The sequence below is a fragment of the Phoenix dactylifera genome, chromosome 2, assembly GCF_051530095.1.
Source record: "Phoenix dactylifera cultivar Ajwa chromosome 2, Ajwa_hap1_PhDact_Kaust_v1.1, whole genome shotgun sequence".
Lineage (NCBI taxonomy): Eukaryota > Viridiplantae > Streptophyta > Magnoliopsida > Arecales > Arecaceae > Phoenix > Phoenix dactylifera.
The window spans coordinates 19,380,765-19,452,853 of NC_143191.1; the positions used below are offsets into that span (position 1 = coordinate 19,380,765).

The 72,089-nt window shown below is 40.0% G+C and overlaps 2 protein-coding genes and 1 pseudogene across 2 annotated transcripts; 2 read left to right on the forward strand and 1 right to left on the reverse strand.

The window, feature by feature from the left end:
- The first annotated feature begins 29,057 nt into the window (after positions 1 to 29,057).
- Positions 29,058 to 30,806, forward strand: LOC103696688 (9-cis-epoxycarotenoid dioxygenase, chloroplastic-like; annotated as a pseudogene).
- Positions 30,807 to 32,856: 2,050 nt separating this feature from the next.
- LOC103696687 (CO(2)-response secreted protease-like) lies at positions 32,857 to 38,644 on the reverse strand. The gene is made up of 11 exons (XM_008778376.6): positions 38,365 to 38,644; positions 37,751 to 37,845; positions 37,529 to 37,626; positions 37,182 to 37,334; positions 36,505 to 36,616; positions 35,463 to 36,015; positions 35,037 to 35,137; positions 34,626 to 34,868; positions 34,394 to 34,508; positions 34,096 to 34,309; positions 32,857 to 33,556 (listed from the first exon to the last, which is right to left on the reverse strand). Exons 1-11 carry the CDS (start codon positions 38,440 to 38,442, stop codon positions 33,006 to 33,008), a joined length of 2,313 nt encoding a protein of 770 aa, XP_008776598.3. The 5' UTR covers positions 38,443 to 38,644; the 3' UTR covers positions 32,857 to 33,005.
- A 22,666-nt stretch (positions 38,645 to 61,310) lies between these two features.
- Positions 61,311 to 70,656, forward strand: LOC103696686 (putative serine/threonine-protein kinase PBL3). Its single transcript, XM_008778375.6, has 6 exons — positions 61,311 to 61,770; positions 67,717 to 68,060; positions 68,175 to 68,310; positions 68,642 to 68,778; positions 68,868 to 68,991; positions 69,911 to 70,656. The coding sequence occupies exons 1-6, from the start codon at positions 61,710 to 61,712 to the stop codon at positions 70,252 to 70,254; spliced, it is 1,146 nt and encodes a 381-aa protein (XP_008776597.1). The 5' UTR covers positions 61,311 to 61,709; the 3' UTR covers positions 70,255 to 70,656.
- Positions 70,657 to 72,089: the final 1,433 nt, after the last annotated feature.

Below are 72,089 nucleotides of genomic sequence, written 5' to 3' on the forward strand. Positions count from 1 at the left end.
GTTGCTCTATTTATTTTTCTAATAAGCATCTTTGCAATGGCATTATGGAAAATGGTCTTCTTGTTTTATTACTTAATGACAACGTCTTTCATATTAATAAAAGCAATAAAAGAAAGAGAGAGGAAGTAAATAACACCCTTCTTTGGCATTGCCGACTTGGTCACATAAGTGAATCAAGAATCAACAAGTTATACAAAGAAGAGTTCTTTGATCCTTATGATTATGAATCATTAGGAACTTGTGAATCTTGTCTTATGGGTAAAATGACTAAGTCTCCATTCACTGGATATGGAGAAAGGGCAAGTGAGTTATTAGGACTTATACACACAGATGTATGTGGTCCTATGACAACTCCAGCTAGAGGTGGATACTCTTACTTCATCACATTCACTGATGATTTATCAAGGTTTGGATATGTGTATCTTATGAAACATAAATCCGAAGCTTTTGATAAGTTTAAAGAGTATCAAAGTATGGTTGAAAAACAAACCGGAAAGTGTATTAAAATCCTTCGATCTGATCGAGGAGGTGAATACCTTTCTAGTGAGTTTTTAAATCATCTTAAAGAAAAGGGCATTCTCTCTGAATGGACACCTCCGTATACGCCACAATTAAATGGTGTAGCTGAACGGAGGAATCGTACTCTATTAGATATGGTAAGGTCCATGATGTGCTTTACTGATCTTCCTATTTCCTTCTGGGATTTTGCCCTAGAGACTGCTGCACTAATATTAAACAGGGTACCTTCTAAGTCTGTACCTAGCACTCCATATGAGATATGGAGAGGAAAGAAGCCTAATCTTAAGTATCTTAAGATATGGGGTTGTCAAGCTTATGTCAAAAGAAATTTTGGACACAAGCTAAGTGCTAGATCAGATAAATGTATTTTTGTAGGTTATCCTAAAGATAGTATAGGATACATCTTCTATCATCCTACCGAACAAAAAGTTTTTGTAGTTAGGCATGCCATTTTCTTAGAAAAAGAGTTTATCTTAGAAAAGGGCAAGGATAGGAAAATTGAACTTGAAGAAGTTCAAGACCTATAAATAGAAACACAAGAAATTCTTCAACCAGATGTACCCATTGATGAGGTACAACCACAACACACATCTCCTCTCCGAAGGTCAGATAGAGTGCGAAGAGCACCTGAGAGGTATGGGTTCATCATTGAGAATGATGAAGCCCACATTGTTCAGATAATGATCCTCTGACCTATTCGGAAGCTGTCATGAGTAGTGACTCTGACAAATGGCTAGAAGCCATGAAATCCGAAATAGATTCTATGTATACCAACCAAGTATGGACTTTGGTTGATGCACCAGAGGGTGTAAATCCTATTGGTTGCAAATGGGTCTATAAGAAAAAGATTGGAGCAGATGGCCAAGTAGAAACCTACAAGGCTAGATTGGTGGCAAAAGGTTTTAGGCAAAAGCAAGGAATTGACTATGATGAAACTTTTTCACCAGTAGCTATGCTCAAATCTATTCGGATTTTGCTTGCAATAGCTGCATACTATGATTATGAAATCTGGCAGATGGATGTCAAAACCGCCTTCCTTAATGGTTATCTTGAGGAAGAGGCTTACATGACACAGCCAGAAGGATTTGTCTCAAGTAAGAGAGCAAATCAAGTATGCAAGCTTAAGAGATCTATTTATGGATTAAAGCAAGCATCGAGGAGTTGGAACATCCGTTTTGATACAACAGTCAAAGAGTTTGGTTTTATCAAAAATGTGGATGAACCATGTGTGTACAAGAAGACTAGTGGGAGTGCCATTGTCTTCTTAATATTGCATGTAGATGACATACTGATCATTGGAAATGATATTCCAATGTTACAATCGGTCAAAACTTGGCTGTCAAAAAGCTTTTCCATGAAAGACTTGGGAGAAGCATCCTATATACTTGGTATAAAGATCTATAGGGATAGATCTAAAAGGATGCTAGGCTTGTCCCAGTCTAGGTACATAGATAATGTGCTGAAAAGATTCAGCATGGAAGAAAGTAAAAGAGGTTATTTGCCTATGAGTCATGGCATACGTCTCTCTAAGAAGATGTCTCCTAAGACATCTGAAGAGAGGAATAGAATGAATTCTATTCCCTATGCTTCGGCAGTAGGATCGATTATGTATGCTGTGCTATGTACTAGGCCTGATGTTGCTTATGCCTTAGGCATAACAAGTAGATTCCAGGCTGATCCAGGAGAGGATCATTGGATAGCTGTGAAAAATATTCTTAAGTACTTGAGAAGGACTAAAGATATTTTTCTAGTTTATGGAGGATCTGAGTTGAAACTAGAAGAATTTTTTGATTCTAGTTTTCAATCAGACCCAGATGATAGCAAGTCCACTTCTGGGTATGTCTTTACCCTAAATGGTGGTGCAGTGAGCTGGAAGAGTTCCAAACAGCAAACTGTAGCTGACTCAACTACTGAGGCAAAATACATTGCTGTAAGTGAAGCCGCTAAGGAAGCTGTCTGGATGAAGAAGTTCATCTCTGAGTTAAGAGTAGTTCCCGAGATTGCTGGACCAGTCCCAGTTTATTGTGATAACACTGGAGCTGTTGCTCAAGCGAAGGAACCAAGGTCTCATCACAAATCCAAGCACATTCTAAGACGCTTCCATCTTGTTCGAGAGATTGTCGAGAGACAAGACATAGTCATTGAACGAGTAGACACCAAGAATAACCTAGCAGACCCGTTCACTAAAGCTCTACCACAACAGCAGTTCGATCGCCACCTCGATTGTATGGGGATAAAATATAAGAGCGATTGGCTTTAGTGCAAGTGGGAGATTGAAAGAGTAGATGCCCTACAAGCCAATCGCAATATGTATTGCGAAGGGTTTTTCTTTTGATTTGTCCAAATCATGTACATGATATTTAAATATGAATAAAGGCGTTATGTTTTATCATATGCTGTTGATTATATTTATGATAAACTCCTTAGATTAGGGCAATGGTTTTAAGACTATGATGAGATCATACTAGTGAGACTTAAAATCTTAAAATCCTAATCTTAAATATTCCCAGTCATTGGTACATTGAGTCGGGGATCAATGATTACCGGAAAGACTGGCATGTCTTATGTATGCTCGATGCAGAGGATGATTGATCTCACAATCATTTGTGTGGAGACACTACTACAAAGATATGGGTGCTCATTAGAAGAATGAGTTCACTGAATTGACCTACAAAGAGAAATCTTATGAAATTCTTACTTACATGTCAAAAGATGATTCTCTTAGTGGGAGTTGTGCAACTGATCCTTTGACCTGAGATCACCATGGTATCTTGTGCACATGAACCTATGTTTTGGTTTACACTCATTCATGACAATAAGTTATGTACGAGGTCTTCTGGATATGGTGGATTGTGTATGAAGATTATGAGTAGGTCAACAAGGAATTAATCACTTCTAGTAAGAGAAGATAGCATTCTATTTATTCTAATCATATGATAATTCAAGAAGCCTTTGATCAAAGCAGAATGAAAATTAGAAAGAGTTTCTAATATTTCATTATTTGAATTATCATTAAAAGATTGAGAAAAATATGAATATGAAATTGAGTTTGACATATATTCATACTCATATACATATTTGGGATGCAGTTTGATTAAAGGATTGAATTGCATGGTAACTTGCCACTGAAGGGTATTTTTGGTATTTCTACCAAATTCCATATTTTCCGGATAGACATGACACGTTGCTAGACGTCAATCTTATCTTATAGGTTTGATCGAATTAAAGAGTTTAATTCGATCACCAATTAGAAAGGATTCTAATTGTTAAGTTCGGGTTCGCGCAGTTTGGACTTAAATCGATTAGAAGAGTTCTAATCAAGTTGGGTCAACTCGCACTCACACCTATTGCTGGCTAAGTATGGAACCCAATGGGTCACACACAAGAAAACTTATCAAGGGTCTAATTGGATTAGATCATGTTTGCAAGATAAACATCCTAGCAGGTCTTGCAAACCTTAGCTCCTGATTCGAACTGGATTCGAATCTGATTCGAATTGGATTCGAATCTGATTCTTAATTGATCTAATTTGATTAGATCATATTCTAATATGGGTTAGCCAAGAGTTGGCACCTAATTGGCTTGATTTGAGTCTAATTGGATTAGATTTGATAAAACATTTAATTTTGACCGTTGGATCAACATTTGGATGAAGAGAAGGATCAAATGGATGGCGCCATGGATTAGAGCCATTGGATCTTCATCATGGGATGATGGGAGATCATGATCTCGTGATGGACTTGTTATATTGACTTAGTCAACATCAAATGGCGTGAGAAAGAAGGGAATACGGTGAATGTAGAATGGCGCCTCATGAAGAAGCGCCACTTGGATTGGATAAAGATGACACGTCATCTTATCCTAACTACTTTCCCTTCAACCGCATCATTCTCTCTCTCCTTCTTTCTTATGGTGCCACCAATAAGGGCCCTTGGATCATCATCTAGCCTTGATCAATGGTTGAGAATGCTCCCTATTTTTCATGCGTGAGAAGAAATGAAGAGAGGCATGAGTACGGTGGATTTCATGAAGAGATGCTTAGGGAATGGATAAGGATGAAGCGCCATATCATAAGCACTTCATCTTATCCTAACTACTTCTGATATGCCCTCTCATCAAATGACACACCCCTTGATCTCACGCCCCTCTTCATGCATGAATGGATGGCTACAATGCATCCGTACGCCATCTATAAATAGGGAATGCTCCCAGTGTTTTTCAATCATCGGAAATCAATCCAACTCTCTCTCTCTCTCATATCCCTTCTTTCTTACATTAGTTTCTTTCTTTCTAACATTGCTTCTAGTGTATCCTAAGCCAAGAAAAGGTGGTCTTCCTTAGGACAAAAGGATTAGAAGTGATTTTAGAAGGCTAAAGAAAAATAGAAAGGAAGGAAAGCAAGCCATTAGAGTTCTTTAGAAGAATTCTGCATTAAGGATCAAAAGTCTTTGGAGCTAAAGTCTTGATCAAGTTTTCGTGTGGATCACCATTGGAGGGCGGACACTTGGACGCCTCGTGGAGATTGTACACTTTGGATTAGCGTTTGAGGTATTCTACTAATTCTGCATTTATTTTATATTATTTGATTGTAATCATTAAGGTGATCTAGGCTTAAAAGGGTTTCATGCATAGGGACTTTATTAAGAAAATTTTTAAAATCCCTAGCTTCCGCTGCCCATTATGACATGCTAGAATCCTACATTGCGGTCCCACCGATTTATAGGCCACCTCACCTAACAGTTATTGGTGACACATAAATGGATGAGTGTACAACTCTTGTACAATGCTTCTCAAGCATGTTGCAGTGCTACTTGGTCTCTAAGCCATGAAGACCTCACCTAATAGTTATTGGTCCCATTTCTTAGTTAAGTCAGACCCACCGTATAACCGTAGAAATAAAGTCGTCATTGGGTCCTCACCTAACAGTTATTGGTGCCTAACCCCACCTTTACCCTACAACATCTCATGTCTATAGAGAGGTCCAGCCCCCCGATGCAACTTGCCCACTGTATCCAGCCGAGACAAATCAACATCAGAAAGACCTTAGCAGCTCTACTACGGTGGAAGACCTATTGACTTAATATTGGTTATTCATATCTTAGTGTTTGCAACCTTGAGCTCTTCATAAGAGGTAATCAAACAATTGGCCAGGTAAGCAGGTGGGAGGCTTCTCTTACTCAGAGAGTAAGATCCTAATTAAGTAACCACCTTTCATGCTTTCCTAGGCACCAATTAGATCAATTAATCTAATATGACTCGCTCATGTTGGTTCACTCTCGACTTGATTGAGGAGGTTTTAGTTTAGGTCTCATTGGATTTGCTACATCACATGTAAACCTATCTACCCCGCTCTCATTCACATCACATGCAAACGGCACATCGTAGGCAGTTATAATCGCAGCAATGAATAAAGCTAAACTTTAAATAGGTGATGATCATGGATTCTAATTAGGTCATATTACAAGCACATGCACGTCAATCGATCAACTGGTCTTCAACTCTTGAATTGGTTCCAAGCCTCCTTGATTCGATCCTTGACCAACTCTTGATCCAATCGCCATCAACTGCTCAGATCGCCGTTCATCTCATGCACTATCTTCGACTTGATCGTTGACGTACATCACATCACAGAAATACAACCAGATATAAAATAAAAATAATAATAAATTACATCTCCTTTTAGTAGGCACGTAGGCCTCTCAAAACATCAAATAAGATGCATGCAAGCATCTGAAAAATTACATGACATTACAGATCACATCGCAGGTCATTACATTTGATACCAAAAGGGTTTGAATCCTATGATCATCACCACATGCAGCAATTATACTTTTCAGATCTGAAACTTAATTGATTATGTTATGACATAGGTTGCTGATCATGCTAATCATGATTCTAAACTTTATAATCCTATTAACAATGCAATTAGAATCATCAATTTATCACATAAAAATCAGCATGCAAAAATCAGCAACCCTGAAAAATTCTGCATGCAGAAAATTTCAGCATACATATTCTTTTAAATTTCAGATCTATCAAGCCTGTTTATAATTAATTCTAACCTTAATCTACGAAGCCTAAGCTCTGATACCACTGTTGGGGGTCTGCCCATGCCGCAGAAAATTAAAAAAAAAAAATTTCAGATGCAGCGGAAGAGGCATAAGCGGGATCAATCGTTCATCCTATGAACGTTATTCAATAACCGTTCGTAGATAGATTAGAATTAAAGACTTTTAAACTAATTATGAAAATCAGATCTTCACCTTGTACGGGTAGATGATCACCGCAAACTGAAGTTCATAGTTTAGGATGAAGGTTCGCTTGAAGCCGTTCACGCGTCCGGCCTCTACGGGTATCCACACGAAGTAGAGATCCGATCAAAGCTTCCTTGTCTCCCCGGGGTGCTAGCTCCCTTGCAGAGACTTCTTTTAATGGCTGATGTCCTCCCTTTGAATCAACCCTTGATTGTGCTTGGGAGGAGGAAGAAGAAGGATGAAGTTTGAAGAAGAATCAAAGCCCCTGCAGCCTACTTCCTTTTCCCTGCGTTGGAACCAAGGAGGAGGGAAGAAGATGGCCGCCAAGCTTTCTTTTCTTCTCACCTTGCTTGTGGCTGAAAACCAAGGGGAGAAAGGGTGGCCACGAATTGGAGAGGGAGAGGGCTTCAATGATGCCCTAGGTGCCGCCCCCTTCTTCCCCTTTTAAAGCATGTAGGGCTCCTACAAGTTAGGAGCCCTTTGATTTATTTCCAAGAGGGGCGTCGGCCCCTCTTGTTGTGCCGCACCATGCAAGGAGGAGGAGGAGGGGCGTGAGCCCCTCTTCATGTGTTGCCCTAGTCCTCCTCTAAGGAGGATTGGGAGGCCCCTATTTGGTTTAGTCATAATCACATTAGGCTTTAACCAAATCATGAACCATTTGGGTTTAGTCTAGGTAAGTCCTAATTTAATTAGAACTCAAATCAATTATGACTCAATTGAACTCTTCAATCCTAATCCAATTAGGAGTCTTGTTGATTCATTAGATTAATAATTAATTAGGACTTAAGAAATTCTAATCCAATTAGGATTTATTCAATTTTAGTCCTAATCCAATTAAGACTCTAATTTGAATCCGAAGTCCTAACCCAATTAGGACTTCTAGGAATCCTATTCTAAGTAGGAATCCAAATTCAAAATCCTAATTCAATTAGGATTGTAGGAATCCTACTTCAAGTAGGAATCCCAGTCCTACTCCAAGTAGGAATCCCAGTCCTACTCCAAGTAGGACTCCCAGTCCTAATCCAATTAGGACTGCAGGAATCCTACTTCAAGTAGGATTTGTATTTAAGTCCAATTAATTAGTTTCCTTTATTTCTTCTTCTAGTTATTATCAATCGAATTGATTACTCGTGATTCATAATCACTTTTCAACCATCGGATCGGTCAATACCTCTAGTGTGTGTGACCCCATAGGTTCTATTCTGACTGGTAGTGAGATATATTGCAATCTCTATCACAATATCATTGAAAACTCCTTTCAATAGGTTGGAACGGTTCCAACTCAACTCATTAGGGTTTATCGATCATCGAGATATTTCCTGTGAGTCTCACCATCCACCAGTGACACCTAGCAGCATGTAGTGGCCACCCAGCAGAATGGAATGATGAACCTCTAGGTGCAGTTATCGTATGATACAGTCCTACTATCGTGGATCCCTACAGGACGGAGGTCATGGACAACTCGTCAAACTCCTTCGTCTGTCATATGTCAAGATTTATTCGACTTAAGTTCGAGAGTGGAAAACTCTTTCTGCACTGTACAATCTGCCCCGGCCGAGGTCTTACGAACTCAGTCTTATAAATCATATAGGATCTCTCCTTATCTATCAAGATCGATAGATTCCTTATAGGTGCATACCCTACTCCTACAGTGAACCTACTGCAGCCAATCTACACTGCATGGACCCATATGGCTAGAGACCATGTATACGTGCAGTCAAACTACAATAACCTCACTGTGAGTAGCCGAAGCACCGTAGGTCAACGGACTAGTCACACTACTATAACATCAAGCAAGTCACTGACGAGTGGATAGACATCCAAGTGACTTCTTGTCTTGGTCACGCTCAGTACCCTTGTTCTCTAACAAGCACTTGCACAATTGCTCCAGTGTCCCTACACTGTGGACTCAAGACTCGTCCATCAAAGAAAGCAATATGTGCACTAATCTCAATGGATCAATCATTATCCTCGTGATGATCCATCGATCAGGAGCAATTCAGGAATTAATCACCAAAGACAAATGCCTCAAATTCTCAACTCTTGAGAATATGTGTCATCATCTTATTAATTTCTTGGACGATTCATGGACACATAAGAACATGAATGAAAAGAATGCCCAACTTAATTAGGTCAAGTACAAATTTATGTTCCAGAATAAAATAATGCGTCAGCCAAATTGGCTTCTAGGGCATACTTCTAACAACCTCCAAATTGGGGAAAGTCGATCTTAGGCCTCCTTAGCCCTCTTTCATGTAGCCGAGGACTTCTCCCATACTTATCTTCTTGGACTTCCTCCCATTGGCTTCTCCTATGCTCTCCTCTTTTTTCTTCTTCTCTCCACCAACTCTCTTTCTTTTCTTCTCTTCTCTTTTCTTCTCTTTTCTTTTCTTCTTGATCCCTCACTTGGCCCCGCCAAGAGGCGTGCGACCAATGCTCATCTCCATCAACCCTTCTATACACGCTCCTTGTTTTACTCTCCCCTAATCTCCTTTCCAACTTCTCTAGATGGGCATTTACACCGGCTAAGGTAGAGGATACATTTTCAAGGACTCGGTTTTGACTTTCAACGGTTTGGTTTAGGTGTTGAGATTTTCCCTCTAAGGCTTCAAGCCGTGCATTTTCATCCCACATCCTCACTCCAAACCTTCTTTGGCCGTCACCCAAGGGATGATCCGGCCCTCCTCTTTTATATGAAAATGGGTTGTACATTACAATCAAAAGTTTACAACATGAAATTCCTCACAACCCAAGAGAAACGTGTTGTTACTCTACTTGCTCTCTACCCGGTGTAGTTAGAAGGGCACGAGGTACTACCAGTAGCCTCCCTCTTGTGTCGTCCCTCATATACCCTAACACCGAATAGTTGGGTCAAATAGTGCCGGGTACTACCAGTAGCCTCCCCGTTGGCACCATCCCTATGATGAGCAAAAATGAAAACAATCCGTCCTCCTTACAACAAAAATGCTCTCACCTCTTTTTCATGTAAGAAAGATAAATGCAAAAATTTGAGCACTACTTGCATGCAAAATAACTTCTAATATACCCTCCTCTCACAAGCTCAACAATTAAAATGAAGGTAGAAAGAAGTAAACTTCACTTCTAGGCATGCAATGAAAAGTAAAGCACCTAAACACAACCCGATATGTAATCTGAATTTTTTCTTGGGGTTGTAAGCGTTACCTCTTAGGATAGAGATCTTCGATGGAGCTTCTCTAGGAACTTCTTCCGACGAAATATTTCAATGAAAGCACCATTGATGGAGGGCGGCTCTCGGCCCTAAGTCGCCACACCAAATCCTTCGCCTCGTGCTCCTTTCGGATGCCTCAAGATGTACGGATGCGGGCCGAACGGGTAATGCCGGTTGTGTGCCGAGCACTTAGTAACCAAGAAAATCAAGGCAAGGGGCGGGTCTACTGGCTGCAGCTTGGCCCGACCCTTGGCTTGAAGAGAAACAATCATTCATAAGAAGATATGTAGAAGAAAGCTTAAAGGATTGATTCTATTCCCAAATGAAGCTACAAGCAAAATATCCAGAGAAAACTATGATTGGTCTCCCCTAGCCCAAGTCCAAGAGCAAGCACAAGGACCGAATACAATAGGGCAAAGCCCTCCCAAGCCTAAGGCCGAAATACAAAGCAAACTACAATGTTCAATGATGTAAGATCCCTCAAAAGACCCTCATTCCCTCCTATTTATAGTGCTCTCCAAGTGGCCCAAGAGTGGCCAAGGCATAGGGGTCTTCATGGCACATATAGGGCCAAAGGCATGGCCAAGCCTTAGGCATAGGCTGGCAGTTGGGCTGGCCCTTGGCCGGCCCGGCTGTGGCCTTTGCAGGGGGTAGGCAGGCGGCTGGCAGGGCCAGGGCGCGGCTGGGGCGGCTGGCAGGGCGCTTGCTGGTCGGTAGGGGCCAGGCTGGGAGCTGGCTGGGCATCTGGCACGGCAGGACGGCAGGGTGCCTAGGCGCGCGGCAGAGGCACTAGCAGGGCGCAGCACGGGTGCCGAGGCGCGGTAGGGCGGCTGGGCATGCGGCAGGCCGTCTGGGCGTGCGGCAGGGGGCGCTGGCAGGGCGCAGCACGGGCGCCGAGGCGCGGTAGGGCGGCTGGGCATGCGGCAGGCCATCTGGGCGTGCGGCAGGGGGCGCTGCGGCATGGCAGGGGCGATGGCAGGGCGCGGCATGGGCGCCGAGGTGCGGCAGGGCGCAGGCGGCGTGCGCAGGCTGGCGCGGCCTTCGGCGAGGTTCTTTGACCCGAACCTCGCCCGGTGCGCTAGCAGGGGCCTGGCGCGCGTGGCCGGCGGTGGCAGGCCGCAGTCAAGCACGGCAGGCACGGCAGGGTACGGCAGGCGCGGCACGCAGGCGGGCACACGGGCAGAACCTCACCCGGGGCGCTGGGCACGGGCGCGCACGGTCGGGCGGGCATGCACGGGCTGGTTGGTGCGTGGCACTGTAGCAGGCGAGGTTGGTCACGCCGAACCTCGCCTGGTGCACTGTAGCTGGCGAGGTTCTTTGGTTTGAACCTCGCCAGGCCTGTCTCTTCTCCTGGGCGCGCCTGGCACTGTAGCTGGCGAGGTTCTTCACCCAGAACCTCACCCAATGCACTGTAGCTTGCGAGGTTGGCCTGCCCAAGCCAGGCCCTACGGTGGCCGTGGGCGCGTGCTATCTTGGTGTGCGGTCGTCGTGGGTGCCCGGCACAGATGTCAAGCATGTGGGCCCATGGTCTTGCTGATGATGAACCCTCTCTAGGCCAACCTTGGGTATGCGTGCGGTGGGCTCGGCCGAGGTTGGGCATGCTCGGCCGAGGCTTGTCATGTATAGGCACGGTGCACGCGGGCGATGTCGGGCACGCGGCGGGCGTGGACGGCCGCGGATGCATGCGGGCAAGCGCGGGCGTCGTCGTGCGCGCGGCGGGCCGAATGTGGAGGTGCTTGGCCAAGGTTCGGTCAAGTGTGAAGATGCTTGGCCGAGGCTTGGCCAAGACTCGGCCATCCCTCCAAGCAAATAATTGGCTTGATCCTTGATCTTGGTCTTGGTAGGACCCTCCTTCAGTAGCTTCCAAGCCCAGACCTCTACTTGGTGGTGGGATCCAACAGTGGTGTATGAGGGGGGTCCGCAACAGTCCGCTACCGTCGCTCCCGTCGCCATCTATGGCCAGCCGCGGAGAAGAGAAGATGAGCGCTCCAATCCGAGCACCCTCTTGTTGCCAAGGTAATCTCTGTTCTATGAAGGTGATCTCTATTCTACTTCTCTATCATGGATTCTTCTACATCAGAACCCTCATAGAAAAATGTCAACAATCGACGAAACACCCAAAATGGCATCATTGATGAATCAAACAATTTATATTTTCTGTACCACGGAGAAAGTCCAGGTCTTACTCTTGTTTCCTAACTTCTTACTTCTCACAATTATCACTCCTGGAGCAGAGCAATGTATGTTGCACTTTCAGTCAAAAATAAATTGGGTTTCATAGATGGCACAATTGCAAAACCTGCGGTCAATGACCCTTTGTATTATCCTTGGCAAAGATGCAACCATATGATCTTATCCTGAATTTCAAACAGCATTTCTACAGTGATTGCAGGATCTATTTTGTTCTTTGATTCAGCATATCAAGTTTGGAATGAACTTAAAAAAAGATTTGCTAGATCAAGCAATACAAGGGTATATATCTGTGAGCAGCAACTTTCATCTACTAGACGGGATCAAGCACCATTAAGTGTTTATTTTTCAAGGCTCAAAATCCTATGGGATTAGATACAGATGTTTGATACACACTACACGCTCAGCACCAAATTGTGGAGTATTACATGGGATCAATTAGAAACACTAGAAGAGATGCGTTCTACAATTTCTAATGGGACTAGATGAATGTTATTCAAATATTAGAATCCAAGTGCTGCTGAGGGATCCTTTGCCTTCTCTGGATAATGTGTTCAATTTGATTTTACAAGAAGAATCCCATAAGGAGCTCACAACCAGCATGCACAACTCTGTTAAGTCAGTAGCCATTGTGACAAAATCTAATAGATACAGCACGTCAGTACAGCAGAATGCACAGAACCCAAATAACAAACAAGTCTCATGCAAAAAGAAACGAGGAGGGTGTACCAAATGTGGTTTCCAAAATCACACTGTGAAGACCCGCTGTCAGGTACATGGATATCCCCTAGGGACAGGTTGCACAAACCTAAGCAGCGGTAGAACAAAACTGCTCATCAAGCATCTATGATTGGAGAAATCAACTTAGTTCCTAGTTTGCCTTTCACTTAGGAGCAATGCTAGCAGCTACTAGCATTCCTTCAGTCTCAAAACCACAAATCTCCTACAGCTAATGATAAACTAGCTACAGTCACACACATAGGGACACTGCAATTTAATTCCACCATCATTCTTCAAAATGTTCTTTGTGTGCCCAGTTTTATATTTAATCTAATATCTGCTAGTTAACTGATACATGATTTGAACTGTTGTTTGATAATCTTTACTGAGTTTTATTTCATCCAGGACCTTCAAACATGGAAGACAATTGGGATAGCTAAGGAATTGCAAGGCTTGTTTCATTTCACCCCCGATAATTCCACTCCATTAGTCAGCAAAATCACCCTCAAATTCATTCAGCTTTCAATAAAAATTCTGCATTATGGCATATTAGATTAGGTCATCTTTCAGCTATTAGACAAAATTTGCTACATACATTGAATGATGATACTTCAGTTTATAATGAAGGTACAGTTTGTGAAATTTGTCCTCTTGCAAAACAATCAAGATTACCCTTTACTTCCACTCACAATCTATCTGCCGCATGCTTTGATTTAATACATATAGACCTTTGGGGTCCTTTTTCTATAGCTTCTTTAAATGGATCACATTACTTTGTAACTATTATGGATGATTGTAGTAGATGTAACATGGGTTTACCTAATGAAGTTCAAATCAAAAACCAAAGGCATTGTACAATCATTTTGCTATCTTGTTGAAACCTAATTTGACAGAAAAATTAAAATCATCAGAACTGACCAAGGATCAGAATTTGATATAAATTTCTATTTTAAATCCAAAGGAATCATCCACCAAAAGAGTTGTATATACACACCTCAGCAAAATTCTGTAGTTGAAAGGAAACATTTGCACCTCTCAAATGTGGCAAGGGCCTTAAGATTTCAAGCAAATCTTCCATTATTTTGTTAGGGAGATTGCATCCTTACAACAGCATACTTAATCAATAGGATACCAACTCCCCACCTCAAGAATAAAAGCCCTTTTGAAATTCTCTATTCAAAGACCCCATCCTATTATCATTTGAGAACATTTGGGTGCTTGTGTTCTGCAACTACACATCCCCACAATAGATCGAAGTTTGATCACAGAGCACAGAAATATATATTCCTGTTTCAGAACCTTCATCATCTTTTAATCATAATTTTTAGCAATCTCAAGCTAATAATGAGCCTCCAAGAGAATCTTCTGCTGAACCACTCTTAAGGAGATTTACTAGACTCAAAAAAGAATCAAGTTAAACTTGTAAATTCTTTAGCTAATCCTTTCTGTCCTTCATCCAAAGGTAAAGAGATTTCACAAACTCAGCGTAATTTATCTTTAGTTCTTTCTTACAATCACTTATCAGATGCACATCAAAAAAAAATTTTGGCTATCACCTGTGATTTTGAGCCACAAACATTTCAACAAGCCATCAAACACCCACAGTGGAAGGATGCAATGGCTGCTAAATTTGCAGCATTAGAAGAAAATAAGACTTAGACTTTGACATATCTACCTTCAGGAAAAAGACCAATCAGATGCAAATGGATTTACAAAGTTAAGCATAACTCAGATGGTTCTATGGAAAGGTATAAAGCCAGGTTAGTGGCTAAGGGTTCACCCAACAAGAAGGGCATGACTACTTTGAAACTTTTTCTCCTGTAGTCAAAATTAGTATTGTCCGATGTTTATTAGCTTGATCGGCAATCAACCAGTGGCATTTGTTTTAACTGGATATGAATAATACTTTCTTATATGGAGAGCTGCAAGAGAAAGTCTATAGGAAGCTACCTCCTAGATTTGCAACTCAGGGGGAGAACCACTTGTGTAAACTCAAGAAATTACTGTATGGACTCAAGCAAGCCTCAAGACAGTGGAATTCCAAGCTAGCTTGAATTATTAGACAATAGGGTTACATCCAATCTAAATCAGATTATTCTTTATTTGTTAAAAGGTCTGCTGGTTCAATAACTATTATGTTAGTTTACGTTGATGATATTGTCATAGCACGAAATAATCTCACTGAAATAGATGCTTTGAAGTCTCACTTGAAGAGCAAATTTAAGAAGTTAGTTAGCACCCGTTAGTTAGCATTCATCCTTATCCTGAACAGCTAAAGTTAGTTAGCCTGTTTTGCAATTCTGTATTTATCCTTATCCTACAATTGATGTGTATATATAGTAGCCTTGTAATCATATAGTGCAATACAGAAGAAAACATTTTTCTTCCTTAAATATTTTGCTTCTTTGATAAATAGTCCTCTCCAATATACCTTCTGGAATTTTCAAGCCCAAAGCAATTTGTGCTAGTTCTTTTGCTGCTTGATTTTCTAATCTAGAAACAAATTTTAGCTGACACTTCTGCAAATTCTTGTATCAACTTTATTGCTTTTATGTAATACTTTATTAATGCTTCGGTGTGGCCCTTGTATTCACCACTTAATTGTTTCAAAATAATTTGGAAATCCCCAATTGTTTTTATCTAGTTCGTTTGCACTTGTACTCACATAATCGGTCTCTGTTTGTATAAAGATATCATTTTCAATTCGGATACAAAGATGATCAGTAAAACTAGTGGCTAATACTTATTCTTTGGCCAATTTCTGAGGCATGTATTGTAGTGTATATCCGAACAATGCAAACATCCATTTGCCAATCCTACCATGCACGATCAGCCTAGTCAACATTAATTATATCAGTTGAGTAGAACACATACTCAAAAATGGGTAAAATATAATAACTTAATTTAGTACAAGGGTAATACAAGACCAAACACAACTTTTTAATCAGCGTATAATGCCGTTGGGCCTCCATTAGAGGCCAACTTAAATGGTACATGGCCTATTTGTTAGATGTATGCCCTAGAAGCCAATTTGGCTGACACATTGTTGATTCTAGGAACATAATTTTGTACTTGACTATTTATTATTAAATAAATAAAAGGCATCTTTTCATTCATATTGTTTATGTGTCTATGAATCGTCCAAGAAATTAATAAGATGATGATACATATTCTCAAGAGTTGAGAATTTGAGCCATGTATCATTGGTGATTAATTTCTAAATGCTCCTGATCAATGGATCATCACGAGGACGGTGATTGACCCGATCAGTGCACAGATCACTTTCCTTCTGGATGGACGAGACTTGAGTCCACAGTGTAGGGACACTGAAGTGATAGTGCAGGTGCTTGTTAGAGAACAAGGGTACTGAGCGTGACCAAGACAAGAAGTCACTTGGATGTCTATCCACTCGTCAGTGACTTGCTTGATGTTGCAGTAGTGTGACTGGTCCTTTGACCTGCGGTGCTTCGGCTACTCACAGTGAGGTTATTGTAGTTTGACTGCACACATACATGGTCTCTAGCCATATGGGTCCATGCAGTGTAGATTGGCTGCAGTAGGTTCACTGTAGGAGTAGGGTATGCACCTATAAGGAATCTATCGACCTTGATAGAAGAGGAGTGATCCTATGTGATTTGTTAGACTGAGTTCTAAGACCTTGGCCAGGGCAGTAAGTGGAAAAGGAGTTTTCCATTATCGAACTCGAGTCGAATAAATCTTAACATATGACAGACGATGGGGTTTGACGAGTTGTCCATGACCTCCGTCCTGTAGGGATCCACGATAGTAGGACTGTATCACATGTTAACTGCACCTAGAGGTTCATCTTTCTATTCTACTGGGTAGCCACTACATGCTGCTGGTGTCACTGGTGGATGGTGGGACTCATAGGGATTATCTTGATGATCGATAAACCCTAATGAGTTGAGTTGGAATCGTTCCAACCCATTGAAAGGAGTTTTCAATGATATTGAGATAGAGATCACAATATATCTCACTACCAGTCAGAGTAGAACCTATGGGGTCACACACACTAGAAGTATTGACCGATCCGATGGTTGAAATCGTGATTAGGAATCACAAGTAATCGATTTGATTGATAAGAAGTTGAAGAAGGAAAGGAAATTAATTAATTGGACTTGAAACAAGAATCCTACTTTGGGTAGGATTCCTAGAGTCCTAATTGGATTAGGACTGGGAATCCTAGTTGGAGTAGGACTGGGATTCCTACTTGGAATAGGATTCCTACAATCCTAATGAGATTAGGAACTTTGAATTAAAATTGGATTCCTACTTGGAGTAGGATTCCTAGAAATCCTAATTGGATTAGGACTTCGAATTCAAATAAAGTCCTAATTGGATTAGGACTAAAATTAAACAAATCCTAATTGGATTAGGATTCCTTAAGTCTAAATTAATTATTAATCTAATGAATCAACATGACTCCTAATTGGATTAGGATTGAAGAGTTCAATTAAGTCATGATTCATTCAAGTCCTAATTGGATTAGGACTAGCGTAGATTGAACCCAAATTTGGCTAATCCTAATTAGATTAGGATTAAACCATGAGAGAGGCACCTAATCCTTTTTGGAAGAGGATTGGGTTAACCAAGTAAGAGGGGCATCAGCCCCTCTTCACTTAGTTGGTGCGACATGAAGAGAGAAGGGGGGCCGGCGCCCCCTCTTGGAAAGTAGTCAAGGGCTCCTAACTTGTAGGAGCCCTTCATCCTTATTAAAGGAGGACTAGGGCCGGCGCCCTAGATGGACCTTTCTCCTCTTCATCACGTGGCCACCCCCTCTCCATCTCTCCTTGGTTCAGCCGCCATCAGCAAAGGGAAAAGAAGAGGAGGCGTCTCCCTCCTCTTGGTCTTCTTCCTTGGCTCCAACGCATGGAAAAAGAAGAAGGCTGCAGGGGCTTTTGATCTTCTTCCCATCTTCATCCTTCTTCTTCCTCCTCTCAAGCACAATCAAGGGTTGATTGAAAGAGAGGAGACCAGCCATCAAAAGCTATCTCTGCAAGGGAGCTAGCACCCCGGTGAGATAGAGAGCTTGGATCGGATCCTGCTTCGTGTGGATACCCGTAGAGGCCGGACGTTTGAACGGCTTCAAGCGAACCCTCTTCCAAAACCACGAATTCAGATTTGCGGTGATCATCTACCCGCGCAAGGTGAAGATTTGATCTTCCTAATAGTTTTAAAAGTTTTAATTCTTACCTAATTACGAAAGGTCTAGAAACAACGTTCATGCGATGAACGTCGAACCCGTGCATGCCGATTCCGCTGCCATCTGATTTTTGTTTTGAAATATCAGCGGCATGGGCGGGTTCCCCAACAGTGGTATCAGAGCCTAGGCTTCGTAGATTAAGGTAAGAATTAAATATCTAAAGGCATATTAGATCTGAAAATTGAATGATCATGCATGCTGAAAAATTCTGCATGCAGATTTTTCAGGGGTGCTGATTTTTTGCATGCTGATTTTTATGTGATAAAAAGATGATTCTAATTGCATTGTTAATGGGATTACAAAGTTTAGAATCATGATTAGCATGATCAGCGACCTATGTCATGATACAATCAGTTAGTTTTCAGATCTGAAAATTATAATTGTTGCATACGGTGATGATCATAGGATTCAACCCCTTTTGGTATCAAATGTAATGACCTGCGATGTGATCTGCGATGTCATGTAATTTTTCAAGATGCTTGCATGCATCTTATTTGATGTTTTGAGAGGCCTGCGTGCCTCCTAAAAGGAGATGTAATTTATTTTTATTTTTATTTTACATCTGGTTGTATTTCTATGATGTGATGTACATCAACGATCAAGTTGAAGCAAAGGCATGAGATGAAAGGTGATCTAAGCGGTTGATGGCGATGGGATCAAGAGTTGATCAAGGATCGAATCAAGGAGGCTTAAAACCAATTCAAGAGTTGAAGACCACTTGATCGATTGATGTGCATGTGCTTGTAATACGACCTAATTAGAATCCATGATCATCACCTATTTAAAGTTTAACTTTATTTGATGCTCCGATTATAACTGCCTGTGATGTACCGTTTGCATGTGATGTGAATGCGAGTCGGGTAGATAGGCTTACATGTGATGTAGCAAACCCAATTGAGACCTAAATCAAAACCTCCTCAATCAAGTCGAGGGTGAACCGACATGAGCAAGTCATATTAGATTAATTGATCTAATTGGTGTCTAGGAAAGCATGAAAGGTGGTTACTTAATTAGGACCTTACTCTCTGAGTAAGGGGAGCCTCCCACCTGCTTACCTGGCCAATTGTTCGATTACCTCTTATGAAGGGCTCAAGTTGCAAACACTAAGACCTGATTAACCAATATTAAGTCAATAGGTCTTCCACTGTAGTAGAGCTGCTAAGGCCTTTCTGATGTTGATTTGTCTCGGCTGGACACAGTGGTCAAGTTGCATCGGGGGGCTGGACCTCTCTATAGACATGAGATGTTGTAGGGTAAAGGTGGGGTTGGGCACCAATAACTGTTAGGTGAGGACCCAATGACGACTTTATTCCTACGGTTATACGGTGGGTCTGACTTAACTAAGAAATGGGACCAATAACTGTTAGGTGAGGTCTTCATGGCTTAGAGACCAAGTTACACTGTAACATGCTTGAGAAGCATTGTACAAGAGTTGTACACTCATCCATCTATGTGTCACCAATAACTGTTAGGTGAGGTGGCATGTAAATCGGTGGGACCGCAGTACCCACTAGAAACCCTAGTCGTGTAGAATTTCCGTTTCCCTACCAGGGGAGTGTGAGGGATTCGAGAAAATAGTGGGAGTCATATTTGTTCTAAAAGACCTTAGAACAGATTAGGATCAAGTACAAAAGTCTAACTAGAATCATTACTCTCTGCAGATACAATGTCGGCTTCAAACCCTTTGACCCGTATTCTTGAGACCAACCGATTGACCGGAACCAATTACAAAGACTGGCTTAGAAATCTCAAAATAGTTTTGGACTGTGAGAAGATAGGCTACATACTCGATTCAGATATCCCCACACTACCAACACGTCCTACTGATGTTCAGCGTGAGATGCATAAAAAGTGGTTGGATGATGACATTAGAGTAAAATGCTATATGATGGCATCCATGTCTAATGAACTCCAATGCCAGCATGAAAATATAAAGACTGCTAGGGACATACTGGCACACCTGCAAGAGTTGTATGGTGAGCAGAGTCGCACAGCTCGTTTTGAAGTGTCCAAGAGGCTTTTCAAAGCAAAGATGCGCGAGGGGCAGTCTGTCCATGATCACGGTCTGACCATGATCAAGGATCTAGAGGAGCTTGAGAAGCTCGGTATGGACATGCACAAGGAATTACAAGTGGATTTGATCCTACAGTCACTTCCTGATTCATTTGGTCAGTTTATAGTAAACTACCACATGAATAAGATTGAATGCACTAAGACTGAACTAATCAACATGTTGGTAACTGCTGAGGGAGCCTTGAAAGGTTCAAGGGGCAATGTCCTTGCTGCTGAGTTGACTTCTGGTTCCAAGAAAAAGTCTACTTGGAAGAAAAAGAAGCCTGCTAAGAAGCAGAAGAAAGACAAGAAGCCAAAGAAGGAAGTTCAAAAGAAAAAGGCTAACGACAAAGGAAAATGTTTCCACTGCAATGTCGAAGGCCACTGGAAGAGAAACTGTCCTTCATACCTCGAGAGCCTAAAGAACAAGAAAGGTGACATACCTTCAGAAGGTATAGACTTGCTCATAATTGAAACTAATCTAACGATTTCTTCTACTTCTAGTTGGGTTATAGATTCTGGTTCTAGTGCTCATTTGTGCACTACCATGCAGGGTCTAAAGGAAAGTAGAAGGCTGGCGGAAGGTGCGGTAACCCTTCGGGTTGGCAACGGGGCAAAAGTTGCTGCTGTGGCTGTGGGCACCTACCATCTGCGACTACCGTCTGGATTTAGTTTAATACTTAGAGACTGCTATTATGTACCTGTTGCTAGCAGAAATTTGATTTCTGTTTCATGTCTAGCACAGGAAGGTCATGTTTTTACATTTGACAAAGACTGCTGTTCTATTTATTTGAGAAATAAAATAGTCGCACGTGGTTTCATGATTGACAGTCTCTATCATTTACATATGGATGTATCTGTGAATGTTACCGAGCAAGATGTGAGTGCCAAAGGATCCAAAAGATCCAGAGATGAGATAAACCAAAGATATTTGTGGCACCTCAGGCTTGGCCATATTGGAGAGGACAGAATGAACAAAATGGATAAAGATGGGCTTTTAGGCTCATTGACTTCCGAGTCATATCCAGCTTGCGAGTCCTGTCTTCAAGAAAAAATGGCAAGACTGCCCTTTGTAGGACATGGGGAGAGGACCACTGAACTACTTGCCCTAGTACATACAGATGTATGTGGCCCATTCGATGTGCTAGCCAGGGGACGTTATTCTTACTTCATTACCTTTACCGATGATTACTCACGGTATGGGTATGTGTATCTTATGAGACATAAGTCTGAATCTTTTGAAAAGTTCAAAGAGTTCAAGAATGAAGTAGAAAAACAAACTGGAAAACCTCTTAAGGCTCTTCGATCAGATCGAGGAGGAGAATACCCTAGTGGGGAATTCCGGGACTATCTCAAAGAAAACGGCATAGTCTCACAATGGACACCTCCGGGTACACCTCAACTCAACGGGGTGTCAGAGAGGAGGAATCGGACCCTGTTGGACATGGTCAGGTCCATGATGAGCTTCACTGATTTACCTATGTTCCTTTGGAGAGATGCCTTACTCACAGCGATCTATTTATTGAATAGAGTTCCCTCTAAATCCGTTCCTACCACACCGTATGAGATATGGCATGGTAAGAAACCAAGTCTGGGTCATCTCAAGATTTGGGGATGTCCGGCCCATGTCAAGAGACTACAGGCGGACAAGTTAGAGGCTAGGACCATAAGTGCTCGTTTTATAGGATATCCTAAAGAGTCATTAGGATACAACTTTTACGTCTCAGAGGATCACAATGTGTTTGTGAGCCGTCATGCCATCTTCTTGGAAAATCAGTTTATCCTTGATAGAGGCAGTGGGAGGAAAATTGAGCTTGAAGAGAAAGTCTCTGAAAAGCAACGAGTCATGGATCCTATTGAACCCATTCATACAGAGCCAGTACACGATGTCCCTCAACCACCTCGTAGATCTAGTAGGGTCTCCCATCCTCCCGATAGATACTTAGGTATACTAGAAGAGGATACCGAGGAAATGTTCCTAGTGGGAGATAGGGATCACATACAGGATCCCAAAACCTACAACGAGGCGATATCTGATATCGATTCCGCGAAATGGCTGGAAGCTATGAAGTCAGAGTTAGACTCCATGCGTTCCAACCAAGTCTGGACCTTAGTAGATCCACCAGAAGGTATTGTACCTATTGGATGCAAATGGATCTACAAAAGGAAGATAGGTTCGGATGGAGAGGTAGAGACCTATAAGGCAAGGCTTGTGGCGAAAGGGTATAGTCAGCGCGAAGGCATTGACTATCAGGAGACCTTTTCACCTGTTGCCATGCTAAAATCCATCCGAACATTGCTTGCCATTGCAGCATTTCATGATTATGAAATTTGGCAGATGGATGTGAAAACTGCTTTCCTGAATGGATATCTTGATGAAGATATCTATATGGAACAGCCTTTGGGTTTCACTTCCAGTGATGGAGATCACAAGGTCTGCAAGCTGCAAAGGTCCATCTATGGACTAAAGCAAGCATCTCGGAGTTGGAACACTCGTTTCGATGACGCAATCAAAACGTTTGATTTCATCAAAAACGAAGAGGAACCGTGTGTTTACAAAAAGGTTAGTGGGAGTGCTGTCGTTTTTCTCGTACTGTACGTAGATGACATTCTCCTAATAGGGAATGATATTCCCATGCTAACCTCGGTCAAGGTCTGGTTGTCAAAAGAATTCTCCATGAAAGACCTTGGGGAAGCATCCTATATTTTGGGAATAAAGGTCTATAGAGATAGATCTAAAAGGATGCTTGGCCTGTCACAGAAGATGTACATAGAGGAGGTGCTGAAGAGGTTCAGCATGGAAAACTCCAAGAGGGGTCTCTTACCACTTAGGCATGGAATTCATCTCTCCAAGAAGATGTGCCCCAACACATCTGAAGAGATTCAACGCATGAGCAAGATTCCCTATGCATTGGCAATAGGAAGCCTCATGTATGCCATGCTGTGTACACGACCTGATATAGCTCTTGCTGTGAGTATCACAAGCAGATATCAGTCGGATCCAGGTAAGAAGCACTGGATAGCTGTGAAGAACAGTCTTAAGTACTTGAGAAGAACTAAGGACATGTTCTTAGTCTTTGGGAGAAGATCAGAGTTGAAGGTAGAAGGATGCACACATATTGATGATAGAGAGTCTACATCAGAATATGTGCAATTGTGATTCAGTAAATTGGAAGAGTTCCAAACAACCGATCATTATAGATTCTACCTTAGAAGCTGAATGTTAAGCCGTATCTAAGGGTGCAGTGGAAACCTTCTGATTAAAAGTTAATTGCAGAGTTAGGTGTAATGTCATTAGATGCCATAACACTTTACTGCGATAACATTGGCACCATAGCACTAGCTATGGAGCCATGGTCTCATCAGAAGTCTAAGCATATAGAGCGGCGCTTTCACCTCATACGCGACTATGTGGAGAAGAAATATGTAGAGGTGCAGAGAGTAGACTCCGCGGATAACGTGGCAGACCCGTTCACTAAGCAGCTGAGTCAGCAAAAGACTGAAGCCCACCTTGAGAAGATGGGCCTAAGATATATGACCAATTGGCTTTAGTGCAAGTGGGAGATTGTTAGATGTATGCCCTAGAAGCCAATTTGGCTGACACATTGTTGATTCTAGGGACATAATTTTGTACTTGACTATTTATTATTAAATAAATAAAAGGCATTTTTTCATTCATATTGTTTATGTGTCTATGAATCGTCCAAGAAATTAATAAGATGATGATACATATTCTCAAGAGTTGAGAATTTGAGCCATGTATCATTGGTGATTAATTTCTAAATGCTCCTGATCAATGGATCATCACGAGGACGGTGATTGACCCGATCAGTGCACAGATCACTTTCCTTCTGGATGGACGAGACTTGAGTCCACAGTGTAGGGACACTGAAGTGATAGTGCAGGTGCTTGTTAGAGAACAAGGGTACTGAGCGTGACCAAGACAAGAAGTCACTTGGATGTCTATCCACTCGTCAGTGACTTGCTTGATGTTGCAGTAGTGTGACTGGTCCTTTGACCTGCGGTGCTTCGGCTACTCACAGTGAGGTTATTGTAGTTTGACTGCACACATACATGGTCTCTAGCCATATGGGTCCATGCAGTGTAGATTGGCTGCAGTAGGTTCACTGTAGGAGTAGGGTATGCACCTATAAGGAATCTATCGACCTTGATAGAAGAGGAGTGATCCTATGTGATTTGTTAGACTGAGTTCTAAGACCTTGACCAGGGCAGTAAGTGGAAAAGGAGTTCTCCATTATCGAACTCGAGTCGAATAAATCTTGACATATGACAGACGATGGGGTTTGACGAGTTGTCCATGACCTCCGTCCTGTAGGGATCCACGATAGTAGGACTGTATCACATGTTAACTGCACCTAGAGGTTCATCTTTCTATTCTACTGGGTAGCCACTACATGCTGCTAGGTGTCACTGGTGGATGGTGGGACTCATAGGGATTATCTTGATGATCGATAAACCCTAATGAGTTGAGTTGGAATCGTTCCAACCCATTGAAAGGAGTTTTCAATGATATTGAGATAGAGATCACAATATATCTCACTACCAGTCAGAGTAGAACCTATGGGGTCACACACACTAGAAGTATTGACCGATCCGATGGTTGAAATCGTGATTAGGAATCACAAGTAATCGATTTGATTGATAAGAAGTTGAAGAAGGAAAGGGAATTAATTAATTGGACTTGAAACAAGAATCCTACTTTGGGTAGGATTCCTAGAGTCCTAATTGGATTAGGACTGGGAATCCTAGTTGGAGTAGGACTGGGATTCCTACTTGGAATAGGATTCCTACAATCCTAATGAGATTAGGAACTTTGAATTAAAATTGGATTCCTACTTGGAGTAGGATTCCTAGAAATCCTAATTGGATTAGGACTTCGAATTCAAATAAAGTCCTAATTGGATTAGGACTAAAATTAAACAAATCCTAATTGGATTAGGATTCCTTAAGTCTAAATTAATTATTAATCTAATGAATCAACATGACTCCTAATTGGATTAGGATTGAAGAGTTCAATTAAGTCATGATTCATTCAAGTCCTAATTGGATTAGGACTAGCGTAGATTGAACCCAAATTTGGCTAATCCTAATTAGATTAGGATTAAACCATGAGAGAGGCACCTAATCCTTTTTGGAAGAGGATTGGATTAACCAAGTAAGAGGGGCATCAGCCCCTCTTCACTTAGTTGGTGCGACATGAAGAGAGAAGGGGGACCGGCGCCCCCTCTTGGAAAGTAGTCAAGGGCTCCTAACTTGTAGGAGCCCTTCATCCTTATTAAAAGAGGACTAGGGCCGGCGCCCTAGATGGACCTTTCTCCTCTTCATCACGTGGCCACCCCCTCTCCATCTCTCCTTGGTTCAGCCGCCATCAGCAAAGGGAAAAGAAGAGGAGGCGTCTCCCTCCTCTTGGTCTTCTTCCTTGGCTCCAACGCATGGAAAAAGAAGAAGGCTGCAGGGGCTTTTGATCTTCTTCCCATCTTCATCCTTCTTCTTCCTCCTCTCAAGCACAATCAAGGGTTGATTGAAAGAGAGGAGACCAGCCATCAAAAGCTATCTCTGCAAGGGAGCTAGCACTCCGGTGAGATAGAGAGCTTGGATCGGATCCTGCTTCGTGTGGATACCCGTAGAGGCCGGACGTTTGAACGGCTTCAAGCGAACCCTCTTCCAAAACCACGAATTCAGATTTGCGGTGATCATCTACCCGCGCAAGGTGAAGATTTGATCTTCCTAATAGTTTTAAAAGTTTTAATTCTTACCTAATTACGAAAGGTCTAGAAACAACGTTCATGCGATGAACGTCGAACCCGTGCATGCCGATTCCGCTGCCATCTGATTTTTGTTTTGAAATATCAGCGGCATGGGCGGGTTCCCCAACACTATTCAGATCCTCTCTCACTATTTTGTGCTAAGAGACTACCGTTAGAGTCTTCTGCAATGGACAGATACAACTTTAATGGTGCACGAGGTCTTGGTGGGACCAACACAAGAAAGTCTAGCTAAGTCTTGCTTTATTTCTTTAAAAGTTTGCTGATGCTTTTTGGTCCATATAAACTTATCCTATGCTTTGAGCTTCAACAACGGCGAAAAAGATCGAATATTCTCTGCACAGTAAGCAATAAATCTTTTGAGGAAATTTACCTGCCTGAGAAATTTTTGAAGCCGTTGTTTGTTCTGAGGAGGCTTCATAATGATGATTGCTTGGGCTTTATTTCTGTTGACTTTAATGCCCTTCTAATGAACTAAAAATCCTAAATTGACACTCCAAAAGCGTCCTTCTATAGATTCATATGCAGTTTATGCACTCCTATCCATTGGAATGCTTTTCTTAAACATTCAAGGTGATCAGTAATACTCTAGATCTTCACCACTACATTATCTCTGTAAACCTCCATAAACTGGCCAATCATATCAATATTGCATTCATGGCCTATTAATTTTAATGAGTACAAAATGTTTGAGTATAATACTAATAATTTTGTGTTGTTAGTTAAATTTGTTTTATAGGATCTCAACAAAATTGAAAGATTAGAGAAGTATGGAGAAGCCTAAAAGAATAAATCTCAAGTTGAAAAAGTATTTGAAATATTTTGGGAGCTTGTGTAGTGGATGAGTCAACCCTAGAGAATTATGAGTCAACTCTTACCAAGCACGAGTCGACCTCAGCACAAGTCGAGTTAAACCCAAAATGGCCATAGATAGAAGATAGAAGGCACTGAAAACCAACTCTTTCATAAGTCAACCCCAGACAAACTCAAGTCGACCCTACAGTGACCACAGGAGAAAGATAGAACATAGCAAAATAAGTGCTTTCTTGAGTCGACACCTGAAAAAAAGAGTTGACCCGGAAAGAATACGAGTTGACCCCTGAAGAAGTCGAGTCGACATGTCCGTGTTTGATAACAGTAACGACTAGTTTTTCTGCGAAAATAGAATGACCATATTCACTCTTAACGGTTATTTCAGCCACACCAACAGCTAGAAACAGATCTCCAACAATTTTTCAAGCTATAAAAGCTTCTAAATTGAAATGGAGAATAAGAGAATTAAGAAGATTGAGTGGATAAGGTAAAAGAGAAGGAATATAGGTCAACCACCACTTTTAGAGCTTCATATTAAGTATCAATTTGAGAAATGACTATTCAAAGCCTCCACCCACTTCAAAGAGAGCTTCTAAATATTTAGAGAGAGTTTTAACTTCCAATCATTGAGTTCTACCACCCATCAAGAGCAAACAAGAAAAGAAAAGAAAATGGATGAATTCTATCCACCAAGATCTTAACTGTTAGAGCAGTTAAACTCGATCTATAATGACATATATCCAACCTTTTCAGAGGTTATTTTATATTCTATTTCTATCTTTATTTTATGGATGAGCTTTGGGAATCTCGTGTGGGGGTTTTTGGTGTGGCTAATACTGTGAAAAATTAGCTACTTTTTAAGGTTTAGTTATACTCGAGAAATAGCTAGTTTGAGATCAGTTGCCCTAAAAAATCGACTAAGTTTAGTTGAACTTGAATATCAGCAAGGAGTTCTTAAGTATTAGAACTTAGGGTTGGTCTAGTTGTACTAGCAAAACAGCTTGGTTTTGATTGAGTGTTAGAAAAATTAACTAAATTTAATCATGAGCCTAGAGAACAACTGTGTTGTAATCTTGTTCATTGATTATAGTAAAATTTTTAAGAAGGAGGCCTTGGAAAGTAGACATAGGAGCTAAGTTTGCTTCCGAACCACTATAATTTTTTTTTGTGTATGAGTTGTTTATGCATTTTCTTTTCTTATGCATTTATTTATTACTTATTTCAAGGTGGATACTATCATGTTTTAAGCTCACCATCCAGGTCGGCCACGTGATATGACCGCACACTTTCTAGAGTAGAGCCCTAGAGAATATGCTGGGCCTAAATTTTTCACAACATCAAAAATCTATAAACAAAATTGTTCTCATTTCAAAATAAGAGCAAACTTGTACAAAATTTCAAAATTCATTTAACCTATCGAAAACAAAGATGCTCTATATATTTATCCCTTCTACCGATGATGTCAACCATAGCCAAATACCACGCAACCTGCAACTCTAAAAAAAAATATACAAAAAAAGATTTGAGTTTTTCTAACCCAGTAAGAATCAGGTAAAATAATACCATATCAATACTTGAAAAAAAGCTCATTCAATTAACATGCACATAAAAACTTATTATCATCTTATCAAAAAAACATACACACACGTACACAGATATATGTATGATTTGACCAATTGTTCGACAATAATTTTTATATCATATCATTCATTTTTTTATTAATTTGATTTCGGGGTTTCATATCAATACTTTTCCGAATTTGGACTAACTAAGATCATGACCCAGTCTAAGACAGACAAAATCCTATGCATAAGCCTGCAGAGGCTATCCCATGCATAAGCCCATAGACACCATCCCACATGTAAGCCCGTGGAGGCTCTCATGATGGGATTAGTCCAAACTGCATCTTATTCTTTTGATTTATAAGTTATAATTGTTAATCAATTTTCATTTACATAATGTATTTCTCTTAATTTTAAAGTTTCTTAGTTACATATCATGTTTTCACTATCTGATATATATACTACCATGCTAGTATATTCGTACTGAAAATTATATAAAATATATCATCATATTCAAATCAAATTTATCAATATAAATCGCATGACGTAAATCCAACTGTGTAAATTAATAATATGTATATATATATATATATATATATATATATATTTTCTCCGTCAAAAGAATAAAAACCAAGCACTTCCAGGCCACCAAGAATACCGAAGTCTCTAAACTTGCAAGGCATCCTTTACTGACAGCTTCCTCATCTTCTAGTGTAATCGGGGCAAGGGCGCTACAGGGGAGCCGCCATGGCAGCCGCCAGCTATGCGTGCTGCTTCGCTAAGATGGAACGCCTCCGGCAGGTGCACACCATCGGGCGGCCTATCTTTCCCAAGGCCATTGGCGAGCTCCACGACCACTCTGGCATCGCCCGCCGCCTCCTCTTTGTTGGAAAACCATGCATACTGCAGAAAATTAAAATCACAGCGGAAGATGCATCCGTTCATCGTATGAACGTATTTTAAAACCATTCGTAGATAGATTAAGATTAAATACTTTAGAGGAAAAGATCTGATCTTTACCTTGTGCTGGTAGATGTTCACCGCAATTTGATAATCGTGGTAATATTGAAAGGCTCGCTTGAAGCCGCATACGTTTCTGGCCTCTATAGATATCCACACGAGATGAAGAACCAATCCAAGCATCTGAATCTCTCCGGAGTGCTAGCTCTCTTACAGAGATTGCTTTTGATGGCTGAAACTCTCTTTTTAACAATCAACTCTTTGATTGCTCTCAAAGGAAGAGGAAGAAGAGAGTTAGAGGAAGAGGCCACACCCTTCTTCTATTCTTTCTTGCTTGTGGTGGAAGGAGGAAAGGGAAGAATGCTGCCCACGCCAAGAGGAGAGGGGAGATAGGCCGCACGCCACTAAAAGAAAAAGATTAGAAGGGGGCCGACCCCTTATTCCCTTTTATTTGAACGCCCTAGGCATGGAGCTCCTAAAAATTAGGAGCTCACGCCTAGCTTGCCCCTCCTTTCTTTTGGGCCCACGCATTTCCCAAACCAATTTAAGTTGGAGCGTGCAGCTGATTTAATTTGGATGCATTAAATACTCTTTCAAAGAGGATTAGATGGTCTTAAAGAGTCCTCATCTAATAAGAACGCTTAATTCTTATCCATAAGATCAAATCACTTTTGGGCTGCTTGGAGTAGGTGGAGTCTCCACCTACTCCAAGCAGCCTAAAAGTGAGCTCGCCTCAGGCCCCAGCAGCCCCTGCGTCGACCCCTCCCACGGCACCGGCGTCGCCGACGCCGGGCTCATCTACTTCCACGACCGCCTCCTCGCCATGTCGAAGGACGACCTCCCCTACCACGTCCGCGTCACCCCCTCCGGAGACCTCGAGACCGTCGGACGCTACGACTTCGACGGCCAGGTCCGCTCCGCCATGACCTTCCACCCCAAGCTCGACCCCGTGTCCCGCGAGCTCTTCGCTCTCAGCTATGACGTCATCCAGAAGCCATACCTCAAGTACTTCCGCTTCTCCCCCGCCGGCGACCAGTCACCCGACGTCGATCACCCTCGACCAGCCGACCATGATGCATGACTTCGCCATCACCGAGAATTTCGTCGTGATCCCCGACCAGCAGGTGGTGTTCAAGCTTCAGGAGATGATCCGTGGAGGCTCGCCGGTCGTCTACGACCAGAGCAAGACTTCCCGTTTCGAAATTCTCCCCAAGCACGCCGCCGACGCGTCGGAGATGAAGTGGATCGGCGTCCCAGACTTCTTCCACTTCCACCTCTGGAACGCATGGGAGGAGCCCGGCACCAGCGAGGTCGTCGTCATCGGCTCCTGCATGACGCCGGCCGTCGATGGTGAGACTGTCCTGGAGGACGCGGTCGAGGATTGAAGGATCGGCAGAGACGACGAAGACGAAACCCCAGGGACGGCCCGTCATCTTGTTCCTCATGATCACCGTCTGTAGCACCTCCCCGTACTTGGAGAGTACTCCTTCATCTTCTCCTCCATCGTCTCCCACGATATCCCCCCGATGAACAGCTTCCCCGGATCCGGATCCATCGCTCCCTCTTCTCCGCTCCCTTCTCCTTCTTCGGCCGCGGCCGCCTCACGGACCTACTGCACCCACGAAGGCCCAACGGAGATCGGCACGATGGGCAGTTGGATCGACCTTAGCCAATGCTAATGGCCCTGCCTCTTCAAGCTGGCCCATTAGCCCACAAAATAGCAGGCTATTATACACACTTAAGTTTAAATTAGTTTCACTTAGGGCTCGTTTGGTTCGCGGAAAAAGAAGGGGGGAAAGTGTGGTCAACGGGAAAGTAATGAGATGCCTCTTGTTTGGTTGGAGTTTTCAAAGGAGAGAGAAGGGAAAGTTGTATTCCCATGGGAATGTGATTCCCACATTTCATGGGAAAGTCTTTCCCATGAGAAACATGGGAAAGTTACTTTCCCATGAGGCGGGAATCACTTCATTTTTACTTTTTCCCAAAAAGTCCCTTCAGTATTAAAGAAGCATTAAAGAGGCATTAAAAACCTAATTTTTATTAAGGGCATAATAGGAATTATATATAACTTTCCTAGGAAAGTGGATGGCCAACCAAACATAAGCACCTTGGAAATTTGTCACTTTCCCATGGTCAACCAAACATGCCAAAAATACTTTCCTAGGCATCCTCTTCCTAGGAATTTGTTTCCCAGGAATCATATTCCTAGGAAGGAAAATGCTTCCCGCGAACCAAACGAGCCCTAGAGTTCCCAACACTCCGACCACAGGGGCTTCACCATTGCTGTTGTTCGACCACCCTCTCCATCTGCCTCGTTGAACTCAATTCACCCTCCCTCGTTGTTATCTTAGGCAATAGTAAGCTAGCACATATCAGTACAAAAAGCTTCACCAGCATAAATATAGATATTATTTATATATAAAATATTTCCTTTGCATCGAGTGAGTTTTCTAATAACAACTTGAATCACCTGAGTCGAAGAATGGATAAGGGAGATATATCCAAATCATTGAAATATTAGACAAAGTTCCAGATATTTGAAAAATACCGTTCAACAGATCATTATTATTAAAGATGATTCTTTTTCTTTATTTTTCCTTAAGTTTAATATTTCTTTCTTCCAGAAACTTCTGGTAGCAGATAGAAAGGTCTCATGAACATTGGTTTAGAAAACATCCACCAAAATAATCTTAGTAAAATCATCTCATCATGCTGTTATTAGAAAACATCTCAGTGTGGAATCTGATTTATGCCTCAAGATTGTCGAGAGACCACACATCTCATGCACGGACAATGATGTGAGCAAAAAAAACTAGCCATGATGGAGAGAATATTGGCCATCTTGACCTCGGGATGTCCTGAAGTTTTTAATCTCAAATTTGTCTAAGGTGAACAACCTCGATATTCGCCGTGATGTTATTCTGGTCGAATCAACCATGGAGTAATGCCAAGGATCACTAAAGAAGCTGCAATTAGGATCTTGGTAACGATTACGCCAGCTCAACTGTAAATGCACGATTGGCACAATTATTGTCGCGTGCATATCGTGAGGAGTCGTTACTATTAAGTTAACGCACGATATCGATTGTTATCGTGCGGTTATTGCATTTTCTAATGATTAAGATAACAGACTCTAACACCATCCAGTATATAGGGGTGACTGGGAGACTCTCAAGTAAGCATACTTGAACTCTCTACTACTTTTATTCTCTCTTTCTCCGACTATTGTTCTAAAATTTCACTGACCTAAGCTTTGGAGGGTCCCCCGCCAAAAACATTCTGGCAAATAGACTTCTTTTTAGGTTGAGCTTGCATCATGTAGAATTGTTTTAACATCTTAAAGTCTTTCCTTGGTTCTAGGCCGACCTGCTTTCCACCTCGGTATCGGCCGACCTCAACCAACTTCTTGCAATGACCGACCTTAGCTCAAATTCTAGCTGCAACAAACCTGTACATAATTTTATGGATTGATTGAGTCCAAGATTTTCTAATAAAAACTAGGGCTAATATTTCAAATATGATATCTATTGACTTCAAAGCTGATGATCCTGGGAGCAAATATATAGATTCATTTGATATATAAGTATTGCATGAAAAACAGCGAATTCATTTTATCTGAACTAACAACAAATGTAAAAGGAAGTCATAAAGGAAAATAACAAGGAGAGGATAGACACAAACACATTTGATTTAATTAGCCTGAATAGAAATAAAAAAGAACTAGGAAAACAAAAATCACACAACATGAGCAACAAAAACTGTTTGAACTGAGTGCGCCCCATCAGACCATGTCACAGATCCAAACCCATATCCCTTGGTTGCATCCTTAACATGAAAAGTGACCTCATAGGAAGCCTTCATCAATCTCCTTGTGAAAACCAACTTCTCAGGTGAGACCTTGACCATGAATCCGCTTGGTGTATCAACAGTGGCAAAGTATGTGGAATTTGCTGGTCCAACATTGGTTACAGTCCTACTGACTGTCCTCCCTGCTTGTTTGCTGTTGAGGCTGGCAATGGATATGGAAGGGTAGTTGAGGTTGGAGATGAGGTCTGGTGAGGGTTTACCCGGGCAGCTGAAATTGGTGCCGGAGAGAGACCTTATGACTTGATCTTTATAGCCATAATGACAGAGGAAATATAAGTAGTCTTCTGTGGTGGTCTCAAAGACTAGGCCTGGGCTCAGGGCTCTTAGTGGGCTTATTTCTCCTGCCCCCATATCAAGAGAACTTGCGTGGGCTCCTGAGTAGTCTGTCAGAGGCTCTCCAAGATTGTTGGTTGTAGTGGCTGCATAGAGTGAGAACAAACGTCTTTTGAGTAAAAGTTTTAGATAGGGGAAAATTCAAAAATTGAGGAAAGTACCTTAATTGTGCCAAGAGTTCGGAAAGAATATGGCAATACTAGGACATGGCTAAAGTATACATGTACACATTTGCCATTAATAGTAAGAAAAATTAATTTACTTGATTAATTAAGTATACTTGGAGTGTTTCTTGTATAAGATAACAGCTATTTATGAAAAGTTCATGGCGTTCAGAGATTCTTAAATTGGCGGATAATAATTTGTTTATTTGGAAATAGTTATGAAAGCCATTAGCCCAAGCAAAACATCATTTGAAAAAAAAAGTGAGAGAATTGAATAAATATGAATTTTTACAAAAACTATTGTACCAACTTTCATTTGATTTCTTTTGAATTGGATAGACGACGGAAGTGAACACTAAACAACTACCATGATCAATGATTTCAGTCATCAAAATGGTCAAGTGAGCTGCAATTCATTGATTTCGTTGCAATACTAGAAGTTCCTAGCGTAAGAGTCTTACCTGTTGTCATAAGTGCTGATCTTATCATGGAAGGAGACCATCGTGGATGGGCTGACTTTACGAAAGCAGCAGCGCCTGCAACATGAGGGCAAGCCATGGAGGTTCCCGACTTGATGCCAAAGTTTGATGGCTTCTTTCCTGCAGGAATGTCTTCATTGTCGACTGTAGGCATTGATGCTGCAACGATGCCGACTCCAGGAGCCATCAGATCAGGCTGCCAAGCAGAATTCTGGATATTTTAGACAATGCGTGCATGCTTTCATGTCTTTTGGATAGATGGGTAGTTGAGAGTGTGGACCTTGAGAATGGCTTCTGTGAGCCCTCCAGGACCTCTGGCTGAGAAGTATGCGACGACTGGTGCTGGTTTAAACCCCTCAACATCCTCTGCTGGGAGAATGACAGCCGCTGGCTTCCTGCTTTCACCAAATTACGTTGAACACTTTGAGTCATTGGGATCGGGTCTAATTGATGCATCCACTATTTGTTTATAAATTTTGTTAAACAACTATTTGATCATTCCTTCAGCTTACTTGGTAGAGTTTATGTACTTAAGTATCTGAGCTCCGGCATCATTCCCAACTTCTGAGAAAGGGTAACTACCAGAATCAAATGGCACCCCTTTCTCAGCTTCATCAATTAGGATCAGACCCTTAGCTCGAGCCCCTTCAGCCACCAACTTCTTGACTCGTCTCGTCACAGTCGGATCACTGTCGACGCATAGGATTATCTTTCCAGCAGCCTTTTCAGTGTCCAATGATCCGGGATAGCAATTGCTGTCACTCAAAGAGCAGAGGATGAGAATGGACTCACTAGATACATCGCACTGGAGGTTTTAATGCATGATATGCTGGAAAAGATTACACCACCATAACAAAAACTGTTCCACAGTTCAGATTTAAGGATATAAACTGCGATCGAAAATACATCAGTCTTGAGATTACCTTGCTTCTGATACTGGAGTGGACTCTGCCGCTACATCAGCACCGAAGACGAGTGGAAATGATTCAGACCGACTGAGGTTGGAAAAGTTTATGGCAGATCCCTGAGAAGATTGTTGCATGATTAGTAAGATCCTATAGAATACATGTACTGTTTCTTTTATCACTGCAGACTAATTAGATATATTGCTAACAAATTTGCGAGCATATATATGTGTGTGTGTGTGTGTGTGTGTGTGTGGTAGGAAAAATGACCGAAGTAAATGATAAACATTGAGACAAATTCAACAGTTAGTGATTCAGAACTGATAACAAGATCAGGTCAGATAGGATTCTTTCATTTTTTTGTTTTATAGGTGCATGAACAACATATGAATGCTCAAGTGACCAGTGAAAATAAAATGCAGGATTTCTTCAAAACAAATTTACCTTCAGAACAATTCCATTGCCAAGAACAATGTTGGACTGGAAACTTCTGTCGATGCTAGAAGCTGCGACAGTGAGGATCCATGGAGCTGAATTGACCACAGTAAAAGGATCTGGTCCATCATTCCCACCCGAACAAGCAACCAAAATTCCCCACTTATTAGCATGGAAGGCACCAATGGCTATGGGATCACTCAGGAAGTCCGACTGGAATACAGAGCTCATTCCTATTGATATTGAGATTATATCGACTCCATCGTAAATGGCATCATCGATGGCTTTTAGCACAGCAGAGCTGGCACATCCACCCAGCGAGCATGCCTTGTACATCGCAAGCCTACTAGAGGGAGAACCACCCTTGGCTACTCCCTGTGCAAGGCCATAGTAGCTTGCATTCATTACTGTTGAGCCCGCAGCAGTGGATGATGTATGTGTCCCATGGCCTACAGAATCCCTTGGAGATCCAAAGGAAGTTATGCCATGGATGTTGGAGCTGTTGGATGGAGATCGTACTGAATCGGGTGCGTTGTTATAGAATCTTGCACCTATTAGCTTCCTGCCATGGTGGCGAAGTTGAATAAAAGTGAGGATACGAGGATAATACAAAAAGCTACTAATAGATGCTCCTTTCTTAACCTTGATCTTGTTAACTTACCACTAGACCACCAGAAGTTTAGGCTGTTATGAAAGGGGCAAAACTGGCTCTATAATAGAATCTAAGACCACTAAGTTATGTTTTCTTTTCACTGTTTGCAGTTTTTACATTCAAAAGTTCCACCTAGGCATCCAATAGGACTAAGCTGAGTGGAAATGAATGTATAGAGAAGATATCTGTGTTCCTATTTTTTTTTTCTACATTTTGATTTTGTTGTTTTAAACCTTTTAATATTTTTATCTTTAGATGGAAATTCAAAGGAAATAATATTTATCATAGACATATAATAATACTTTTAAGCGTATCCTAATTCAGTTGACTATGACTATGTTTTATTATCTTTCACTAAATATATATCCTAGAATCTTAACAAGTAGTTCATGAGTTTACCTGTTACAGTTGGATTTTTTAAAATCAGATCCTTCCATACAGATTCCCTTCCACCTGGAAGGGATTTTCCCCATTCCTGCATCACTGAAACTAGGTGATTCTGGCCAAATCCCTGAAATGACAATTATAAAGTAAGGTATTAAAAAGAAATATGATAATATGCTACACAATGTGGAGTTGTTTCATTATCTAGTTTGTTAAATTAAACTTATAAATCCATGTTCAAAATTACATCTTAGGAATGCGAGCTCGTCTAGTATCTCGAACTGTCCACTATGAATCAACATTGTTTCAGTTCTTGCATAAGCTAATTGGCAATGGACTTTTGTTAATGCAATTTCCACATGCAAGAACCCTTTTTTGTGAATTAGCCAAAAAATAAAACCATGTGATCCTTGCAAAAATAAATATGATGGCGATGATGATGGATAAGATAACAATGATGATTATAATAATTCTGTTGATGAGGAATAACAATAATACCATGTTTTATCTCTCAGATTTATAAATGGAAGCTAAGGACCAACCATCCTTAGCTCAGCTGGTTGGTATCTCTCTCCACATAGGAGAGGTCTACATTTTCAACCCTAGCCACTGTATTAACTTTTTGTTTTCCATAAAATAAAGAAACAAAGAAAGAAAAGAAAAGGAAAGCTAAAGATAAATAAAAGAGATACCTGTGTCGACAATGCCGATTATAATATCACTTGAAGCTCGCCGTCGCAGTCGCTCGGATCGTAGACCGGATTCCTTTTCTAAGAAATCCCAAGAACGGGTAGTATGGAGTTGAAGAATTCGATCACGAAACACTGATACCACTCCATCATGACCTGCTTTCAAGCACTAAAAGGTCATGCAGAGAAAATGGAGAGGTAGGATGTTGAAATGCTGCAGTTGTCAATATGTCCCAAGATATAGGCAGTTTTAAACAACTGTAATTGAGAGGTAAGTGTGTGCATCTAAAGCATGCAGGGAAGTTAGGAGTTCAAAACATTTATTTCAGTTGAAAGAAGGGAACACCAACCAGATAATAGAGCAGCTTCTTTTTCAGTTAGCATGGCTGTGAATCCCTTGAGTGCATGATGATAACTTTGTATTAGAGATACTCTTTCTTTCTCCTCACTGTTTTGAACAATATAATGAAGAACACCTAAGTCAATTACTTATAGCGGTATCTTGTCCAACATGATTATGGAACATTGCAAATAGAAATAAATAGTAATGTTCATAAGAAAGGTTTTGCTGCCTTGGAATGATGGACGATAGCATTTGCAAGTGAGCTGCTTGTAAGGCTTCTGGATTTGTTTCTTTCAAAATGCTCCCCATGTACACCACATAAGACTGATGGATGAATTCAAAAAGAAAAAAAAGGCGTATATTTAGAACCTTTAAGAACCAACTTACAATAGCCCTAGAATTGACAAAAGCAAACAAAAACTCGGAATTCATTCCTCAGAAAAGATTACCAATGTGAAACAGTCCAAATGTCAAGCATTTTTTTACCGCTGGATAAAAGCATTTTAACCTTAACAAATCACCATAGATTATCCATCACCTCTGCTCAGAGGGGAAAATACTTATATATATTTATTAGCAGGGATGTTTGAAAGATTTCAGATAACTAAAAGAATGAATCTGCCATCCATATTTTATGACTTTAGCCATCGACAAGGGTCTTGTCTCTGGGGAAGCAACCAAATTTTAAGCACAATTGCAACACGATCATATCACATTATGTTTCTCCAACTAACTAAATCAGCAAGAGAGACAAGTGGCAACTTTCAAGATCATGCAGAACAAATTACATTAGCCAATTAACAAAAGTAATTACAAAGCAAGTGTTTAATTAACTCTTTGTACCTCTGGAGCTGGGTTTGATTTAACACGGAGAACAAATGAGGCCAAAACGAAGAAGACGAACTGCCAGTAGATTGCCATAGAAGACAATGAAATCTTAGCTCTAGTCGGTGTTGCAGATTAACATGCCAATGGAAGGACCTGGCGATCTTGGACACATTTGTAGGCAATTTCCTTGGCATACATTTTGTATCTAGGGAATTTGGCTCATGTGCAGCAGCAACAACTTTTTGTAGTTTATGCTCAATATGCTCAGGTACTTGCCTCTCTTTTTCTTTTCATTACATTTCTTTTTTCTAAACTCACATTTTATATGAGTTGGTCTATCATGAGCATCAATAAAAGGTAGAGGGAAGATGTGAGAGAATCAAACAATAGTTGTAGAACAGCCAGATTTGCTGATTAATTTTCTTCCCAAAGATGAATACAGAATTTTCTCTTTTGTAATAGTAACTACCTCAGGTGCATTTTTTAACACTTTGATAAATTCATTATTTAGTGAAATAGTTTATATTGTAGTCTTAAGCTCTCTAAAAGTCTCCAAAAAATCTTTAACAGCCCTCTTTTATTTTAATTAGCACGATCTTGAATCTGGTCAACTAGGATCTTACTATTGGAAACAATATTATGACCAGAATATCTTGATCTGGTGATTGGTCAAGCAATTTGAATGCCTCTAATAAAACTCCTAGCCATTGGTTACGAAAGTCAATGGTCAATGGGGCTTATAGACTGAGAATTTCTTATCATGCTGCTCGATTCACATAATCTACAACTCCCTCTTGATAAGACCAGGAAAGATCGGTGAATTTTTAATTGATTGTAGGCTGTTGGAAGTGATAATATTAGTAGTATTTACCGTCACTGCTGACAAACAAATATAGTACACCAAAAGAGTGATAATATTATTTAGTGATCTCCATTAACTATGGTTTTCTTCCTATTACAATTGGAATCAACTAATATCAATCATTGTATAAAACCGTAAAAGGTTCATTACATGTGGGCTCCAAGCAACCAACACAGAGATGACAGCTTTTTACTTTACATTCTTGCTTGCTATATGACATATTCTTCAGAGACTTGGTTTACAAGTAGTTCCTTTGGGCAGCAGGGCACTTGCTTCTCAGATGTGCATTGTTGCAACCCAATTATCTCTTTATTTTAATTATTCATGCTTCTGCTTCTTCTTTGGTAGCATGTCCTTTACCTTTCGGTTTCTCCTCTGGGATCAGTGCATAGAACTCACTTTGAAAAAGACAAACTCAGGGACTCACTTGGATCCAGGTTGTGATCAAAGTGAGGGAAGATGAGTAGATGACAAGGTGTCAAGAACACTTATCAATACACACATGATCAAAGGAGGAAAAGTTCCATTCTCTCATCCCTTCCGTGCCTTTGAGAGTTTCATCTCTTTTTCCACTTGGATCTCAAATCCTGTATTCCATCACATGCCATGAAGCTACTGCCTATCATCCCATCCTCATAATTCTAGCAATCATTAGGTCATGCTGAGAAGGTCCACAGCTGACTTAAAACTCAACTAGAAGTTTCTTTTCTTTTGTTACTTGTGTGGCATAGCTTTTGATCCATATGAAGATGAAGAGCAGTCAAATTGTTACTAATCATGTTGCATTCGGAAAAAAAAAAAGATTATTATTTTGTGATTTTGAGGCTGGATGTTGATCTTTCTAGGGTATGAATTAATCAGGCTTAAAAACTTTTAAGCACATAGAATTCATTAGAGAATGATCAATCATAGAGGCCTGGTTGAGGCCATGAAGACAATGAAGGATTAGTCTAGTGTTATTTCTCGAAAAAGTCTAGGTTTAGTGGCACAATGAGGAAGTAGGTATGTTTTATTCCTTTCGTAGTGGCCAAGAAGACAAAATAATCTCATGGTGAGCTTTTAAGTGGCCAATTGGCCTGTCCAGTTGTTGCATGTGAGCTTTGAAATCGATCACCAGAAGCAAGGAATTGTTGCATTATGATGACCAGTAAACTTTTCTTATCTAGATATGCATATACCCATTTAAATTTCTAATTAGTAAAACAGGATGATGTCCAAGTGGTAACAAAAGCACAAGTCAATTAGAGAATCATTTGACCAGGGACAAGCTGACCGAGCTCTAAGAACAGCCTAACCTCAATAATAGAGTGGTCGAAGGTCAAGCTTGAGTATAAAGTACAAACAAGAAGAAAAACTAAAAATTCAACTAATTGATTTTGGACCTTGATTAATTGATCAATTCCATGTGCAGCCATCATCAAATAATTGTTAAAATTATTTGATCAAATGATCAAACAGAGATAATAGTGATCATGATCAAACAAGTATATGTTTCAATTTCTACAGGCAAGAAGGTATCAATTAAGCATTGATCAGTAACATGAAATACAATCCTAATTATTTGTACAAGATAATGGTGGGTTAGCGCATTTATCCATGTATAATTGTGATCAAGCTACGAGAAGTGGAAGTCAAAAATGAGAGACAAATTAACGAGCAGACATTCAAAGCAACTGCACAGGTTATAGCAGTAGTTGAAGTATGAACACTAAACAAGTTGATTTGATTGATGCTTGTAATGGCGGCGGTCTGACATCAGTTCCATTTTTTCCTATTTTCTCGATGAAATTTGATGCACTGGATTGACATTATATTTCTTTTTCTTGTTTCTTTTTCCCTTCTCCAATAAAAGGATGGCGGTCAGAAGTTTGTTCATTCTGGTTAGTCAATTGGCCAATGTCAGGCATTTGGGATGTTGAACAATTCCTTCTTCCATGGAAAGTAAGAGGGCTGAAGTTGTTCATTTTTCAATCATTGATAGTTTTTCAAGGCTTGCATCCAACTTGGATATCACCTAGTTTGAGATAAAACTGGATCCAAAAGTCTAGAGCAATGGATCAAATTTAGGTTTTATACCTGGACTCACGCTCTCCAATATCTATGAGATGGCAATGGAGCTGACAGAACTTGAACAGAAGCTTATAGCGAAAAAAAGAAAAAGATGAAATGAAAAGCTGTAGAGAAGAAACTAAAACTCCAGCCTGTTGGAGGCTGTAATGGTTTTAGTCTATGATTAAACAGATATAGCGCTGCACAAGCCAATTCTTTAGTTGCTATAACTTGATGAATTCATCCCCGAAAAGCAATTCACTGTGCTCGTAAACATCATTGCTACTGTCTTAGCTAGGAGTTTTACAGATTGGACCTGAAACTAATCAATATTGGTGGCTGTGGTATAGATATATACGTGTTGCAATGAAAACTTTGTTTCCAAGAAAAGAATAAACACAGAACTCAAAATACCTTGAGATCTGTGGTTCCCGTGATGTTCGATGACAATCGGTGCATTTTCTTTTGTGCCCCCTCACTTTGATCACAAGATGTCAAGATCAAATTAAATATTTTATTATTGCTTGCATTAGCAAGCCATTGAAATCCCATAAAAGAGTGCCCAAAAAAAAAAACCACTTCGAGGTTTTGGGATCCACTTCGAAGTTTTGTTTTTATGGTATTCATGTTCAAGTTTAAATCCCAGCCCTCCAACTCAACAAGGGAAAAAGTTTCATTTGCTATGTTGACCGACTAAACAGAGTTAAAAATTTTAAAGCCGCTGGTTAGTAGTTTCCACTCCCAGCCTCTATCCAAATTATCATTGTTTTATAAATTAGTAATTTCCACTCCCAGCTCATTCTCTCTCTTTTATAAATAAAATGGCGAGTGAAAGAATTATTCGTGAAGGGTATGGATTTTACATGTCATAATATTAGAACCAAAACTCCTAACCAGTATCTTCGTTAACATCCAAGATACCAACCTGATGAGATTTTTAATCTCAACCCCCTATCGCGCCCTGACCCGGTGGCTTGAGTCGGGCATACGAGAGATGGCTGCACATCCATAGAGTTTAACCTCACTGGACATTCAAGGCCTACCTTTTCATTCATACATATTTACGTCATTCGAAACTTAGATAGTGGTGCAAATAATTAATATAATGCAATAGTCCACAATCTCTAATAATAATGAATAAAAATATCCAATAATTTTTTTTTCAAGTAAAGCTAGTCAAATGTCTTCTAGATCCTAAGCTCCTCATTGCTCCTCTTGAGCTCTATCTATTCTATAGTATCTGGAAAAAAAAGAGAGAGAAAAAATGAGCTTTACACGCCCAATAAGTTATCAAAACCTCATGCAGGATCAAGCATGAAATATAATTTTTCCAAATATAAACAATTTAAGAATTTTAAGATGCATTTATCAACATAATTTTTTTTAAAAAATATATAATACATAACAATAAATCATAAACTCTCTTTTAGCCTTCCGTACCTATAGCCATGATCAACTTCATGACGAGGACTGAAAGAGATTAGTCCCTAAATACATAATATGCGATCCATTAGCGTGTGCCAGTGATCCACTTCAATAGCTAAACCTAAAAGAAAATTTACTCTGAGTCACGCAGCTATGATTCACCCCGTGACAAGGCAAAGTGACTAGTCTTGGGCATAAAATACATGAACCATCAGTGTGTACCAGCGATTAGGTCTAACTGGCTAGGCCTGAAAGGACTAGCTCTGCCAGCGATCAGCCTCGATTAGTTAAGCCCGAAAGAAATTAGTTTTTGATATGTAGCCAATGATCAGTCCTATTAGATAGACCCAAATCATAGTCAAATTAGAGAGTTTTCACAATATCCATTACAACCAAATTCTCAAACATAATATAAACATACTTGTTTTCAACAACATAAGCAGCATCAACCAAAATTTCACATCTTATTTCTAGAAATAGAAAATTAATTTCCTTTCAAAAATTTATACAAAATTAAAATCAGAGTAATCATTTCTTTTTCCAAAGCTACAATTATGCAAATACATCATTTTTTTCATAATCATGCTAGGACAAGAATCTATTCTTGAACCATAATTTTTGAATTACTCTTTTTTATGCAAGCATGCATAACATTTATAAATATGCATAATTTTCTAAAATTTCTAATTTTCAAAATTTTAAATATTTTCTTCTCAATCATTGGTTCAAAACTAAGCGATATAAATTCTAGTTTTAACACATAATCCGATCCAAAAATCCTTTCGCTAAGATAATCATAGCTTTCGATATGTGGTGTGATCCCTAAACTTGATAGTCCTCTAGAGTTGAAAGCTCTAATAAAAAAACCAACACCATTAGCCTTCAATCAAAAGAGAGAGAGAGAGAGAGATTAAAACGACGAGAGTGAAGCTTAGTTTGGGTCTTATCAAGGACCGATCTAGTTGGTCCAGGTCAATCATCAAGGAAAGGACTTGATCTAAACAAATTTTGGATCCAATCTAAAAAGGTAAGATCACATCAAGGGTGTCTTCCTCATTTCCCTTTTACTTTTTATTTTGGCAAAATATGTATGGAAAAATAGAGCTCTTTATATCATCTCCTAGTGAAGATGATTGGAAGGGAAAAGAGAGGTGGCGGTCCGGTGGTGGCATGGCGCAACAACCTATGACGGCAGCAGTCTGAGAATAGGGCCGATTAAAGAGAAACCAAGGTCTAGAGTTGGATTAAAATCGGTGAATAGGGGCTCGGCTTACGGAAGAATGGAAGAGGAGGAGTGAAGGGAGCTCACTAGCGAGTGGCGGAAGTAATGGATCACGGCCGATGGTAGTGGATTTTGATGGGAGAAGAAAGATAGATCTTGGAATAGGGAAAATTGAGAAAAGGAGGGTTTTGAGAGAGAAAAATGGGGTTTTGGGTGGTGGAACTTGGTTAAGGTGGCACGGTGGCCACCAATGATGAGGAAGAAGGGAGAGAGAAGGGGTTTCTAGAGCTCGATGATGGATCATCTGAAGGCAGTGAGAGGTTTAAATCGAGTGGGTTAAGAGAGGAGATATGGTTGGTAGTTCCGAGAATTAGCTTGGCTATTCAATGATTGGGAGTAGCCCCAACAGCCGATGTTTGCTCTATATCAGCCTCGAGGAGTCCAAGCCTGTCACGCCTCCCAGGCCTCATCCCAACAGTACAAATTAGGGCAGAGGATTGTGATTCCCCCATTTTGATATCTATCTATATATATTTTTAAAAAAATTTAGACAGAGTCAGTTGGACCTGCCAACTTTAGTCCAAAATATGCCTAATTTGGGCTAGTTCCCAAACCCTGCAATCAAAATAACGAACAGTTGAAAAAGCAACATGGTACTGAAGCAATACTCAAATCAATAACAATAATTAACAATATATTCAGTTAACTTTTGATTATTATATGGGGAGAGCAAGATAATAACACACTGAGTCATCCAAACAACTTGCCCACAATGTTTGTTCCCTTGCCACCTCTCATGGTTTGGCCATCGCCCCTTTGACGTACTTAGTTCGATGCTGAGGTGGCAGAAGAGGGTGGACTCCAGCATTCTCCTCAGCCTGTATCAAATTATGGGAATGGTGGTAGGAGAAAGCTCAGAGCCAAAGCACATTATTCTGTCAAAATTACTGCATCAAAACTTGTGTCCACAAGGAAGAAGAAGAGCATGATTTTCAATTGTGACTCTCAAGTTGGAGAAGGAGCGGGGAAAATCAAGAACTTCTTAAATACAGTCAGACGCTCGGTTCATTGTGGTTTCTCTTAACTTTATGTTTGCCTTGTGGCGGATGTTATGGCTCTTATGTTCTTCATTCATATCATTCAGTTTGCTAAATTCTCTTTTGCTACTCCCTCTGCTAAGTTATGTTATGTTTCAATTCAATGTTGTGGTATTTTCTATGTTTGGGCTACGCTTTGATTACCAGTGGATGTGCTTCCTCCTCGGATTTATTACCTGTGCTTGGCTTCTAGTTGGTCTTTGTTCTATGGCCCTTATGTCATTGATTTTCTAGAATATCATAGGACTTGGAGATCCAATAAAGAGGAGAATGGTGAAAGACCAACTAGAATCTAAGTTAGACAAACCTTATCTATGTATTCTTGGATCTCTTTCTGGGGGTAAAATAAATGCATGGATCTCTCCATGTATTCCTGGACAACAGAGAAGCCCTAATTTTGGCTAAACTAGACAGGTTCTTGACTTCAACTGAGTCGGATGATTTATGCCTATACTCATACCAGTCAATTCTGATCGCATAAGGTCAAAAGTCTGTTCAGGTTTGATGGAAGTTGGTTGTTGCATGAAGAAATTTCTTGTTAGGACTGTAGGCGCTGCCATCTCACTAAAACCCACAAGTGATAGTGAAGGCTTAACCATGGACTTTAAACTGACCATCCCAAATGCCCCCCCGGCATTCGATTGCGACTTGGTTGCTGATTTGGCCCATACCGGCCTCCGCCGCGGGCGAGCCTTGCTGACTTGGCCCACACCGGCCTCTGCCAACAATCTCCTCCAGCAAGTAAGCCCTGCTGACTTGGCCCACACCGGCCTCCACTAACAATCCCCCCCCCACCCCCCTGCAAGGGAGCTTTTTTTTTTAATTGCTTATCCTGGGAATCGAACCCGTGCGCTCTTAGGATGGTTGGTTTAAAGACTATGGTTAAGCCTTCACTATCACCTGTGTAGGTTTTAGTGAGATGACAACGCCTATGATCCTAACATTTTTGATGTTGTATCAAGAGCTTGGAACTCACTAAAAAGCTAGTCGACAAGAATCAAATTGACAGCAAGAAGAGATGAAGAAAGGCTATTCACCTACATACGGTGTTTAGATCAGAAGGAAGAATGTGGCCACCTCTCCCCTATTGAAAGAGCTCAGGAAATCTTGCAAACAGGAGATTTATCAAATCTTTAAGGTAGCAAAAATTTATTGGAAGCAAAGGTCTAAAATCAAATGGTTAATAGAGAGAGACAGTAACACCACTTTCTTCTACAAAGCAGCCAATTTTCAGTTTGATTTGATCTCGTGTAGAATAAAACGGAGCTGAAATTATAGAAAGGAGTGACATTAAAAAAGCTTTCTTAGAGTATTTCATGAATATTTTTGATTCACCCTCATCACCACCAATTGACTTTTAGTGGACTTCATCTACTCATCTTCCTCTAGAAGAAATTAAGGATGAAGTCTTTAACTTTAAAAGAGATAAAAATCCAGGCCCAGATGGATTTGCAATGTGCTTCTATCAACATTTCTAGGAGCTTGTTAAAAGGGATCTCTTCTTATTGTTCCAGCAGCTCTATGATGGTGACTTGAATCTTGCAAGAATTAATTATGCTACTCTCTCTCTCATGCCCAAGAAGGAGGCGGCCAAAGCTCCATCAAACTATAGACCTATTAGCCTCATTCATAGTCGTATCAAGATCATTACAAAAGTTCTTGCAAATCGGCTTCAGTCACTCATGAATGACCTTATAGAATTGGTACATATAGTTTATATTAAAGGAAGATTTATCATGGATAATATTTTTTGCACTAATAAAATCTTTCACCATTCAAGAAGGTGATTAAGATGCAGGAGCAAGACTCCGAGTCATCCTAGATGTGCGTCGTATTTAGATCATCGCTTGGGTGTGCCCGAATTACAGTGGGGCTAGTATTTTCAGCACCTAGTTACATTAGATTCTTAATTTGGATTTATAATTTGCTGATTTGTGTTTGATGATTGATCTATGTAATTGAATGTCAAGTGGCAATTAGATGGCATTAAGATCAAAGCATGATGTGGAGACTTTGACTTGGTCAAAATCGGGTTGTCCTAGGAATCCTAAATTCTCTCTATTGTCAAGTAATTAGGAGTTGTCTATTTGATCCATGTGACATTTGGGGAAGAGTCCTAGTTGATTTGGACTCTCTTTCATGCGTCATAAGGAGTTCTAGATTATTTGAAGTTTTATTTATTGAGTCCATGTGCCACTTGAAAGAGGCCTAGCTGATTTGGACTCGTAGTCCATGTGTCTTAAAGAGTCTTTATTATTTGGGAGTCTTAGTTGGTTTAGTAGATTTCGTCAGTTGAGTTCGTTTGTAGATTTCGTCAGTTGATTTTGTTAGTAGATTTCATCAGTTAATTTTGTCAAATGATTGATTTGATTTAAAAAAAGTTCATATTTAGTTGGAGTCCTAAAATTCTGGTTGTAGAAGTCCTTATTTTTCCAACCTCTTACTCTATATAAGAGGAGGTTGAAGAATAACATTCAGAATTAATTTTGGTTTTCAATTGCTCTTGAGATTGAGAGGCGTGATGCTTCTTTTTCCTCCTTTGGTGAGACTCCAAAGGTTTCTTTCTTCCTCGATGAGACGCCAGAAAATCATTAGGTTTAGGATAGAGGTGAGTCTCTTCTATTCAGCCTATAGTTATCATATACTACGCAAACTGCAACACCTTCCATTGATCCTTCTTCCATCCGCCAACCTTCATCATGCAATAGCCCTAATCCTTTGACGTCCTAAACACCACAAAGTCTTTTAGGTTTTAGATCTAAATCGCAGGCCTAATCCCTTCCTCCCACCTCCTAATCCAAATTAGCTTTGAGTCCAACCAATTTTAGCCATCATCCACCAAAAATTCAGCAGCACCCACCTTCGTTCTACGTCAATCTATCATGTATAATATTTTTTGTACTAATGAAATCTTTCACCATACAAGAAGGTGATTAATGATGGGGCCATCTGCAAGTCGGATTTTTCAAAGGCCTTTGACAGGATTGTCCATAAATACCTTTTTAACCTTTTTTCTCACAGGAACTACCCCTCAATATGGATCAGGTGGCTACAAAACATCCTCCTTTCTTGCAAACTTGCAGTAAACATCAATGGTGAGCTTGGTGATTGGATCTTCAAGAAGATCCATCCATAACATTCTATATCTTGTTGTAGGATAAGTTTGTACTCCCTCCAGAGAGCCATGATTGGGTACTAAAATTTTTCAACCGTAAATGAAAAGAATATAAAGCAAAATTGAAAACGGACTTCAAGCACGAGGGTATGACAGAGGAGGAGGTTGCTCGTGTTTCTCCTCTTGATGTATGCCCTCAGCAGTGGAGGGAGCTTGTTTACTACTGATTTTCTGAAAGAGGACATGTCACGTATATTATTTTAATATCTATATTAACTTCATTACTAATATGGATTGCAAATATACACATTGAATCATATTATGTTGTGTACTTTTATTTTGGCAGATATATTCTAATATTGATAGAGCTGCACGAGCATCTCAAGCAGTTCCTCACACTTCAGGCTCGAAGAGTTATGCGAGACGTAGAAATGAATTCGTAAGTTCTTTTGAAACTATTTGAAACTCTACTAACATATAGCACGTATCATGATATATAGTTTGCCAATATACTTTTCGTATGTATAGATAGAAGAGCATGGAATGAAGCCTGGTGAGGTAGAGTTTTATAAGATGACTCACACCCACCGAGATGGCAGCTTTGTCCGGGATGAATCGAGAGATATAGTTGTATGTAAATATTAATGTGACTGTTTTTTTTGAGAGAGATATAGGAAAGAGCTACAACTCTTATTTCAGAGCGCGTCGAGGAGTCATCATCATCTATGCGGCCAGTCGCGTCGAGGCTCAGGTCTATGCCGAATTGATGGGCCCAGAATGTTATGGTTGAGTGAGAGGTTATGGTGTTGGAGTTAGCCCCACTCAGTTGTCTGCAGTGAGCCGATATACCCAAGATACCAGACAAGATAGTAGCACTGCAGAGGTTTGTAGTCTGAAGACAGAGATGGCATAGATAAAGCAGTCATATGAGACAAGGATAGAGGAGATGAGGCAGAGTCATAGGACCGATACGGAGGAGTTGAAGCAGAGCCAAGAGTTGAAGATATAATCTTTGCAGGATCAGCTTGACCATATTTCATCTTTTTTGCAGAGATTTGCTCCTCCGGTAAATAACTAAATCTATATGAATATTTTACGTAATTATAATGTATTCTTGTATGAGCGTGATAACTTTCGTATTCTTAGTTTCTAAAGTATTTTTTTTTTCTTGTAGATTGCTGATACTTCATCTACTCGTAGAGATAATGATATCGTCGACCCTTGATACGTTGTAGATTGTTTACTTAGAAATTTGATATGTATGTTTTAGTGTGTTTTTGAAGTATAATGTAATCAAATATGGTAATATGAACATTTTGAATGAAAAGTTCTTGTTTGTGGCATGCAAATTGTTATCTATATGATTTAGTGTATTTGTTTGTTGGAATCTAATGTATACAGTATTAAAAATTACTTTTACAAAAAAAAATTTAAAAAAAAAATCCCTATTGTTGACACTTTTAAGCGTCGGCAATAGTAAGTGGCACGGAATCTAGCACGCCTTTACCGACGCTTTATAGTGTCGGGCAAGAACGAAGATAAGCTGACGCATTTTAGCGTCGGCCTAGTCTGACACAAACCCACGATTTTAAGCGTCGGTCCAGATTGGCCGACGCCTTTAAGCATCGGGTAACTCTCAGAAGAACGACGCTTTAAACCGTCGGCATACATCCTATTTTGGCCGGCGCTTTTTGGAAGCGTCGGCATAAACTATGCCCACTCCCACCTGCCCAACGTCTTACCCACGCTTTGGGGGGCGTTGGCAAGAAATGTACCGATGCTTAAAAGCGTCGGTAAAGACTAAAAAAAGCATCGGCATATATCCTTTCTTTTGTAGTGTCTGCAGGCGAGGACTCAGACAGAATGATCCTTCCCCACATTTATTCATTCTTGCCATTGATTCTCTTTATAGAATGCTTCACAATACGACACTACCGAAAATTTTTGTAGGATTAGGAAATTCATGGATATATGCTAGAACAAAAATTCTACAATATGAAGATGATACTCTTGTATTTGCAAGGGCTAAGAAGGAGTACATGGCCGCCTTGAAAATAATTTTATACTGTTTTGAGTTGATCATGGGGCTCTCAATAATTTATCAGAAGAGTTAAATTTCTTCCATTGGTTGTAGACCTTCTATGGAGGAAAATTGTGCTACATGGCTTAATTGCTCTTTGACCATATACAGAGGGTTGAGACTAAATTGGCTACTTGAAAAGGAAAATAGTTGTCTGTTGGGGGTAAATTTGTCTTAATCAATTCTGTACTCTCTTCTCTCCCCCTCTATTATATGTACATTTTCAAGCTCCTTGTGTGGGTAATTAAGAAGATTGATAAGGGCAGAAGGTTGTTCCTTTGGATTGGTTCCTCAAGATTCCATGGATTATAATGTAAGGTGAATTAGAAGACGGTAGGTCCTAGAAAAGATGAAGGAGAATTAAGAGTAAAAGATCTAAGTCAGCTTAACCCTTTTGTGAGACCCAATAGTTCCACATCGGAAAGACTTGTTCCAGAGCTTGGGCATATGAGGCGGGTGCCTCCTAATCCTGCAGACGCGTTTTGGGAGGAAAACAAAACCGGAGAGTGGTGAAGGACGCTTGCGTGAAGCCCCGGAACCGGACAATATCTGGCAGGGGAGCCCCGCGGTCCCTCCTCATGTGGCCCCCACGTGGGCACTAGGTGCCTCACGTGCCCCGCACAGGCGGGGGCGTGATATTTGGTATCAGAGCCGAGGACGGCTCTTGTCCGATGGTGGGAAGGGTGTGAGACCCAATAGTCCCACATCGGAAAGACTCGTTCCAGAGCCTGGGCATATGAGGCGGGTTTCTCCTAATCCTGCAGACGCGTTTTGGGAGGAAAACAAAACCGGAGAGGGGTGAAGGATGCTTGCGTGAAGCCCCGGAACCGGACAATATCTGGCAGGGGAGCCCCGCGGTCCCTCCTCATGTGGCCCCCACGTGGGCACTAGGTGCCTCACGTGCCCCGCACAGGCGGGGGCGTGACACCTTTCCTATTTACAAAATGAGGATTGAGGCTTCTTCTTAACAATGACATGGGTGTTTGGAGAAAGAAAGTGCAATTTGCTTATTTTGGAAAAATGAAGCTTTCAATGAGTTGGAAGCCCACGAGGAGATGATACAATCCTTGGCAAAATGTCATTAATGTCTTTCCTGCTTTTTGGAAAAGAATTCACTTCATGATAGGAAATGGTAAAAGAACTCTTTTTTGGAAGGACAGATGGAATTGTGATGTTCCACACTAGGGTCATTGTCTCTCTGCTATACAAGATTAATTACAGGAAATATGAAACAATTCCAGAATTTTTAATATGAGAGAAAGATCATGGAAAATCATATTGCCTCTACAGCACTCTAGAGAGACTCAGTTGCAATTCAATCAATTATCATCACTACTTGCGCTTGTCATGTTAAACCAAGAAGAAGACCGGCTGGTGTGGAACTTAAATGGAAATGGATGCTTTGCAACTGAATCACTCTACTAATTCTTAAATACTAGAGGAATTATGTGAGACCCTGAAAAGCCCAAGGATTTCGGCCTCACGTGCGGCGCACGTGAGGGCGTGTGATGAGGGGGGCAGCCATCCCGAAGAAGCGGGCTCCCCTATTTTTTTTAGGGCTTCCGCTGAAGCCATTTGAAGAGGAGCCGCTGCCGGCCGAGAGAGAGGGAGAGAGAGAGGGAGAGAGGGAGAGAGGGAGAGAGAGAGAGAGAAAGGTGGGTCTTCTTCGGCACGGGTCTTCCTCTTCCTCCATTGCTGTCGGAGAGAAAGAAAGCCACCGGTCTTCGTCGGGGTTGGGGTAAGAGTCGCTCGCCTTCTTCTCCTCCTCTTTTGATGCTTAGCCACGGTGTAGGGTGGTTTGGAGCTGGCCAAGCGCCGGATTTGGGTCCAAAAGGGGGTTTCGGCCCGTAAGCTCGTCGCCACCGCGTGTTCGTCGCCGCCAGCCGCCGGGGGGTGGTCGGGCTTGCTCCGCCACCACCTGCCGCTATCAAGGCCGGCCACCGTGGCCGCCCTTGGGTTCGATCAAGAGGAAAGAGGAGGGGGCGGCAGGGGGTGACAGATCCCCTGTTTCGCCGAAGGAGAAGAAGGGAGTCGGGAGAGAAAAGAAGAAAGAAGAAAGAGAAAAGAAGAAGAAAAAGAAAAGAAAAGAAAAGAAAAGAAAGAAAAAAAAGAGAAAAGAAAGAGAGAAAGAAAAAAAATAATAAAATAAAAGGAGGGTGATTTACGGGTATGAATCCGGATCTGAGCTTGAACCCGGGGTGCTAGACACTTCGGCAGGGTCGGCCCTGGGAGAATGTTAAAACTTAAGTTTTATATATATTGTGATGAATTTTAAAAGAAAATATGATTTTTGGATATTAGGTTCTGCGAGAAATTTGTAAGATTCATTGGATTTGTTGTGGATCGCGTTCAATGTAAGTAATGAACTACCTTTTCTAGACTCTTCATTTATATAATATTATTTTTGCATCGAATAAATTGTTAAGTGAATTTATATGTGATTTATGAATTTTACGAGATGATGATTTGAATGAAAAATAGATATATGAATTGAAACAATATTTTTCGGACTATGTTATATTTACTGTTATTACATCATATATGCATATTTAGATCGGATTATGATATATCTATTTTGTTACAAAAAGAATTTTGATGTGCATTAGATTTGAAACTCTCAGCCTGACTATGTTCTGGACCCTGTCAATTGGGGGTTATGCATTGGCAATTCTGGCCCCACCACAGGGTATAAGTGTGGTATTCTGGCCCACTCCGTAGGATATAAGTGCGGTATTCTGGCCCACTCTGCAGGGTATAAGTGCGGTTCAGTTTCTGGCCTAGCCATAGGGTATAAGTGTGGTCGTAGCTAAAGGCTGATGAGATGAATGTGATTTGTTTCGAATCAGATTTATGATTATGTATATAGATATTTTGAAAAATACGAATTTTAATGAATTTGTGCTTGAAAAGGAATTGATTATGTTATTACGTTGATTCATCGTAATTTGTATTTATATTTTATGTTATTATATGAATTGACTAGTTAAGGTGTTTATTACTTACTGGGTTGTCTAGCTCATTATACAATTTCTTGTTGTTTTTACAGATTCCGAGAACTAGCCTATCGGGGATTTAAAATGGAAGAGCGACTAGAAGAACTGAAGCACAAGTTATCCTAGATTTAGCTTTATTTAAATTGATGTTTTATCTTTATTATTCCGTTGCATATTTAGAACTGTGAGACTATATAATTTGAGTTAGTCGATGAAATAAGATTGCATTTATTCAGTTAAATTATTTTAGACTTTTATAATTGAGATGTTTGGTTAAGATGCCTTGCATGCTCGTGGAGAGAGTTTCCTACGAGTGTGCGGCGGTTGGCGCGACCCCCGGCTTGCGATCTCGGATCGGGGGCGTGACAACTTTTATGGTATCAGAGCATAATTGGATAAATTATGAGATAAGAAAATCTGACATGACATGAGTGTAGGTGGGTAGACACTAAGGACATTAGGACGTTAGTTTATGATGATTGTAGCAACCATTCTATGTACTTGTAATGAATTGGTAAGCTTATTATTGGCATGCTGCTATCTGATAGACATAGGTCAGGATGCCTCCACGTCGGACGAGAAAGACTACTCGCAGAGCTACTAATAAGGCACCCAACCCGCAAAATGACATCACACCCCAACAAGTTGGTAACACCCCTCAGCAGGAGAGAGTCGTCAATCCTGCTAGTGATACTCAGACACGACAACAAGAACCGGGCCTAGGCCAGGTTATGCAGACCATAGTGGGCCTTATGCAGATGCAACAGCAGTTGCTCCAACAACAAGCGCAGTTGCCCCAGACAACCACAGCAAGGACGAGGGGAACAGTGTGAACAGCGTAGCAGTATAGCTGAATTTAAGAGGCTGGCTCCTCCAGCTTTCAAGGGGACTACAGAGCCATTAGAAGCAAACAATTGGCTTACAGAGATGGAAAAAGCATTTGCTGTCTTGAGATGTCAGGATGATGAAAAGATTTTGTTTGCGTCATACATGATGCAAGGTGAGGTATTTAACTGGTGGCGGATGTTGGAACATAAATATGAGCAGGATAGGAAGCCACTTACTTGGGAAAAATTTCAAGGAGCATTTTATGATAAGTATTTTCCTCGGAGTGTAAGGATGCAAAAAGAGCAAGAGTTTATTCATCTAAAGCAAAGGAATATGATCTGAGCTGGCGAAATTTGTTCCAAAGTTAGTCGAGGATGAGCTAGATCGAGCGCATAAATTTGAGATGGGACTAAAGATTGAAATTAGAAAATAAGTGGTACCTTATGAATTGACTATCTATGCAGCTGTGGTAAATAAGGCTTTGATAATTGAAAGGGAAGTTAATGATGAACGGTTGGAAAGGGAAAGAAATCAAAAGAAGAGGAACATGTCAAATGAATTTCAGGGACAGAGCAATGAAAACATCGAAAGTTCAAACAAGAAATCTACGAGTGACAATCCTAAGCAGATGAATAGCAATAAATGTTCCAGATGTGGTAAGGCTCATGCAGACAAGGATTGCCATTGGAACACCGGTGCCTATTTTAGATGTGGTAAGATAGGTCATAAAATTGCAAACTGCCCACAAAGAAACGAGATTAGACCTACTCAGACAATGGAAGGAAGCCAGGGGTCAAAGACTTAAGGAAGAAAGTGTTTGCACTTACACAGCAAGATGCACAGGCTTCTGATGTGTTGACGGCAGGTATTAATCTAGTCCCAATATTTATTTCTATTTATTATTTTGCCATGCCCACTGCTCTTTGTTAGACAACTCATTATGCTGCTAGAAAAGATTAAATAGTTACATAACATTTTTTTGATTTATTGTCAAAAGAAGAATATAAACTTTTAAATTTTGAAAGTGTTCACACGGATTAAGACATAATAAGAATGTACCAACAAGTAAGTAATTCTAGAAAAAAAAAATCTAGACTTGACACGGGTATGTTGAGGTTTAAATCAGAGTGTGTAGAGGAAGTGTGGTGAATGGAATTGTTATGACATTGATCAGACAAGACGACTTTAATTTGAAGAGTGTTATGACTTGATTTGAAAGAAATATTCTCTACTCTTGAACCTGCATGTATGAAAATTTCATGGACGAAATTTTTTTTAAGGGAGGAAGAATGTGAGACCCTGAAACTGGGCCCGGTCCATAGACCGGCCCAGCCCAAGGATTTCAGCCTCACGTGCGGCGCACGTGAGGGCGTGTGATGAGGGGGGGAGCCATCCCGAAGAAGCGGGCTCCCTTGTTTTTTTTAGGGCTTCCGCTGAAGCCATTTGAAGAGGAGCCGCTGCCGGCCGAGAGAGAGGGAGAGAGAGAGAAAGGTGGGTCTTCTTCGGCACGGGTCTTCCTCTTCCTCCATTGCCGCCGGAGAGAAAGAAAGCCACCGGTCTTCGTCGGGGTTGGGGTAAGAGTCGCTCGCCTTCTTCTCCTCCTCTTTTGATGCTAGCGACGGTGTAGGGTGGTTTGGAGCTGGCCAAGCGCCGGATTTGGGTCCAAAAGGGGGTTTCGGCCCGTAAGCTCGTCGCCACCGCGTGTTCGTCGCCACCAGCCGCCGGGGGGTGGTCGAGCTTGCTCCGCCACCACCTGTCGCTGTCAAGGCCGGCCGCTGCGGCCGCCCTTGGGTTCGATCGAGAGGAAAGAGGAGGGGGCGGCAGGGGGTGACGGATCCCCTGTTTCGCCGAAGGATAAGAAGGGAGTCGGGAGAGAAAAAAAGAAAGAAGAAAGAGAAAAGAAGAAAGAAGAAAGAAGAAAAAGAAAAGAAAAGAAAAGAAAAGAAAAAAAAGAGAAAAAAATAATAATAAAATAAAAGGAGGATGATTTACGGGTATGAACCCGGATCCGAACCTGAACCCGGGGTGCTAGACACTTCGGCAGGGTCGGCCCTGGGAAAATGTTAAAACTTAAGTTTTATATATATTGTGATGAATTTTAAAAGAAAATATGATTTTTGGATATTATGTTCTGCGAGAAATTTGTAAGATTCATTAGATTTGTTGTGGATCGCGTTCAATGTAAGTAATGAACTGCCTTTTCTAGACTCTTCATTTATATAATATTATTTTTGCATCGAATAAATTGTTAAGTGAATTTATATGTGATTTATGAATTTTACGAGATGATGATTTGAATGAAAAATAGATATGCGAATTGAAACAATATTTTTCGGATTATTGTTATATTTACTGTTATTACATCATATATGCATATTTAGATCGGATTATGATATATCTATTTTGTTACAAAAAGAATTTTGATGTGCATTAGATTTGAAACTCTCAGCCTGACTATGTTCTGGACCCTGCCAATTGGGGGTTATGCATTGGCAATTCTGGCCCCACCACAGGGTATAAGTGTGGTATTCTGGCCCACTCCGCAGGGTATAAGTGCGGTTCAGTTTCTGGCCCACTCCGCAGGGTATAAGTGCGGTTCAATTTCTAGCCTAGCCACAGGGTATAAGTGTGGTCGTAGCTAAAGGCTGATGAGATGAATGTATTTGTTTCGAATCAGATTTATGATTATGTATATAGATATTTTAAAAAATACGAATTTTAATGAATTTGTGCTTGAAAAGGAATTGATTATGTTATTACGTTGATTCATCGTAATTTGTATTTATATTTTATGTTATTATATGAATTGACTAGTTATGGTGTTTATTATTACTGGGCTGTCTAGCTCATTATATAATTTCTTATTGTTTTTACAGATTCCGAGAACTAACCTATCGGGGATTTAAAATGGGAGAGCGACTAGAAGAACTGAAGCACAAGTTATCCTAGATTAGGCTTTTTAAATTGATGTTTTATCTTTATTATTCCGCTGCATATTTAGAACTGTGAGACTATATAATTTGAGTTAGTTGATGGAATAAGATTGCATTTATTCAGTTAAATTATTTTAGACTTTTATAATTGAGATGTTTGGTTAAGATGCCTTGCATGCTCGTGGGGAGAGTTTCCTACGAGTGTGCGGCGGTTGGCGCGACCCCCGGCTCGCGATCTCAGGTCGGGGGCGTGACAAATTAAATGCAGTTTCACAAGCTCTTTATGGAAACTCAATGTACCATTGAAGAGTAAGTATTTTATATGGCTATGCTGGAAGACAAAACTTAATACATGAGATGTGCTTGAAAGGAAACTAGGAAAGAATATTTGTGGATGCCCTCTTTGCCAACAAGCCTTGGAGATGGTAGATCACCTTTCCTCAACTTGATCTCTCTTCTCTTCCATATGAAAAATGGTTTCCGCTTCTCTCAGAGTGCTTCATCCTCAGTCTAGTATTGAATTCCTTTGCCTTGAATGGAGAAGGAGAAATTTTCCAAAATCTCTTCAGCCAGTGGTGGTCATGTTGCTCGCAGCCTTGGCATGGGTATGTTGGTAAGAGAGAAATGCAAGAATATTTTTGAACAAGTACTCCTTATCTGCATCTGTGGCTTTCGAAGGCTTTGCAGCTTTTCAACGATTGGTCATCTCTCTGTGATCAGAAACTTCGTCCTCACATTAGGAAAATGTGGTTAAAAATTAAAAACACTCCATGCCTACTCTTAGGCCATTAATTTCCTCAGTTGCAAGGGTAGAATTTGAGTCTCCAAGATACTGTTTAGATGATCACTCCATCTTCTATTTTGTTCTTGTTAGTTTAGCTTCGGTTGATGTAGACGCATGAAGTACTTGAGCTGCTTCTACTGTCTCAATCCGCAATCGCTAGTTTCATTTAATTGGACTGGAATTCCCAAGCGAATTCACATCCTTCCTCTAGTCTCTAGTTTCATTCAGAGAGATCCACTATAATAAATGAGATATCGAGACCAAAAAATAAATCTTTTCTCCTCTATCACTCCAATTTCTCTCATCTTCTCCTTTTCTTCCTCTCTTTTCCTCTTTCTCTTCCTCCTCTTCCTCTCCTCTTCCTGTTCTCTTCCTCCTCTTCCTCTCTTCTTCTTGTTCTCTTCCTCCTCTCTCTCTTCCTCTCCTTCTCTTTTTCTTCCTCTCTTCTCTCGCACTGCTTAAAGGATGCTTATTGTGGCCCCATTTATAACTCGAGAGAACTCACTTATTCATAATAGAAGTTCAAGAGAGTACCACCTCTCTTTTCAATGTAGCCTGAAGGAATAAAGTCATAAGTAGGTTATGTTTCCTTTTTTCTTACTTGGCAAGAGAAGCTAAAAATCCAACACTCTCTATCTTGGCTTCAATTGCCACTACAATCACGAGATCCTGCAGAAGCCTTCTATCAACCATTTCTCAAACAACACCGCTCGAATCTGCTCATTCTGTCACTTAGAACACCACTCTCTGGGAAAGTCCTCAAGAAAGCTACATCTATCACTATGGTAAAAGCAATCTTGGATGATCATCTCTCTGCATCTGCATCATCCCAAGCATCATGTTTCTACCTTGCTATGCACACCAATGGAACTCCACCTACAATCATATGTTCAACAAGTCAATATATGCTACCACACTTGCCCTTCATCAGGACTATGATATCACATGCCACCTTCAAAATTCTACCTTGCATTGGACACCCATAGCCTCTAGAATCTAGTGCACCAAACGAATTCAATTTCTCACGCATCTTCAGGGCATACCACATCTTACTGAGAGAATACACTACTTCATCAAACATCTCGATCTTCACTGCCCCTATATCATTGATCTGACAAATTGAACCATTGGCCAACTGAACAGTGCCTTGCTTTGGCCCAAAGGAATCAAAATCTCTATTGGAACAAATATGGTAAAAAGTTACCAGAATCTAGAGTCCAAACACCATCAGAAATACCCTTATCTTCTTCGAAGATTGTAAGAATGTCTCTTAACATTATTGCTATTAATTAGTATGCTCATAAGTTACTGCTGCATCTGAAGACCCATCAACATTCTTTTGCTTCTGTGTACACTATGGACACACTCATCTAATGTGGCCATAGTTATCATAGTAATAATACTACACATTGCTCTTATCTCTAGACTTGGATCTTGAACATGCATTGCTAGATCCCTTTATTTTTTCAATGAGAAAATGCATGTCCTACATTGTTTCTCTAGTTGTCACACTCTTTAAATCCGGATTTCATATCGACCCAACTAGGAGGTTGGGCTGTTGCTGCAACTATTAGATAAATTGCTTGAGCTAGATTATTTTAGAACACATTTTAATATAAAATATAAAATATATAATATGAGAAAAATATGCATGAGTGTTCATACATTTTTAATTTATAACACTATTAAAATATATAAACCTATAATCTACCCTATTATTTATTTGCAAGATAAATAAAATATAATCAAAGGTCATCTAATTCCCTTAAAGTATCAACAAATTATATATATATTTCTTTCATATATAATACCAAATGATAAATGAATTATATTTCCCGTTTCATTCATTTTCTAACAAAAGAAAAAAGGATTTGTTTTTATATATCTAATAATGGAAATGCCATAATTTGGTTAAAATAATTGCATTTATAATATAACATATTAATTTAATTCAACAAGTTTTGTATTTCTACGGTTGTCTTTGTGGTTGAGTGCTTGTAAGCTATAACTATGGTGAACGTTTCAAACCCAATTTAAAGCAAAATTTCCTACCCATATTTTTTTAATATTTTTCTATTTTCCATCCAAAAAATATATGGGCCCCATTTGACTCGCATCTTTTTTTTTCATCTGACCCTGCCCTCGCATTGCATTCTACCTCGTTTCCATTCTAGGAGGTAGGTCTTTAATTCTCTTTTCTTGCTGGCATCACATCTCCATTATTACATGAGGTCTATTATGGCAGTTTTTCAAGGCACTAATTCCCCTCTGTATTTCAAGATTACCTCCCTAAATAAACCTTATTGTTTCCCTAATCGCAATTGTGTCATGATGATTATTTATTATTAATGAGGCCTAAAGAAATCGAGCCTTCAAAAGAAATTTAAGGTTGGTTTGGGCCGGTAGGTGAGGTAAAGTATGAAAACCTAAGTAGTCAAGGTACAATATTTAATATAAAGTAGTATGACCCTTTAAATATTTTCCTGGCTTTTGTCAATCAACATTGGAGAAACACAATGGGACTCATTTTGCATATCTAAGAACATTTATTTAAATTACCAATTGCCTATCATCCTAAATATAAATAAAATACCTCAATATATGATAAAATTTGGTTAAAATATAACCCACATATAACCGCAAATCACATAGTGTTGCCACAAAGACATTTTCTCGTATTTTCTTATCCTTATACATCTAAGCAGAAGCTATACTCCAGAATATTTTTGTCATTTCACACACTACCTTTATATTTTCCAGCATTTTTTTACCATTCAGTCGTTCTTAGATAGATTATTTATTTTAAAAAAATAAATTTGTCTTATTCTTTAATCTTTAGTTGTCTTAAATATTTTAAAATATCTTTTTGTGAAACGTTTATTTTAAAAGAGTTGTGGCCCTTCGAAAGAGAATGTTAGCTTTCGAAAAGATACAGTATTTTCGAAATATTAAACCACCGTATTTTTTCAGTCTTTTGATAGAGTCTATAACTAATCAAATCTCTTTCTCACTGGTACTATTTTCAAAGAATTTCTTCTATAGACAGAGTTTTTTTATTTTTCAACTTTCTACTTTTTATATTTTTTTATTTTTTCAGGTAACTGAAGGAGTCGAACGGGTCAAGCCTCTCCAACGATTGTACTCGTTAGAGGAGAATCGAACTGAGCCGGATTATTGTACCTTGAGAATAAGATCACTGCAAATCTGCACGTAGGGAGCGAATCAAGTTTTTAGGGCACTAGGGCAGTATATATTACATATCGGCAAGCTCTTTTCAATCTTCTAATTTATTTTAATAAATTATTTTTTTATAAAATAAAGATATAATAGTTTTTAGGTAAAATAATTTCTCTAATACACGTCTGTGCTTCTGTCAACTTTTATGTTGATTTCACAAAGGTAGCGTGCCCCGAGTATGCTCCAGGCTAAAAGAGCACCAGCAAATTATCCAAAAAGATGCAGCCAGGCTGCCAAATTATAGTTTCCATCCTCGCGGTGTTCTCCAGTCCACCGCAGCTTTCCCTTTGGTCAACATTGCGGGGCAAAACAAAAGCCGCTGCCGCCATCCAAATCGCAACACCAGCTTCTTTTCCTTCTCAAATAAAAAACTTCACTTCTTCTACCTCAGCGGCCCCTCCCACCAAAATCCAAACGGTCTTTTTCACACGAAGAAAAATCCATCACCCTTGACTTAAATCTTAGATGAGCTAAAAAATTGGGGTGCATCAGCTAAATACGCGGTCTGTTTGAACGGGTCAGGAGCTCGGAAATTTCCTTCTGCGGGCCAGGATTTGATATCACCCGCACCCATCAAATTTTGAGAGTAGTGATGGATCAGGCTTGACCAGACTCTATTCTTTCTCGCTGCAGTCAAAGAAAGGCTTCTCTGTTTGGTATCTTTTCCCACCTTTCTTATACTTGCTTCTTTGGATTGATGGGTTTGAAGGGGTTTTGTGTGGTCTCTCCGCTCCCATGGGGAATTTCTGTGGGAGGCCTGCCAAATGTGCAAATGCTCCTTTTTCGGTTGGATCAAGTGAGGTCTTTTCTTTTTGTGTGTTTATGTTTATTTTTTGCGTTTGCTTGAATTGGTTTCTGCTTTCGTTTCTGTGTTTTTTTGTATGTACGGGTAGAGAAGATGGATAATTTGAGGTAGGCAGGTGTGTATATGATTTTAAGTCTAAGATATCACACTGAGGCTTGAGCGACTGCAAGTCCTTTTATTAGTTAGTTTTGCTCCTCCTCCATTCTGTGTTGCTTTTATTGTAATTCTCTGTTTAATTATTGCTGTTTTATACCGATTTTCTTTAAAAGAAAAAGGGTGAAATCTTTTTATTTTTGGTCATTTGGTTCTCGAGAAATAGGAGCTGCTCTTAATCTTTTATGCCATGAGGATATTGCTCGATTTGACAGTGGGAGAGCATCTAGATTTAGAGGAAATGGGCTACCTTTTCGTTTGTCTTGTGTGTGCTGTTCTCTTTTTATTTTTCCTTTTTTTGTAAACCAAAGTAGGCTTGCAAGAGCCTATATATAATCCTCAAAATCAAGATCAAAATCTTCCCATGATGATCTTTTAGAGAATTTGATTTGACTATGTAAGAGTCTTATAATTAAAGTCGCACTGCAATTCAAGTTATATTGCAAGCTGAGTTGCAGAACTTATAAGGAAGCTCATCTTTTGTGTTTTGGAGGAGAATTTAGAGAAGAAAGGGGCAAAATGGAAAAGATGGAGAGAAGATGGGGTGTGGACGTGGAAGGGAGGAGGTAGAGGCAGAGGGTTCCTAGCGGAGGTGTGAGAAGAGTGGTGTAGGAGGTTTTCTCTAGCACCAGTGAGAGATGGGGTCTGGTCTAAGTTCTGAGGATAGACACAAGGGGGGATCAGGTCGCCTCGGCAACCTAGTGCAACTTCACCGACCCGGACACGTCGATCATGCTCATCCACATTGTTGCCATCCACACACTCTCGCGCCAGCTGAAGCCTTCCGTCGGCCACCTCCAAACACCCCTCTCCATCACTGTCCGCTCCCTGCCCCTCCCTTTCCTCCTCTATGTCGCCTTCACCGGCGGCCAGAATGTCGCCGTCTGCTATTGCATCGAGTCCTCCTAGTCTATGCATGCGCCCACTCTATGGACATCATCGCCCACAATGTCCCTCCATAGCTTGATCAAGGTGGAGGAACGATCCTACTGCCCACACTTGGACCACCCCCATACATGAACGCTCTTACTCCAAGAAACCAACATTCACTGTTGTCCGCTCTCTGCCTCACTGCCATCATCGAGAAGGCCAAGTGGCATTACATCGAGCAGTTCCTCTAAAGCAACATCAAGAGGAGGAAGGTCATCGAGTGGATCTGTAAGTACCTCGATCGTGCCGTTGTAGCTCGAGTCGGTGAGATGTTGATGAGGGAGGCTGGTGAGAGGTCCAGCGAGGCACAACTAGGGAGATTTGGAGGGAGGTGAGGTCAAAATAGGGCACCGGAGAGGAGGGAGATGATGACATGGGGTGAGGTAACAAGGCTTTGATTGAGATGAAATAAAGAGGAAATTCTTTTTTTTTCAATTAAGATACTTATTCAAGTGGTCCTGCGGCCATTTTGGCCGCATGTCGACCTAATGCAAGATTGCCTCAAGTCCAAACAAGTGGGCTCGCTTACAACTTAAGCTGCATATGGCTCCATTTATAGAACACCAAATAGTCCATGAGAACCATTTTAATTAGTTGTCCATCCCATTTAAAATCTCATAATGAAACAAGACTTTTTTCTACATACCACTTCTCTCCAAGCTGACAGTCTAGTAGTCCTCGATCACCAAGTTCTGATCAATGATTATTGAACCTGTTTGTGAGCTTCTTGCATCTAAATTATTTTAGACCTCTTCTGCTGCTTTTGTATTGCCTTTTGATGAAAAACTCTAGCTTCTGTAATCAGCATAATGAAGTAAGAAACCACTGCTTTAGAGTGTCTTCTTAAAAGAATTCATCCCATGCACTAAGACAACCAATGGAGAGAATCTAGATTGTAGTTGCTTGTAACTAACCTGCCACTGTCTTTCCTGTTATATTTCTTCACATGTAGAAGGATATCTCAAAATCTGGAGCTCTTAATCTAGCTGTGCTGACATCATTTCATTGTTTCCCTATAAATAATTTTACAAGTATCCATATTCTGATAATTTACTGTATCCCAAACCATGAAAGCATACTTGGAAAATATCGTGTTGCCTTGCCATTCATAAGAACATAAGCAAAACACAAAATGCATTGGTTTTCATGAAATTTTACTCATGAGCCCTAGTCTATATAGTCATAGAAAACTAGGACAAAGTAACGTTTAAGAAAATGATAACAATAATAGATAACAAGTGTAATCTAACGTTAGGAAGGTGAACCATGATGGTTGTGGCTCATAACAATTAAAAGCATTTGAAGAGGCTTTGACTAAACAAATCTTATAGGACCTCTTTGAAACTTATATAGTACTAGTATTTTAAGGAAAGTATTTTTGTTAAATGTCATTTGTAGAAGATATAATGTCAATTGATAAGATTGATAACCTTGAACAATAAATTGGAACAGTCAAAGAAAGGCTAAGAAATTAAAAATCTGAAAATCAGTAAATATGAGTAGATGGAATTTTTTTGTTGTGGAATTACAAATGAAATGAGGCTCCCACTCAACATTGACGGTCATGAGATATTCCAATGTGATCAAATATAAGAATGGAGGGAAAAAAATCAATGGAGCTAAGATATGTGGGTGAAATACAGTGGTGTTTGTTTCTAGAGTTTTATATGATTGACAAATTCTTGCAAAGCTTAGACAATTGATAGGATAATATAACTTGGAAGCTTGTAAGATGCATTTCATTCATTTGAAATGAATAGTCTTCCTTGAAACAACCAAAAACAAAACCAGTTGTATCACGGTGTATGATTTGCTTTCCTTCATTGTTTCTATTTGATTTTTAGAAGAGAAAACAAGACATGTAAATTGGTGAATTTACACAAATCTGCAAGCCATTCTGAAAGTGGAAGGTAAAGGAGTAGTAATTGACCCGATGAAGGAAACTGCTTTTATTATATTCTTCATAATTTGAATTATTAATTCTATTTAAAACAAGGATCGCCGAACCGGTACCGGTAGGCGTACCGGTCGGCCACCGGACCAGTTCGGTAACGATTCGAACCGGACTGAACCAGTCCAAACCAGTCGCTGCGCGTGCCATGATATGGCAAATTTAGTCGGATTTGGTGCACCGAATCCTGGCCTTCGCTCTTGTACCAGCCCGTTCTGCCCCCTACGGGGCCGGAACTGTTTTTTATGCCCGAACCAACCTGGTTAGAGACCGGACCAGTTCGGTATGGGCTGAACCAGAATTATTTGTTTAATAGTTAAAAAATTCAAGTGAAAATATTTTTGTAAAGCTTGAAGAAGGAAAAAGCTTGGGAGTATTTCTCATAATTCAAAATCATACCTAGGCTGCAAGCATGTCAAGAGGGAATAGATTTTGGCATAATCTAAGCCTTGTGCATATTTGAATTGGATCAAAAAGTTAAATGCAATCTTGATCTTCTTCTGTTTGCCGATATACTCTCTTTTGTAATCAGTTTCACTACAGCACCTGCTGCTCTAGCTAATTGTTTGCCCTTTCCAAGTGTGATTTCTATGTTATGTATGGCCATGCCAAAGGGCATGTCGGTTGAAGTAGATTCTTCTTTTTTATCAATAAAAATTCCTTCTCAAACTTTACAAGCTTTTTTCAATGCATACGGCTTTCTAGATCAGATTTAAGATAAAATGTTTTTGTAAAGCTTGAAAGGGAAAAAAGCTTGGGACTTTTTCTCATAATATAAAATCATACCTATGCTACAAGCAAGTCAAGAGGGATAAAATTTTGGTATAACCTAAGCCTCGTGCATATTTGCATTGGATCAAAAGATTAAGTGCAATTTTTATATTCTTCTATTCGGGTTACGTTTGATCAGGTTTAAGATTTATGGTATTTATCCGTAAGGTTTTGCTAGTCAAACTATAACAATAATAACCCAAACATGGACCATGAAAAATATACAAACGGTGAGCTACTTTATTTTAACCTAAACAATTTATGCTAGGAAGCAACAGTTATAACATGTAACCATTAACAACCTGATTTCCATATCATTCATTGACAATCACATATATTTCTGTAAAGCTTTCCCATTGATAACAGAAGTGTTGATTATGATGAGCTTCTCCTACTTCAGGATTTCACATCCAACCAGCAAGTAGATATCCTTCAAAACAATGTTTGCATCATCTCTTGCAAACTTTTGGGTGTTGATCATAAAGAAAATGAAAAAATAAAAGATAATAACTGAGGCATACTAGATTGAAGGAATTTGTCTATGTTCTGATTTATATTTGGGTTCTTGTAATCAGTTTCAGTACCCTACTTTATTCTAGCAGTTTGATTTTCATAATACAATGGTAATATCCATACATATAACCATGGTACATCGTACAAGTCGATACCTGTGCATGTTGGATGTACTGTACTGTACCAATACCGAACCAATATGCATTATAGGGGGCGTATCAAGTATTGGTATGCTGAACTAAGTCCCATACCAGGCTCACTGATATTGTACTAACATTTTACAGTTAACCTTGCTCATAGCAGTTTCTTGTCCTGTTAGAAGCGGTAATATGCATATATTGCATATTGATAGCATATACAAGCAGCAGGGTTATCTGTCCTGCATCGGTCAATCAGCCTTTAGCTATCATATTTTGCAAATAGTACATAAGTTTAACTTTCATTTGAAAATCAGAATAAAGTACTGATTTCCACTGACACCAAGGGAATGTTATTTCTTCCGGATGAGAGGTGTCCAATAATAAAAGTTTCAACCTTGACATTTGAATGTTGGCATTGAATAGGATCATATGAGAGGCTTCGATGTATATATTAGAGTAAGAAAGAGGAGGGGATGGCCTAGGATCATAAGCATGGACGTTATCAGAAGATGCAATGGTAGGAGATGTAGCTTAAATAAGGAATGAGCAATAAGAATTTAAAATATGAAACCGAATAGTTAGAATGGAGCTTGTTGGTTATGGTGTTGTCACCACCATCTTTAGAAAGCAATAGAAACTAGATTTTCTGAATTGAAGTGTTCATTGTAGGGTTCATTAATGCTTACCTATTATAGATATTACATTTTATACCTAGACTACCAAACCATGCCATCTGACAACCCACCATTCTTTGAAATTTGGATCTTAACAGTTTGAATTTTTCTGGTTTATGATTATGCAAGATTAGAAGTTACTTTTTATAGGTAAAGAATTGTGATTACTGTAATAAATTCACTGCAATATAAATTTCAGAACTACTTAAATTAGAAATTAAATCTGGCGCTGTTTCAACTTTCATGCTCGCTATTGCAATATTCTTTCTGGATCTAAGATCAAGCAATGCACAGCCATACAAAGCTTTGAGAATCATCTGAGCAATCATTTCTAAAAGCTATCTCTTCAATCTTTTACCGCATAAAAGACATTCATAGACCTTGAGAACAGTTTGATTTCCCCTACCGCTCTATCTTCTTTCTTTTATTAATCCATTTTTGGAAAAAAAAACAATCTATCTCCTTGAAAATACATGAAACTAGATTTCATTTACAATGCAATTATAGGCTTCGAAATGTCATCCTATTCAAAGTTCGATGCTATTTGACTCATTTTTGCTCAAGTCACACTTTTTGCTGTTTATTTGTTCTTGTCATTTATGTATTATGCAAAACATATTATGAATTTTTGCTCATTTTTAAGCATGCCTCTGTTTCGAGTTCTTTGGTGTAAGTTTCTAGACGCTGCAGATAAACTTAATCTTTTTGTATTTTCATGGTACTATCCTCGTTCATAGCTTAATTTCTTTTTCAAATATGATTTAGAAAATAATAAACGAATTCTAAATTTGCATATTTTCTCCAGAGAATTCACTGCCTAGCACTGGTGCCTCTAGTTCAATAGATTCAAGTAAAACAACTTCTACTGGGGTGGATAATTCTCTTCCATCATGCAAAACTGAGGCATCACCTGCTGTTAGTTTGAAGTCCTCACTTGCAGTCAATCTGAAGTCCTTTACCCTGAATGATCTCAAGACTGCTACTAAAAATTTCAGCTCCAATTCTTATCTCGGTGAAGGAGGGTTTGGGTGTGTCTTCAAAGGATGGATTGATGAGAATACCTTTTTACCCACAAGACCAGGAGTTGGTATTGTTGTTGCCATCAAGAAACTCAAACGGGAAAGCTTTCAGGGACACAAGGAATGGCTTGTATGTAGCCCAAATACCTAATTTCTCACTTGGTTTTCTTGATATTACTTCTCATTTGACTGGCGAACTTCGTTTCTGAACTTCACCCTGACTAATGATTCATCACTTCTGCAGGCAGAAGTGACCTATTTGGGTCAGCTTCGACATGAAAATCTAGTGAAGCTCATAGGATACTGTTCAGAATCTGATAACAAACTTCTTGTCTATGAGTACATGCAGAGGGGCAGCTTGGAGAACCATTTGTTCAAAAGTATGTTAATACTTCGATCTTTTTTTCTCTCTTTTCCTTCAAATTAATATGTTGAGTATCCTGTGGAAATTTAGGGGTTGCAGGCATATCTACATCAAAAATAAATCATATTTCACTTCATGAGATCGCTTCCATTATATTCCTAAATTGAATCTCTGTTTCAGACATCCTGGTCTTAATTTTCTTCTGTCAATAATAAACATAGAGAAACATAAGCATCGTATTTTCATATTTTATGTAGTTATTATGGTGGCAATCACAGATTCTGTATGTGTATCTTCCTATATTTCTATTCATCTTTGATTGAGATTGTTGATTTTGTCGATCACAGGAGGAGTACAGACTATTTCCTGGGCGATGCGAGTCAACATTGCCATTGGGGTTGCTCGAGGACTATCATTCTTACACAGCTTAGAAACCCCAGTAATATACCGTGATTTAAAAGCTTCCAACGTTCTTCTCGACTCAGTATGATTCTTTAAGGCCAGCCAGCAGACCACTATCTTCCATCAATTTTTTTATGTACAAATGAAACCTAATTTGGATATCAATTACAGGACTTCCATGCAAAACTATCGGATTTTGGCTTAGCAAGAAATGGTCCTACTGGAGATAAAACTCATGTTTCAACTCGGGTGGTTGGAACTCGTGGTTATGCTGCTCCAGAATACATTGCTACAGGTTATATCAGATCCCTATTTGATTTGTTAGTGGACTTTACTAGAGACCTTAAAATGCCTTTTACAACTGTACCATACTATAAAACATAATTTGAGTCTCATTTGTCTTTCCCCACATAAGCATGTTAAGCTGACCCATCATGTAATATCACAAGTTCTTCTGTTGCCTTGGGATCTGCATATTTCTTTTCAATTTCAGGTTGTCCCATCAATTGATATTAAAATATTATTATTTGCAATTCAAATCCTAGGACTCAATTTCGTTCAACCAAACACAGACTAGTGCACATTTATAATAAATCCTAATTTGGCATTAAATCTTATACCTAATAGAATGTTTATTTGATATCTAGCAGTCAACGGTTGAGATTTTTTTTCCCTTTTCTGTAATAACAGGCTTGTATATATGTCTACTAGATTTAGTACTAATTGTCCTATTCATGGTATGCCATACTGGCTTGAACTAGGCGATACAGGGCGTACCTTACTATACCGGTTCGGTATCGATACTTGGTACAGGTGGCATACCGACACTCGGTATGCCAAAAAAAACCCGTACCGTACCATACCGTACTAATACTGTGCTAGTGTGGCACCGGTACAGGGTTCGGTACCCAGATGGTGAACCTTGATCCTATTAGTATCAATGTATTATTCTAAACAAACTATGAAATGAAAGTTGATGTTTCAATTCCAATAGAATCTGATTGAGTATTTTAATCTTTCATATATGTTTTTTTCTTTTCTTCCTGAACATTTTAAATGACTAGCGCAAACTTCTTAATTTTTTAATCAATAATAGATTGCAGAATTCATGAACCAGATTTATGATTCAATCCCTTCATATGTCCTTTTATATGTCCTTAAGTTTAAATTACAATGAATAGGATCATTTTACAAATTAAACTTTGTTGTGCCAGGTCACTTGAGTGTAAAGAACGACGTATACAGCTTTGGGGTTGTGTTGTTAGAACTTTTATCAGGGATGCGAGCACTAAATGAAGACAGATGTTCTGCAGAGGAGACTCTTGTAGATTGGGCAAAACCATTTTTGAATGAAAGAAGGAAAATATCGAGGATCATGGACACAAGGCTGGAGGGTCAGTATGCAAAGAAGGAAGCCCAGGCAATTGCTGCTCTTGCCTTGCAGTGTCTACACACAGATCCCAAAAACCGGCCTATCATGACAGAAGTTCTTGCCACACTAGAACAGCTCAGAGCATCAAAAGAGACAACGGTACCTCGAATCTACTCAAGGAAATAAAGTCAAACTAGGGCCTTGAGGCAATTAAATCTCTTCAATTTAAATGGGCTGTGTTTCATGACAAATACAAGAACAATATGCATGCCGCAATATTCAGGTAGTCCTGCAGGATCCATTGAAGAAACAACTGTCCGGAGTATATGGATGTATAAGCATGATTTCCAGGCAGAGTTTAGTAACAGCGCATTTTGAAACTGAAAAACCTCAGAATGTGGAAAGAGAAAAAAAACAAAAATTGCACATATCTGTAGCAAATGTGTTGAATATTTAAAATTATATTGATTTTTTTTTTCATGGTACATGTTCTTGTTGTATATTTAAAATTATATGATCATTTTTACATGTGTTGAATCTACTCCTGTAGCAAGTATGAGGTTTTATATATATTTGTTGGTTTCTTTATTTATTTTATTTTATTTTATTTATTTAAGTTTGAATGACAGAAAATTATGAAGAAAAGCAGCAGCTAGGCTCAATATTTCTTCAGCAGCTGAATCAAGTTTTCTGCTGAAAATTTAATGCAAAAATTAACAAATCAACAGTACTGAACATTAAGAGTCTATTATCTGTTAACAATCTTACCAGTTGGGATAAAGAATGCAAACTCTGTTTCTTTCAAAGGGGATTTGGTCTGTCTCTGAAGAACGGTAGTGATGGGATGATCCTTTGAGCTGGGAAAAACTCAGAACTTATGTGGGTGAACTCCAAGAAAGTTTATGATCCGTTATGTGAGGAAGTTTTGCCAGCCTCACTGGACCTACATCTGAGCTATTGTTTCTGCTTTGTCAGAGGAATTCCCCATAAAAGATCTTGGTGCATTACGCTATTTCTTGAGTCAATTCATGCACAAGCTGATATTCAATCACATGCCACCAGTGTGAAGAATATGTCACTATCTCAAAGGGACTGCCAATCATGCTTTGCGCTTCTCAAATCATCCTCCTCCGAATTTACTGGTTATGCAAATGCAGATTGTGGAGGCCGTCTGGATAACCGTCACTCAATAAGTGGATATTAGGTTTATGGAGGCTCCAATCTCATTTTATGGAGTGCAAAGGAACAACCCACTATGTCTTGCTCCAATGCTGTAGGAGGTTGAAACCTATTGGATTTGACAAACTTTTGCGATACATTGGCTTTTATTTGAAAATAATATGACTGTCTATTTGTTAGAATTTTTGGATCATTATGCTCAAAATTAAAACACCATAATAAAATAAATTTAATCACATACCGTTTAGTCCAGCCATTTCGATACAGTTTTGTTTTAAGAGCAGTCCTCACGTATAGGAGAAACTCTATGGCCAGCTCTTCCTCTCCCTCTCCTTTAGTTTATGTTGTCATTCAATAGGGCAGACAACCCTCTAACTCATATACATAGTATTAAGTTAGAGTAGGATTTTGGACGGGAGAGGGGACCGGGCCAAAATAAATAAAACAGTTATTGGGCCCTCACATTAAGGTACCCAATTAACTAAGAACCAGGCTCTACACCTCCATACCACATTCCCATATATATATTGTAACAACCCAGGACCTCACCCAAAATGGCTAGCCGGACGGTATTATTTGAGTTCCTTGATCCTGTATAAGTACCCAAGATCTACCCAGCGAATAACCGATGTGGGACTAAACACACGCCCGCACGGATCCTCACATACTCCCCCCGTTCAAGCCCCGACGTCCTCGTCAGGCTAAGAGTTCAAATCTATTCACAAACACTACAATTGGCTCGTGGTCAGCCCCAATGGATCCGTGCTGCAGTGTCCCCTAGTCCACATAGGTTATGGGCCGGGTCCGCTCTGATACCATTTGTAACAACCCAGGACCTCAAC

What these genes read in the sequence shown, in the direction of transcription:
- LOC103696687 (XM_008778376.6), bottom strand. Translation starts at nt 38,442, where the DNA reads ATGGCAATCTACTGGCAGTTCGTCTTCTTCGTTTTGGCCTCATTTGTT. An exon ending in AGAAGCTGCTCTATTATCTG is followed by an intron (nt 37,335 to 37,528) that starts GTTGGTGTTCCC and finishes GCTTGAAAGCAG; the next exon opens with GTCATGATGGAGTGGTATCA. An exon ending in GCAATGGAATTGTTCTGAAG is followed by an intron (nt 35,138 to 35,462) that starts GTAAATTTGTTT and finishes CAATCTTCTCAG; the next exon opens with GGATCTGCCATAAACTTTTC.
- LOC103696686 (XM_008778375.6), top strand. Translation starts at nt 61,710, where the DNA reads ATGGGGAATTTCTGTGGGAGGCCTGCCAAATGTGCAAATGCTCCTTTT. An exon ending in AGGGACACAAGGAATGGCTT is followed by an intron (nt 68,061 to 68,174) that starts GTATGTAGCCCA and finishes TCACTTCTGCAG; the next exon opens with GCAGAAGTGACCTATTTGGG. An exon ending in GGAGAACCATTTGTTCAAAA is followed by an intron (nt 68,311 to 68,641) that starts GTATGTTAATAC and finishes TGTCGATCACAG; the next exon opens with GAGGAGTACAGACTATTTCC.